This window comes from Pinus tabuliformis, chromosome 4_2 (assembly GCF_031772625.1).
Source record: "Pinus tabuliformis cultivar Carrire ecotype Pingquan chromosome 4_2, CPIR1, whole genome shotgun sequence".
Lineage (NCBI taxonomy): Eukaryota > Viridiplantae > Streptophyta > Pinopsida > Pinales > Pinaceae > Pinus > Pinus tabuliformis.
The window spans coordinates 467028905-467093311 of record NC_142304.1 but is presented as its reverse complement, the minus strand read 5'-3'; the positions used below and the strand labels follow the sequence as shown (position 1 = coordinate 467093311).

The following is a 64407-nucleotide window of genomic DNA, read 5'->3' as shown; positions in this document are numbered from 1 at the left end:
TGAAGTAAGTTGGGTACAAAGTTAGTTGATACGACTCTCAAGGTCAATGGGTATCTAAGTTCACTACTTTTTTAAGTGAAGGTTGTCATTCAAATCTAATAATTAAGAGCGCTAATAAAACAATAAACAATCTTAAATGTCAATTGGAGTTATCTTAGGTGGTTGGGAGGAAGGAATAGAATCCTCACCCAGGTTCAATTCTCGTAAGTGATATGATGGATGTTGACAGTTATGATAGTATACGTTATTCCTCATATGGAATATACAAGGTGGTATTTGTGAACAAAAAAAACAAATAATAAACAACATCAAATGAAAACTACCATAATATAAGCAACATTAGATTAGTGGTTCATCACTAAAAAAAAATCACTTTTGATCTTCTTGTGATGACATTTGGGAAACAACTTGGCGGAGACACAAATATCTAGAATCTTACGAAATTAAATTTGTTCCTACACAATCACATTTTTTCATTTCCTCATTGTTCTTAATGTGTGTCATGAAAATAAATGTGTGTTTTTAGTCAAAAGTTGAAGTGGGACACAAGGAAGCATGCATTGAGCAAAAAAAAAAAGCTTTATGTGAAGCATATAGATAGTGCAATTTCCCTCATGCTACATACCTTGAATTAATTAGGTACAAAATTAGTGGGTACAACTTATTAGGCCAATGGGTATCTAGATTCACTACACTTTTGAGCAAAAGATGCTAGAAAGTCGTCATTCAAATCTAGTAATATAAAACACTAATGCAATAATAAATGATATCAAAGAAAAGCCACCATGCTACAAGCAACACTAGGTCGGTGTATTCATTGCTTACATTGTCTTTCTTTTTGCTCTTCCTATGATAACATTTGGGAAGCAACTTGGCAAAGACATAAATGGGACATCCATTGTTGTCAAAACACTAGCTTTTGTTGTTTTTTGTGAGATAGTTATTCCCCTTTAGTATAAGTGGAAAGTGATTGCTAATCTTGAGCATTACAAATCCCAATCTTCTTATGTGTACATATATGTGCAATTTTGCTAAAGAGGAAAGTGTTTGAGTCCTTTCCTTCCATACAAGAAGGAATGAAGCCATTAAGGGGGTGGTTGGAGAGTTTTGTATTCAAAATCAAGAGCGCCCCGAGAATGAAGTATATCAATTTCCAAATGCTCGTTGAAAATGGTTTATTTGGGTGTGTCAATTAGGTTATCTCGGGCAATTGGGAGGAAGGAACAGAATCCTACCCACCCAGGTTCGATTCCCGCAAGTGACATGATAGATGTTGATAGTAATAATAGTATAAATGTGTTCCTCATATAGAATATACAACGTTGTATCTGTGGAAAAAAAAAAGTAATAAACAATATCAGATGAAAACTACCATAATATAAGCAACACTAGATTAGTGGTTTCATCACTTGAATTTTCTTCACTTTTGCTCTTTTTGTGATGGCATTTGGGAAACAACTTGGTAGAGACACAAATATCTAAAATTTTACCAAAATAAATGTGTTCCTTCATAATCACATTTTTGCATTTCCTCATTGTTCTTAATGTGTGCCATGAAACTAAATTGTGTTTTTAGTCAAAAGTTGAAGTGGGATACAAGGAAGCATGCATTGAGCAAAAAAATACAGGTTTAGGTGAAGCATATAAATAGTGCAATTTTCCTCATGGTACACACCTTGAAGTAAATTGGGTACAAAGTTAGTGGGAACAACTTATAGGGTCAATGGGTATCTAAATTCACTACACTTTTGAGTGAAGATGCTAGAAAGTCGTCATTCATATCTAACAATATAAAACACTAATGCAATAATAAATTATATAAAAGAAAAGCCACCATCGTACAAGCAACACTAGATTAGTGTTTCATTGCTTACATTGTCTTTGTTTTTTCTCTTCCTAAGATAGCCAATAAAGGGGTGGTTGGACAGTTTTGTATTCCAAATCGGGAGCACCCTGGGAATGAAGTATTTCAATTTCCAATTGCTCACTAAAAATGCCTTATTTGAGCTCATGTTTTATAACAACATTTTCCAACATTCCCACTCTACTTTCCTATAGTCAATATAGATGTGGTTCGTCTATTTGGTAGGGTTTGTTGCCTGAGTGGAATTGTGGAGTCAAAATAACACAGGGCATATAGTCTTGGAGTTAAGACAACTAAAGACATGCATCAACCTTCGTGGTACTCAATATTGTGATTATATTTTGAAAAGTTGGCATACAGTTTATGTTGTGAAATCAATGTATTTAGTGTTTTTAACCATTTGTTTTTTGGATTTAAATGTCTTATGCAATATTGTGATAAAGGTTTCATATTGTTGGTAATATTATGATTGATCATTGGATATATTTTGATGGTGTCATTCATATTAGGGTTTTGAACTAACAAAGGTACATGATAGAAATAATGAACAAAAGTTTAAACTCAAAAAACACATATAAAGGATAAGTTGATGACATCAAGAAACAATGTTAGTTAAATTATTGGATAAGTATGTGTATAATTCAAGCCAAAAAATGTAAAGATTTAGTAGGCAAATATATGTATATAATTTATGCAAAAAAATATAAATATTTCATAGACAACCTTGAGATAAAGTAGGTTTTTTTATTATACGTGATTCTTCTTCCATCTAATCTAACCACGCCCCCCCCCAAGGCATGTGGAAGAGGTTAGCATTTGGAAGCTTTCAAGATACATTTAAGTTTGAAGTTGTTGAGGTCTATGCACCAAGAAATTATATGCATTTATATAGATTATTTGTCATTATCTTTATAGGTTGCACAAAAAAATTGGGTTGTTGCTAAGAAAATACCTTGGAAAAAGCAAGTTTTTAGAGTGTATTGCATAAGTGATTCTATTAATGATGATTTTCAATAATTTACTCTCTTATGTGTACACACTTTCAAATTTAAATAATGTCCATAACGAAAATTTATAACTACAAAGCCATATCCTCGTGCCATTTCTATAACTTTGAAGATAGTTTTTTTCTTCAAAAAATAGAATTATTAACTAGACAATACAATCATTCACACCACTAAAGATCATAACACATTATTTCTCTATAACATCTAGTTGGAAATAACCACTTACAAGCCATATCAAGCATGTTAGGTAGATTCAAACCAAGGTGGGTGACATCAACACTGAGAGTCCCATCCACTTGGTCTACCCCTAACAGGCTTTAAATATTACAATTTAAATAAATTTATAAAATACATTAAAATGCACTTAATTTTTTTTATAAATAATATTTACTTAAATTTAATTATCTACATAACTTACTAAAAGTTACAAGCTTCTTCAACTCTAACCAAGCAAAGTCAACCTTGACATAAAGATAACAATGGCATTTGCAAAAAAAATGGTATGAAAGTTAAATCATACAATCACAAATGATGGAGATGTATGGTCCTCATGAATATGGAAAATATGATCCATAATAAAATTACAAATGGTTGAGACCTTCAAATCTAACAGTGGAAAGCACTAATGTAATAATAAGTGATATGATAGGAAGGGCACCCTACTATAATCAACACTAGATCAATAGACTCATCACTTACATTGTCTTTGCTTCAACTTTTACTATGATAGCATTTGGGAAACAACTTGGAAAAGACATAAACGGGACGGTCATTGTTGATCATACACTAGTTTCAACTGCCCTTTGTTGGATAATCCCCTCTAACATGAGTGGGAAGTGATTTCCAATCTTGGGTATTGTAGATCTTATTTTTCTTATGTATACAATATGTGCGATTTTGCCAAAGACAAAAGTGCTCAAGGCCCATGCATATTTCTTGCATGCACATGAAAAACTTATGTCTATACTTATTTCCTTTCATACAAGAAACCATTATGGAGGACAAGTCTGTATTTGGACTTATTCCCTTTCATAGAATAATGCATTAAAGGGGTGGGTGGAGAGTTGTAACGACCTGGAATCAAAACATACAAACTATGTACACCAATCATTGCTATTAATAATGAACACATAAAAGTAACCAATTGATTAGCATATAATTTACGAAAACATGAGAAGATAAGACTTACTTGTAAAGCGACGATATATCTTACTGGAGATTTCGAAGCCTTGGCACTATTTTAATCTCACTGAGCATAACAAAGTTTTGGGGATGGCTCTCCACACAACCATATGCTTAACTGCACATAATCTTTCTACAACTGGCCACCCTTGAGCCCTCAATCAACTACTACAACTAGTGAATCATTTGTTTCTCAGCATTCTCTTATGGAATGAATGAATGTTTCTCATCTCCTTTCCATCCATTAAATAGAAAGGGGATTGGAATGTGGATCTTCATGCACACAATCCATGTGTCATCATGCCAACTTTTAAGTTTTCTTTAACTCAAGGTTTTTTCTTAATTTGATTCTCGCTTATTTTATTCTTTTTTACTTTTTGTTAACTTTATTTATTCTTGCTATTTTTATTTACTTATTCATAACTTCACTTTCTTATCATCATTTTATTTATTTATATATTAATATTCTCACATTTTGTTGTTTATTATTGCATTTATTATTATTATTATTTTCTGAATTATTAATATGGAGCGTTACATACTCCCTCTCCTCAATGAACTTCATCCTAAAGTTAAGCTTAATCATTTAACTTATGTATTTGTTTATTTATTACGCCATGTATACCATACATCCTTGGTTGAACTATTATATCAATAAGCATCGAAAGTTACATCAAAACATCAAGGAAATCCTAAGGAATCTCAAACTTATTTCCCAACTTTTGTAATCAGGCATAAAGGTTCATCGATCTATACCATAGCCCTAAGGCTCAAACCTCATCTACCCCGAGGCAAGCATCTGATCCCAATACTCAGTGACTCCTAGCATCTCACAAGGTTGGTTCAGCTCCCTCCACAACTCACTAAGGTGCACATCCCCAAGCATCGGAGTCCTACACACACCTCTAGACTTCGACATCCCTACTCCAATATCAGGCACTCAGTCTCCCCAAGATGGTTCCTTAGGCCCTTGAGAGTTATACAAGGAAAAAGAAATACTCACATGTGTAGTGTTGATTAAGTTTGTCCCCAACCCATATGGTGTTACATAGTCTCCCTTGTAGGTATGGACTCCCATGAGATTATCAAATAAACCAACGCTCTGCTTGGAAGTTTCTCTGATCAAGCCGTCTAGCCCAACTCATCCTTTGAGAATGACTCGCTAGATCCTCCAAAAAATTTCTCGGCCTCCAACAACTAAATGGACCCTCAATCCAGCTAAATCGAACTCTGCCTCTAAAGATTCTGCATAGTCCTTGTGCAACCTCACTGAGGAAACTCAGCCCTCCTATCGCTGACTCTTCGATACTGGAAAAATTCCTTTAGACTCAGTGTCTCTGCACCTCTCTGTCTCTATGTCCCCTCTCTAGCTTGAACTCTTCCAGTTGAATGTTTCTCTCTAGAAAATCGAACTGCCAAGGGAAACTCACTCTCCAAGTGTATTCTCCATTAACCCCATTAACCTCCTCTTATAATCTCTAGTTGAATCTTCAACGACCATGATTAAATCGTTATCAATGGTTGAGATCATTTCTAAGTTGATCTGTGTGAGTTTCTAGATAATTCTCAACTTCAATTAATTTCTAATAATGAACCAATTTTCCTAATTTAGGAAAAAATTAAATGATGGTCAATTAATTTAATTGAGCTATCTCTACATGGAGTTTCCATAAACGATTTCTGGGTTTTGGATACCTCATGTGTTTTAGCCTCTCCACAAAGTTTGAGACTGGAACACCATCCAATGCTATAAAACTAACACTCCATCTTAGTGAGGAAGGTGTTCTCTCCCATAACATCATGTCTCTGCAACATCTCTACATTGTTGATGTTTTACATCCATGACTAATTTCCACTGTCCACCAACTACTACACAAATCTGATAATGTTGCATTTGTGTTGATACTGACACTACATTGTACAACTATATCGCTGCCAACTCTGCCACTTCACTACATATTATCTCATGTTGTTGTTGTTGTTGCAACTACTAAAAAGTATGAACCAATTGTGTCCTCATGCTGCAACTATCTCCTGAGTCTTTGATTGTTACTAGCCTCTGCATTGTCTATTGAGTTTGTCTGCACTGCAATTGCACTGTGCTCCTCGACACTTGACTACTACTAGTACTACCATTGTCCCTCAAGAACTGACTGCATCAATCCGACACTAACCCATCTGCTACTGAAAGATGTGGGCCCTTGTAGCAAGGGTAATTATCTAGGAAGAAACACCAAATTCATGTTCACCTTGATGGACCTTTCCCAGCTCTGCGCAACTCTGGAGTTTAGAACTCGATGTTTCCCCACCTCTCTCCTGGAGGTATAGTTGCATACAAAGCTAGTTGATTCTCCAGCCTAAATGACAGCTGATCATTTTTTGTCAAAGTTTATACTTGCTCCTACTTCTCCCTCTTGTCCTTCTTCCTTTGAGGACACTAGGTATTGTAGTGACCAAACTCACCACATATAAAGCATTAAATCTTTAACAGGTCCTTTTTCTTCTTCTCTCCTCCTCCCTGTGAGCCTTGTTCCTAACTGGGACCCATCTTTTCCTTTCCCTTTGATGTAAGGGATATGTTTTCCTCCTCCTTCACACCCTTCGATCCTTTGTTGTTGTTGCCACCAAGATTACTGTTGACTAGAGCAAGTCATGTTTCCTCCTGAGTGAAGTCTGCCCATAATTGACCCCATCCAGGTAGCATATCTTGTCCATAAATAATTGTGATGAAGGTAGCCCACTCCTCGGTGAAACCATTGAGAGAAACACACACAAGCTCAATGTCTTCTGACTTCTCACCTACAACTGCAAGCTCATATCGAATGTCCTAAATTTTGGTGTGATAGGGGGTAACTCCCTCTCCCTTCTGCATCCTGGTAGTTCTCAGCTTCTCCTTTAGGAACATATTATGATTCTCGAAAGGATTATGGTATAGTGATGTGAGAGCATCCCACATCTCTTTGGCCATATTTTTGGTCGCAAGGTGAGAGACTATATGGTTATGAACTCCATCTAGGATCAACCACTTCACCTTGGCTATTTCCTTCATGAAATTCTCTGGTGGTTGTTAGTCTGTAGGTTATGCTACAAATCGTTCTGCATACGCCTTGAAACCATGTTCATCTAGCAGAAAGGACATCCTAGCCTTCCAAATGATATAGTTGGGTGCACCATCTAATCTGTCTTGATCTCTAAGCCCCATTGAGGCCATTTTCTATAGATCTCACAACTAGGTAATAAACAAGAATCTCCTCCTCTCCTGCTTGGCTACATGCTCTGCAATGTGCAGCCTTGCTAGCTATTTCTGCCTCTGCTACTAGAAGTCACGAATTTCCTAGAAAGGAAACCCTCTAAGAAAACTCCCTATGTGTGTGTAATTTCTCTTCCACCAAACACTCTAAATATGTTACTGCAAACCCTCTATGCTCGGATCAAGAGTCTACTTTGTGAAAATTACAAATTTGTTGCTCCCTCTGCTTGTTGGAGTCACTTCCTAGACAAATCAACCCTTCCTACACCCTACAACTAGAAATTTGACCCCTTTGTCCAGCAATTCGCACTGCCTGGCTAGGAACTGCGCAACCCTTGGGAAAATTTGTCCTGATGCTCCCTCTGAACAAATGAATGTCTCTCTCTTCATCTTTGAGCCTCTAATACTTCAAACACACTCTAATACCATGTGAAAATTTCAATTATTGCAGCAACTGGAAATTACTCTTCTAACTGATTAATGATTAACTTGTTTATTTGCTATGACAAACAACGAATAAAATCACAACTGCAATATTCACAATAAAAAAATGTTGCAAAAAATAAAATGCTGGAAACCAAGAAATGCTAGCACACACACACAAAATATGACACAATTATTTTTAGACAAATGTCCCTGGAAAAACCTAATGTGTGAAAAAATGTGCAACAACAACGGGTTTTTATTATTATGCAAAAATGAGAAATTCTTAGTACAACTGGATTCCAAAACTGGCTATCCTCTACAAGAGAAACTTCCCAACAAAATTATGAGACAAATATTGTCTCACCCAACGCTAATCCAACTCCAAAATCTAGCACAAACCGGGCTGCTCGAACCCTTGTGCCATCCTTCTGCGTAGATGTTTTGTAGGCCCTCACACGCTCTGCCTGAAATATGCTTTGATCAAGCCATATAAACCAACTCAACCTCTAAGAATGACTTGCTAGCTCCTCTGAAAATTTTCCTGACCTCCAACAACTGAATTGGCCCTCACTCTAGCGAAATCGAACTCTTCCTCTCAAGATTCTACACAAGCCCTACGTAGCCTCATTGAGGAAACATGATCCTCCTCTATTTGACTTTCTGAAACTGGAAAACTTCCTTTTGATTCACTGTCTCTAACCCTCTCTTTCTTTGCGTCCCATCTCTGGATCAAACTCTTCCAGTTGAATGATGCTCTCTGGAGAATCGAACCGCTAAGGTAAACTAGCTCTCCAAGTGTATTCTCCACCAACCCCATCAACTTCCTCTTATTATCTCTAGTTGAGTCTTCAATGGCCACGATTAAATCGTTATCAATGGATAAGATCATTTATGAGTTGATCTGCGTGAGTTTCTATAAAATTCTCACCTTACTCAATTAATTTTCATTAAATAACCAATTTTCCTAAGTTAGACTTTGGAAAAATTTAAATCATGGTCAGTTAATTTAATTGAGCTATCTCTAGGTGGAATTTCCATAAAAGATTTATGGGTTTTGGAGATCTCATGTGTTTTAGCCTCTCCACAATGATACTAGAACACCATCTGATGCTACAAAAACTAACAAAGCAACTTGATAGAGCAACTTCATCATTCCCAACAGGATTATCACAATGATACCCTAGATTTTATGAACCATATTGAGTGGAATTTATGGGAGATGCATAAAAAGATGGTCAACTTATGGAGGGGACAACAACACATCCATAATCATCATGAGCGGTTGGAAACTCACCTGGCACACATGGAAGGATATGTTTAGTACGAATTCAAGCCCTCTCCATCCCTTGGCTTAGGTCTAAAGCATCCCACCCCGGTAAATTGTAGTGATGTTTGATGTTAATTGATTTCCTTCTATTTTTACGAGCACTTTGGAATTTTTTTCCAGTCAGTGTATGTAAATCATTGTCATTTTGTAAGTTTGTAATGTACTTGGGGATCCACAGATTGGCCAATAAATCTAATAAGAGTGAGTCCAACCAGTTTTTGGATATTGCCAATAGAAGATGTAATATTTTTTAATGATTAGAAAACCTCAATTTACTATATATATAAATAGATTTCAAATGCTTTCTAAATTAAATTTAAAAGTTTTCATATTTTTAATTTACTCGCTTTTCTAGATTAAAGATTTCCATGCTTCTATGGATTAAGTTTACATGCTTTTATAGATTATATTACATGATTTCATAGAGTAAGTTTCAAATGCTTTCATAGATTAAGTTTCCATGTTTTCATAGACCACATTTAGATGCTTTCATAGATTTAGTTTCCAAGTTTTTGTAGATCATATTTATATGCTTTCATAGATTAAGTTTCCATCTTTTCATAGATAAAATTTACCTATTTTCATAAATTAATTGTCCAATGTTTTATTAGATTAAATTTTCAATGATTTCCTATACTAATTTTCCAATTCTTTCCTAGATTAATTTCAAAATGCTTTCCTAGATTAAATTTCCATCGCTTTCGAAGATTGAGATTTCTATTGCTTTGATAGAGTAATATTTCATTTCATGTCAAATTACTTGCTTTCATAAAATAGAATTTCTTTTCACATCAGTTTACATTTGATAGAATTGGAAACTAAATCCTTCGATATATTTTGTCGTACATTTCACAAGTTTACAAACCTTGATTGGAGACCTTTGAGAAGAGTATCTAATGAGAATGGTCTTTTCCGCAGGAGGAGGATTGAAACGCCTTAAATAAAAACTTGTTATCTAAATGTTTTAAATATATATTTTCTAAATATATTATAAGATTTTATAAAAATATGTTTCAATTATTCTTGGAAAGATTTCAAATATTTTTGAAAATTAGACCTTTAAGAAGAGTAACTGTTACATAGTAATTTGTCACCATTGGTCACAGTCCCTATCGCCCCGTTCCCGTACATTGGTGGACGAATTCCGGGACCTGTGAGCAGTGACATAACCCAAAAACGCTTGCATTAAGTTCCCCTGAGTATGTACTTCATGTTCCCTGAAGACACCTTCTGCAAATTCTCCCTGAAAAGTACTCTTTTTCCATTGGCGCAGGTCCACAAGTATCTTACTCGCGCCAATAGCTGAGATCCTCAAAAGAGGACGCGACCATTGGCGCTCTGTCACAGAACAATACTCGCGCCAGCCCAGTTTGGTAATGATTTTTGCTAAAAGCACGCCCGTCTGTTTTTTTCCTTTCAGATCACGAAGTCTTTTGAGGGAAAAATCCATCTAATAGAGGTCGAGAGTCATCATCTATCCTCGACATCTATCCACAATGGCTTTTTAGGGATAATGCCAATCCACAATGGGTGTCCTGGTTCATCGAATCTTTCTCCTTCTCCATCCATAAATATCTGTCCTCATGCATTAGACAAGCTAGCTTTTAATTCTTGGAGGAATGCTAGTTGTGATCATGCTTGTCGTGAGTGATAGTGAAGCATAGAGAGGTTATGCTGCCGAAGAGGAGGTACATTGCAAGACACATATAGTTGCTCGCCCAGCCAAAGGAGAGGTTCAACATCAGAACCTTGGTTGTAACTTTTCATGTCTATTGTTTATTAATGAACGACTGTTGTTATAGTTCCAATCTCATTGTCTATTATAGTGATGTTTGATTTATTTCCTTTCTGATTGAAATATAGTTGTGCCTTGGTGGATTTTATGCTTGTCTTTGTTTCTTCCTTTGCATGTGCAGGTGTCCGTTTGCAAGGATCGCAAGGATTGTGACTGGCCGAAGCGAGGAAGCGGGAATACCAACTTTGCTTCAACTATAGCGTTGGATTCCAGGTTGGTCTTCTTAATTCACCTTTAATGTACGACTAGGAACTTGCGCGGCAGCGTGGTTTGATTGTGGCTAGTTATGTTTTAGGCTAGTGGGATCGCCTCTGTCCGCAGAGGGGATTTACCTATCCAACAATTTGGCGACTCCACTGGGGATTAGGCTATTTGGAATTTGTCTTGCATGTTAATTTTCTCTTGCTTGCTTGAGTGCATGAGCTTTTTGGGTCAGTTTTGAGATTGTTATTTACTGTTTGATCCATCTGAGCACTGTCGGCCCGACCTGGGGTCGTGTTATTTATTTTTTTAGCCGGCAAGCTCAGTTGGCGCGGTTTTTGTTCTGACAGTCGCGCCAGTTGGCGCATGTTGCCCAACAGCAACTCGCGCCAATCTTTTGGTAGCGCAAGTTGCAGGCTAACAGTCGCGCCAGCCCTGTGAATTTTGCCTGTGTATCGGTTGGAAACTCTTTCGACCCAGATTTTTATCTTTTTATATCTTTTATAGCCTCTGGACGTGTGTTGAACCTCTGTTTGACTGGTTCTGGCCTTTATCCTTCAGTTGTTTGTTGATTTCTATTGATTTTCGTCTCAACTCTAGAACATCTAGTGGCTTCGCATGTCTAGCCTTCTGTGGGAAGTTTCGGTCTTTTGCTTTTCCAGTCAACTTGTTGGTTGTGTTCTGCACCTATCTAGTGATTGTTAAAGCTTGGTCTTCTATGCTTTGGATGATTCACTTCTAGCTTCTTTGGATTTTGCTCGACTTCATTTGAACTTAGGTTACATGGTTCATTGAAAGTCTTTGTGTTTTTCCTTGCTTGGATAGTTCATTTTGGTGTTTCAGGATTGGTTCTATTTCATTGGTTGAACTTGGATTGTGTATACTTGTGAATATCTCTTAAGATTTGTTTACATGCATCATGCCATCTTAAAGGAAAGAAAAACAAAAAATCTTTTGCATCATATTAGTTAGCGTTTATTGTTATTTGTCGCTATTAAAAAGGAAAAGAAAAAATTTTCATTTCTTGTTATTAGCTGCATCAGGATCTTTGTTGTTTGCTGAGTGATCATTTTGTTTGTGTAAAGATCTCAACCCTTCTGTAGATAGAATTCATCGAATGAAATGGTATAGTTTTGGCATGTAGTTTGCATCTAAGAAGCTTTTGAGATATCACATGCGGTAGGACCAAAAAACTGAAACATAATTGAAGATAAACTTTAAAATAAACTCAATGAACATAACAACGCATTGGAACCTAACGCAAACATTCTAGAGGTCTAGGTTAGAGACGTGTTCCGGCGTCTTTAAACCTGGTAGCTTACTGTTGCGTGGTTGGGTGATTCCTCCACGGTGAAACGATAGGTGCCAATACGGTCTGTTCCCCCACGTACCGTCGCGTATATATTGGGGGACCCCTATAGGATTAAAACCTTTTATCCATAGGAAGCCGAGTCTGCCGCCTTACAAGCCGTAATGCACTAAACACAACATTCGGGAAGATTGACTGCAGTACGGGAAGTCCTTGGTTTTCATCTGATTGCCGAGGTGTATAAGCAGTTTTACGGATTGTTTGGTAAACCTCTTGCCTAGTTTTCCAGAGAAGTCACTTTTGATCCTTTTCGGACTCCCTAAAAGAAAAGGTGCCTGTGAGCGTCTTGTCACTTCGTGCTCATTAAATATTCGAAGGAGACTAGAGTCATCTTTTGTCCTTTTCTCGACTCTTAAAACATGAAAAGGTCAAGTCGTGTCTTTGCGTCTTAAAATTTATTGGCCACGATAACATTTACCCAATTAGATTTTGTTTGCGTTAGCTTGAGTAGGATTATTTCTCGTTCAATGGCATCCTTCCCTGAGCCCACCGGCCAAGGTGTTCCCCCTGATGGAAACCCTCGTCCATTTCCTGCTGTTGGAAATGTCGGTGTTCAGTATATCGCAACTTTGTCTTTGCCTGGGTTAACCATCGGTTTGCCCGTGTGGTTGTTTTCAAACTCGGTGGTCTCGAGTGTGATAACTCCTGTTCCACCACCACCTCCTCCACCCGAACAACATCATGTTGATCCCAAGGTGGACCCCTTCCCTTCTTCGCCTATTGCTGTGTCCTCATCTTCTACTTCACCTGGTGAAACTCTGGATTTAGGTAACCAGGTGGCTAAGAAGAAGAAGAAGAAGACCAAAAAGAAGAAGTCTCCCAAGGGAAAGGTCGCATCTACCCCGAGTATACCTCAAGTAAAACCACCTCCTGCTCCTCCGCGAAAGGCTAAGTTTCCTTGTCGATTATGCAAGGAGGACCATTTTCTTACTGATTGTCCTGGTATTCCTAGGGTCCTAGATATATGGTCCCGTGACCCGACTCGCCCCTCGTCGTCGCAGATTGACGATACCTTATCAGCTAGTAAGGGAAAAGGGAAGGTTTGTTTCCCTTGTCGACTTTGTGAAGGTAATCATCTCCTTCGCCTTTGTCCACTTATGGATGAAGCCTCCCGTCTTTTGGAAAGTCTGTCAGCTCCCTTACCTCAACTTCCTACTGGTTATCAACGTCTTGCTGCAATTGCAGAACGTTCCCCTGCTGACAAAGAAATCAACCAACATTCCTCTTTTGTCCACCCTTCTCTTGTCCAGTCTCCTCTTCCCGAACCTGGCTGTGCTCAGCCTGTTCCAGACCAGTCCCTGGTCGGAAAAAGTGTTGATTTACGTTCATCATCTATACACCACTTTGTTCCGGGAGTGTTTATCATCAAAGATGAACAATCTGAATCCAAACCAGACGAAAGCCCAAAGGTCCAGATCACAAGTGACCCGGTCTTTCAAGAGGTCCAGATGACAAGTGACCCGGTTTTGCCTTCAGAATCTGAATCCAAACCAGACGAAAGCCCAACGGTCCAGATGACAAGTGACCCGGTCTTTCAAGAGGTCCAGATGACAAGTGACCCGGTTTTGCCTTCAGAAGTTCCATCCTCAGATGATATTATCACTATAAAGAATGAAGACCACACTGTCCAAACTCTATTCATAAACACAGACTCTTATGATCAAGTGAACATCCCTCTCATTCCTTCGCAGCAGGAAGGAAGTTTATCAGAGTCATATCTGGCCGTTTATCCGGTCCCACCTCCAAGCAACCTAGTTGTTTCCTTTAATTGGGATCAACTAGTCAATCCCCGGTTACCAGCTTCCATGCCATTTCGAATTATAGTTCAAGTCTACCGAATGGTTATGGCCGGTACCATTATTGATGAGGGATCTCCTGTGAGCATCCTTTCTTCAACAGCTTGGGAAGCACTTGGTTCGCCACTACTTCTACCTGAGATGAGAAACCTTACAGGTTTTCATCGAGAAACCATTCGACCTTTAGGAATTCTTCCCAATGTACCTATCACATTAGAAGGGAAGACCGTTCAAATGGGCATCATGGTAGTCCAAGGTCCGTTAGATTACAATTTACTCCTTGGACGAGACTATATTTATCGCATACGCGCAATTGTGTCCTCACTCTTCAGAGTGATGTGTTTTCCGCACGAGGGAAGAACGATCAAGGTCGTAGACCAACTTTCGTTTCCCGGTTCACACTTCACGTATAGTCATCTACCATTCCTAAATGGTCTTATTTCCACAGGAAATGCCTCAACATCCAGTCCGTCATCTTGATGACGGCAGCTGACCCGGGCGCGTGACTGAAGCCCGGGGGGCATGCATCCTCCTTTTTAAAATCGAGTCTTTCCAAGAAAACCTTCATTCCATCCACTCCGTGAATGCCATGAAGCTTGGGGGGCCTGTACCTCGATTTGCATTATCATGCTGGGGGCATGCAAATTTATAACAAGCATAGTTTTTCGTTTCAAGCTTGTGTAAACATGAAACCGAATTCAAGCAAAGTTCTATATGGTTCAAGCTTGCGTAAAAATGAACCCATACCTGATTTACATCCCGTGATTGCCTTTTATCTGCTAAATTCTGCTAGATGAGCCTTGGTTGTTTCATTCCATCGCCACCATCTCTTTGGCCGACTATACGCTTTCACTTGGTTGTTTATCCTTTCCTGAGGAACCGCAGCGATGAGTGGTTTGTATTAGCCAGCCTCTTGACCATTACATGTTTTGAGCAGTTCCACCATTGCCGGAACCAGTTGCTACCCTTTATACCACTCGTTCCTTCAGGACGAGTCGCCTTTACGCTCTTTTCTGACTCGTAAAATATGAAAAGATTGCCGAGTATTTTTCCTTTTTGACTCGTTAAAGAGAATAAAAATGGAGGTCTGCTTTCAGCTCTTTTTCTGACCATTTAAAAAGGAAAAGATTGCCGAGTTACTCCTCTTGACTCGTTAAACGTTAATAAGGGGCGGTCGTTTTAAGTTCTTTTTATCGACCGTTAAAACATAAAAAGATTACCGGGTTTTGTCGTTTCAAACTCGTTAATGGTCATGAAACGACGTGATTTCAACCACTTTTTTACTTTTTTAGGTCGGAATCACTATTTATGAAAAGTACTCCTCGATCGTAATGGTCGAGCGGTTCTATCGGGCATTATTTTATACTTTTTCGGGCCCGAGAGACACAACTTTACGAAAAAGGACACCCCTGGAGTTTCCTTTTCTGCTGTCTTTTCAAACTCTCTAAACATGAAAAGACGCCGAGTTCTTCCTTTGTCAGACTCGTTAAAACCTGATGACATCGGATTTTGTCGAAATGACGTACCACAAGCATATGCTATCCCCATCAAGCTTGTTAAAAATAATTGGGGTACTCGCCAGAAATGGCGGGGGAAAAAGGAACCATAGTTACCGTCGTGTCGGCAGTATGTCGCTCTTGAACATGGCACTTCTCTGCTTTCGTGTCCAGGGTGGGGATATCTCATCTCATATTTTCACTTGCTTCCATGGACTTGGGTACCCTATTTGACCTCTCATCTACTCATTGCCTCGTCATCATGACCTTTGATCCATCGATGTCAAATACTGCCAATTCCACTATTGTGCCGCCGATATGTTCAAGAGAAGTTGACCTCTGAAAAGAAACAACCTCTATTTGATAGTTCACATGATCTTGATTCACAATATTATCTCTCTGCCTCGTGTCGATGATGTGAGAAACATTATGGCTCACCTTCGATCAAGGTCACTTCCTGTCGACTTTAGCTCATTATCCAAGAAGCTGATCTAGAGACTCCCTTCCGGTGCCTTGGAGCCTGCATGCCTCAATGGCAGGTTCTTCGTGTTCGACGTGAGGTTTTCATCATTGGCCTCCGATCGAATGATTCTACGGGTGTTCGACGCTAGCTCATTAATTCGCACGCCATAGATTGTACCTATAGTACCTTGAGGACCATTGTCATTATTGGTGGTACCTCTCGCGTCTGTTAACAGTTTCCATTATTGACTGGTAATCAGACGATGTTCATGCATGCTCGACTTCAGCTCATATATTCGCATGCTTGAACCTGTACTCTTGTTCGGGTCGAGATGGAGCGCAAGACCCTGGATTGTGTTTGTTGTAATCCAGGCGTGATTCTTGATACATGACTCATTCACTGGATGGCTGCGACCATACCTGAGTCAATTCATTGATCCTCACCAGATGGCTGTGTCCATACTATGGATCTAGATTATTTATGTACTCTCTTATGGATGGCTGCGACCATACCACGTACATCATGTAATTGAACTATCAGTCGTGTCTCTCAATGCAGATCCTCGGCGGCAGCTATATGTGTTCTTGTGTGTTATTGTAAAGCATTTCACCCCTCTCTTTCCCTCTCGGACTTCATGCTTTAGGGGGCATCTGTTACATAGTAATTTGTCACCATTGGTCACCGTCCCTATCGCCCCGTTCCCGTACATTGGAGGACGAATTCCGGGACCTGTGAGTAGTGACATAACCCAAAAACACTTGCATTAAGTTCCCCTGAGTATGTACTTCATGTTCCTTGAAGACACCTTCTGCAAATTCTCCCTGAAAAGTACTCTTTTTCCATTGGCGCAGGTCCACAAGTATCTTACCCGCGCCAATAACTGAGATCCTCAAAAGAGGACGCGACCATTGGCGCTCTGTCACATAACAATACCCGCGCCAGCCCAGTTTGGTAATATTTTTGCTAAAAGCACGCCCGTCTGTTTTTTTCCTTTCAGATCATGAAGTCTTTTGAGGGAAAAATCCATCTAATAGAGGTCGAGAGTCATCATCTATCCTCGACATCTATCCACAGTGGCTTTTTAGGGATAATGCATATCCACAATGGGTGTCGTGGTTCATCGAATCTTTCTCCTTTCTCCATCTATAAATATATGTCCTCATGCATTAGACAAGCTAGCTTTTAATTCTTGGAGGAATGCTAGTTGTGATCATGCTTGTCGTGAGTGATAGTGAAGCATAGAGAGGTTATGCTGCCGAAGAGGAGGTACATTGCAAGACACATATAGTTGCTCGCCCAGCCAGAGGAGAGGTTCAACGTCAGAACCTTGGTTGTAACTTTTCCTGTCTATTATTTATTAATGAACGAATGCTGTTATAGTTCCAATCTCATTGTCTATTATAGTGATGCTTGATTTATTTCCTTTCTGACTGAAATATAGTTGTGCCTTGGTGGATTTTATGCTTGTCTTTGTTTCTTCCTTTGCATGTGCAGGTGTCCGTTTGCAAGGATCGCAAGGATTGTGACCGGCCGAAGCGAGGAAGCGGGAATACCAACTCTGCTTCAACTATAGCGTTGGATTCCAGGTTGGTCTTCTTAATTCACCTTTAATGTATGACTAGGAACTTGCGCGGCAGTGTGGTTTGATTGTGGCTAGTTCTGTTTTAGGCTAGTGGGATCGCCTCTGTCCGCAGAGGGGATTTACCTATCCAACAGTAACTAATGAGAATGATCTTTTTCACAGGAGGAGGCTTGAAACACCTTAAATAAAAACACGCTATCTAAATGTTTTAAATATATTTTTTATAAATATATCATATGGATTTCTAAAAATATATTTTGAATATTGATGCGCATGCAACGCGAGCATGGATGTGCTCGTAAAGGCATAGGGCCTCGAGGCTAAGGCATTGTCCAATGCGTGGAACACTAGGATTTTGGAGAAGAAGTGGACCAACAACCAACCAATTCACTAGGGAGAGTAGACTTACCCCCTCCTTTTGATTCTCTAGAAGCACAGGTTCATCATGTTACATCACTCTTAGAGTAGCTGGCTCAAGATCAACATGAGGACCATAATGATGTTATTGCTTTTATGAACGATGTCCAACGCAACCAATGTCACATGATGGATAGGTTGGTCTCACTCAGTGGCAACTAGGAAAGGATTTAGGAGAGGTTGGATTTTCATTAAGGTAAGATGGAACACATGGAAACTCACATTGATGAAGCCTCTCATCCTTCTCCATTGCCAGGCAATGGACTAGACGCTCCAGCTCTAGGTAACTTGGCTGATCAAGGATGAATGTTGGTTGTATTTTGGTTCTTGGGCTCTAGTTTGGGCTATCTATATGTGATCTCTCAGTTTTAGTTTATTATTGTCAATATTTTTTTGTCACTACCTTATGACCAATAAATTTGGTAAAAATGAAGCCAAAAAAAATTTGCAACCAAACTTCTCACAATATAATCATTAAAATGACTTAATAGAAAACTTTAACTTAAAAAAACATTAATTCAAAAAATAATAATCACATTGTGTACAACTTAAAAAAACCTTTAAAAATGAATGACAGAATATATGATATTTACATTGACTTTTCCTAGTCATGCTTATTCACCACAACATCATCCCTGCTCATAAAAATAATATATATCAACTATTATTTAAAAAATATTATGTAAATAAACTTAATATTTTAATTTAACATATTTTATAATAATTATGATGGATATTTATATTATAGGAAAACATTTCAGGGTTTATTTCAACCAATTTGAAAAAATTCCACTTTTTTCACAGGCTTCTTGTTTCATCTAACTTCATACATGATCTAACCGAAACCTATCATCATAAAACAAATAATGATCTCATCAAAAGTATCATAAAACAAATTAGTTTAAAATGCATGGATTATTGTTTAATCAAATGCATGGATTTTGGTGCTTGCCTTACATCATAATGACAAATTATGGATTGTTGTGCATCCATTCACGATTTTTTGTTTTTAGATTTATTGTTAGATTTTAGTTATAAGTTCAAATGCATGGATTTTGGTGTTTGCCATACATCATAATGGAGTTGTCTATAATGCGACTTTTTGAGATTCCGGTGACGGAATCCGGCGGAAGAAATTGAGATGAAATCATGATTTGTTGCAGTTAAAATGGTTTTTTAACTGCATATTCGGATTCAGCACCCTGAAAAACCCCTGGGACGCTTTCATTGTGCAGAAACTAGTTATCAAACTTCGATTTCAATAAATCGCTGCCGGATTTTCACCGGAAAAAATCGCCGGAAAGACTTTCAAAAAGTCGCGTTAAAGACTACGGCCATCATAATGACAAATTATGGATTGTTGTGCATCCATTCACGATTTTTGATTTTTAGATTTATTGTTAGATTTTAGTTTTAAACTTATAACCTAATTAATTGCAAATGTGCGCCATAGTAAATTATAAAATCAATTGAATTATTATTACAATTTACTAATGAATTCTAATTTAAAGGACAAATGTCGTGGTTTGTTAAGTTAAAAATGATAACAATATAAATAATCAATTTAATACAAGAAGTTCTGATTATGCATTATGATTTGGTAAGTTAAAAATGATAAAAATAATGAATTCTAATTTAAAGGACAAATGTCATCGTTTGTTAAGTTAAAAATGATAAAAATATAGATAAAACTTTAGTATTATTTAAAAAAAAACAATCCATGAAAATAGGTCAAGAAGTATCATATTCAATGATGGGATTCTTTAATGGAATCTAACTCACATATCTTTAACTTTTGCTACATAGACTTGAGATTCACGGATTTCTCCCTGAAAATAATAATATTTTTATTCAAAAAGATATAAAATAATAATTTACATATAGAATCATTTTTTCTAGCAAATAGATATTAATTTAATGGAACTATAAGTCTTGCAACACATATACTTTTCATATATGCTTTTTGTGCATTCTTGCAACACATATACCTTTCATCAATGTTTTTCTTTCTGTTCTTTTTTTCTTCTTCTTCTTTTTTCCTAATCTTTCAATTTTTCTTAATAGTTATTTTCCAATAACCACTTCAACCACGTTAATTCATAGTTTATGATTCACACCTTATTAGCCTTTTTTGAGGGAGGAAATAATATATGAAAACACATGCATAGTTGTCCCATTACATGCACAGGTCATAGGGAGCGGAGGAGCGGAGCGCCTTCGACGTGGCTGACCAAGCGAACTACCAGCATCCTTCTCCAGGGGTCTTCAACTGCCCAGTTCCGACCCATCTGCATAGACGTAGGTCCTCTGGCGGTCGCGTGAATGGCGGCATTCTAGTGACCCCCCTGAACCAATCACTGGCCTACGCGATGGCTCCCACCTTTCCGACACGCCCTCCCTGCATGCATTGCAAACGTTGGGCTCACGGTGTCATAGTTATCCAAGTTAGAACTCTCGTTTTAATCCCTCAATTGGCTTTCGCACGTGTCTTTTTTCCGCCCCTCAGGACCCAGGTGCCTGTCTGAATCGATCCATGCTCTCTACTTTGTTTCGTCAACTTTTCCCATGTCTCTGCATGGCCTTTTTATACCTCTTTAGAACATAAGATTTTGTACACGCGACGCTGGCCGGATGTCTGGTGCATGTTTTCTCTTGAGCTCACGTTCGGGGTGTTTCGGCTTTCGCTCCACGTCAATTATTTTCACATCCTTGCTCTCAGTTTCATGCTTTTCTTTCCTCTTCTGTTACAAGGTAACATAGGTTGATCTTTCTGTCGCCATATGATACGACTGTATGATATCATCCCGTTTTATTTCTTGTTTAAGATTTTTATGAGTCACGGTGTGTCTATATCTGGTTTTGATGAAGTGCTCTCGGGATGATAAAATCACTTATTCTTAGAATTAGAAATCTAATTGTCATATACAAACCATGCACAGATGTAAGGTTTAGAATAGGATATTGGTGGTGCATCTTCAAGGTTTATTGTTGTTGTTTGGGCTATGACGAACCTTCTTCGTAGCAAAAAGCTTTCTCCAGAGGTCTCGTAATCGAGCCTCCCCAGACCCTGGCAAGGTTCTTCTTTCTCTCCTCCCCTCTAGAATTTTTTTCCGGTGGCCGGTTTTGTTCTTGTCCTTTCCTGGATTTTTCAAATTGGTCTTGGCTTTCATGTTTTGATGTCAGTCACCTTTAAGCCTTGTACGAGTCCTATCAACCAAATCCTAAAAATATCCTTTTTGGGGTCCTTGGCGGCACAGATGTCATCTCCTGAACAATCTCTGAAGGCTGATTTTTTATGAATTGTTCCAGACTCTCTCTTTCAGTGTCCTTCTTCTGTACCCCCATCCGCCTTGATATTAATTTCCCATAGACTAGATTGGCCTCGAAAGTCAGTTTCCTTTTGGTTTTGGGTACTTTTCCGGATTTGCATCTGTCCAAATTGTCATCATATCCCGAGGTAAGTTTTTGGCGGTGTATGGAGGGGGTCTCAGACGCTATAGCCACGGATGACCTTATCAAAGCTACCGTGGAAGCTGAGCAAGCATGGGGTTTTGCCTCATTGGCAGGGGATTGGCAATCAACTCTAAATGACTTGGTGGTCAAGCCATCCACTCATAAATCTGATCCGTCCACACAAAAAGAAGCAGAGGCGTCACAGGAAGGTTGGTGCAGCTGCTATAACAAGGCACGCAAGCCTGTCAAAACTTCTCCCCCCCCGCAATCTGGATGACAGGATTGAGAGCCTGCAGAACCTTGCTCTTATTGGTAAGTGGCATTTCCCCAAAATGTCTGATTCTGACATGAGGAAATGGCTTGCGAATTTCTAGAAACCTGTGATTGGCTATGTTCCGGTCATATCAAGCCTTATGAGAGAGTGGTATTGTTTCCACTTCCTAAGTGCTGCTGACGCCGAAGCCATTCAGAGTCGGCCATGGGTCTTCAAAAGGAGTTTTCTAGCCCTGTATAGATGGTATATCGGCTTTAATCCTCTGCAAAACACTCCCATGAATAATCTTATTTGGGTAAAATGCCCAAACCTTCCCCTAGAGTTGTGGTCCATTGAAACCTTGGAGGAGATTGGCAATGCTATAGGACATTTCATCTACGTCGATCCTTGGTGTCTGGGTGAAAAGGATAAAAGAATCGCCTGGATTCTCATTCAAAAGCCGTTTAGGGGGGGTTATCCTGACCATATCGAGATTTCTTGGAAAAACCAGATCATTAAACAGAGATTGGATTTCTGGGGTATACCTTTTAGGTGTGTCGCTTGTCGCAAAATGGGCCACTTAGTTAAAAATTTCCCTAGTGTCAAATTGTCTGGCTTCAGGCGGGACATGCAAAAGATGTTCTTCAACGACTTACCATCTTCTCCCTCCTCCCCGAGAATCCTGGTTCACAGTCCCAAATATCTTATGTCCTCACGTGCTCAATCTATGGGTCCGCCTTTGCCCCCCCGATTCCGTTCCTGACTGTCTGATTACTTCAAATAGCCCTGTCATTTGCAGCCTTTCTGGGATCCAAAGATCCCCCATTCCTGAGCCGAGAGAGGATAGGCCAATCCCATCGCCACGTCCTATGAACCAGAAGGAGTTCTTAACTGACTCTCATCCTTTGCTTTCGAAGGGGGAAGATTTTTCCGTTGGATCTATCCCCATTCCTATCTCATCCGGAGTCGTGTGTCTTGCTTACTCCCTTAAATTCCCCAGCCTCATCCCCTGTCAATCCCTATGACAGTGATCTGGATCACCTGCTCAACAGGAAATCCCTCGAATTGGAGCCTCTTACGATACACAAGCTCGGGAATATAGCAATGCTTGTCATCAGCCCGGACTCAGCAAGGAATATAACAGTCCGGAAGAAGAGTAGGGGCGGCAGCAAGCACTTTAGAGGGAGAACTACAGTTATAGATAGAGGAATCAGAAATTTGTCTTTGGTTGAGGTGCCCATCTATGATTTGCCAGATTCATAGCATCTTAGAGCAAGCATGGCTAGCGAAACATCTAAATGATCCCTATTATTTCTCTGAATATTAGTGGTCTTGGCGTTGATCCCAAATTCCTAACGCTAAAAAATTTCTTTTTCTATTCCAGGGCTGGTATAATCCTCATCCAGGAAACCATGCACAATCGGGAGGACACTTTATCTTATTTCAGGAAAATGCTTCCTACATGGTATATGGTTGCAACAGAGGCTTGTGGTTTATCAGGGGGTCTTGCTACTCTCTGGGATCTAGTTCGAGTAAGAGCAAAGGCTTACAGGTGTTGTGCAGGGATTAGCATTACGGCTTCCATCAGGGGATGCGAATCTCCCATCAATATTCTTAATATATACGCGTCATACAAAAACCGAGTTCCTTTTTGGAAAAACATTTTTTCTACAGATCTGTTTGACATTGATCATCTCCTTATTACTCGTGACCTGAACATTGCACTGAGCACTGAAGAGGTATGGGGCCAGGGGAAGATAAACAATGCGCTTGCTGATTTCATCAAGTTAGAGATGCTTAACAGGAATATGGTGGATATTATGCCCACGGTGATGAAACCGACATGGTCAAATGACAGAGTCGACAAGGCCTATATAGCTAAAAGAAGAGATCGTTTTCTCGTACATATTAGTATCCTTGACAAAATGGGCATGCCCTGCTGAACTGTGGAAAATATTTTGGTCTCGGATCACAGACCTATTCTATTAACATGGCCTGGAAAACAATTCAGATTGGGATACTCATTCAAGTTTGACAGATCCCTCCTTCAGGACACAACTTTCAATGAATATATCAACAATGCGTGGAAAGAGATTAAGGAGAGGGCCAAGCCCCCCTTTTTCTCAACCTTTAGAGAAAAAATGGCAGAGATCGGGAAGATGGTCAAAAAATGGCAGATCCAAAAGCGACAGAAAGACAAAAGAGAATTACAGAGGGTTCAACAAGAGTTGGACTCTCTGTTGGGATCAACAGATTATGCCTCTTGCTCGTTCGAGATGAAGTGCCGCTTAAGGAAATTGGAGAAGCAAAAATTCAATTTGATGCAGCAGGAGGAATCATTATGGAGGCTCAAAAGCATAGCCTTATGGATTCAGGAAGGTGATAAAAATACCAAGTTCTTTCATAATTATGCAAGTGCAAGATGAGCCAAAAATTCCATTTGGAAAATAAAGGATGATAAGGGTGGGTATGCTGTCACACATGATGGTATTGCTAAGCAGGCAGTCAAATTTTACAAGGAACAATATTGCAGAAGAAAAGATATAGCTTTCAGGGATATTCTATGGGGCATTGACTTGATCCCGGAAATGTTTGATGATGAGAAGAACGAAGCTTTGTTTCAGCCAATTACTGAAAATGAGCTTTTTAGAGTTATGAAGTCTTTCAAGAAAGACAAATCCCCTGGCCCCGATGGATGGACAATTGATTTCCTGTTCCATTTCTTCGACGTTTTCAAATTGGATCTTCTGAGAATGGTGGAAGCATCCAGAATGTCGGGCAGCATTCACCACCACACTTCATATACTCTGATTGCTCTTATCCCAAAGAAGGGAGAGCCTGAATCGTTCCCTGATTTCAGACCGATCTCTTTATGCAACATAACATTCAAGATCATTACTAAGATTATAGCTGAAAGAATCAAAGAGACGCTGGCATCCTGTCTTACTCCAAATTAGCATGCTTTTCTAAAAGGACGCAATATACTAGATGTTGTTGCCAGTACACAGGAGTGCCTTCATTCTATGTTCTCCCACAATTCAGAGGCTGCTATTATGAAAATTGATCTCCAGAAAGCTTATGATGTTTTGGACTGGGGGTTTATGCAAAGTCTCCTGGCAAAGATAGGTCTGAAACCTGGCCCTATCCGATGGATCATGGCATGCATAGAAAATGTTAACTATGCGGTTATTATAAATGGTTTTCCCTCTCCTTATTTTCGTGCGGAAAGGGGCTTGCGCCAGGGCTGCCCACTATCGCCACTCCTTTTCATCTTGGCCATGAATTCCTTGAGTTTACACATCAACAAAGCAGTTGAGGAAAAAATGTGTGTTCCGATAAAGATCTGCAAGCATATCTTCATTTCGCATAACCTGTTCGTTGCTGACGTCCTATTATTTGCAATGTTGTCCAGAGCATCCTGGATCTACCTTAAAAATATCCTTGACAGATTTCAAAAAGCGACTGGGCTTATTATTAACAAGGCAAAATCTTTCCTGTATCACAATGACTCCAACCGGGACATGATTATTTGGATCTCACAGCTCTTCGGGATAGAATCAAGATCTTTGAAAGAAGGAATCAAATATTTGGGATTCCACCTCAAAGCGAAATCTTATACAAGGAACGATTGGCGATGGCTAATTGACATATTTTTTAACAAGATTTCGATGTGGGAACATAGATCCTTATCTTTGGGAGGCAGAGTTGTCCTCACCAAATCTGTCTTGATGAAACTGGCGGTTTACTGGGCCCATCTTTTTATTCTCCCAGCTAGCATAATTCATTCCATTAACAGGATTTCCGCCAAATTTATCTGGGGTGCTAAGGCTGACCGACGCAAAATCCATCTGTCTAAAATGAATAGCTTATCGATGCCAAAAAATCTCGGGGATTGGGGTCTTATGGATCAAAGGTTGTTCGGAAAGGCTCTGGTTTGCAAAACAATGTGGAGAGGCATCTTTGGCGCTAATCCTTGGAGTGCTATCATCCATCATAAGTATCTAAAAGGTAGAAGTTTGGAGTTCTGATTCAGGTTCGGCTCTATTGGAATTAAACAGGGTTCTGCAATTTGGCACAGTTTCAGAAAAAAATGAAAAATACTTCTTAAACGATCTGAAATGGAGGATGTTCTATGGAAGGAATATCTTTATTGGTATCGACTCTTTTGATGGCTATAGGGGGATTCTTCATGTTCCAGACCCTCTTCTTTTTGTCCTTCACAGAATGGGCATTTTTACATGGGACAAGATCATTGCGGATTGGAGGGGCCTTGTGCCTATTCTGAAGGACGCTGCCGAAATTGGCCTACCAGCTGCCTTGTTATCATCTTGGGAAAATGTCAAGAATGCTCTAGGGGAAGGAGGGATAAAGCGTGCCGAGCCAGAAGATCATTTAGTATGGTCTCTATCACATTCTCATTCGACAGCAAATGTAAAAGATATCTACTATGATCTTGTTTCCAAAAAGATTATGCCTGCAAGACAGATTTTTCCGTTGGTATGGTGGAAACTCGGTTGTCCTCTCAAAGTGATTATCTTCTCATGGTTAGTTTTCTACAACAAAAACTTAACATGGGAAAACTTGAGGAAGAGATGGTGGCACGGCCCTAGCAGATGTGTGTTGTGCGAAGCTGAGGAGGAGACAAACTTTCACATGTTCTTCAAATGTGCGGCCTCCCAACAAATGTGGTATGATTTGTCTTCTTCTTTTCGTTTACCTCACCTGGGTTTCATTTCTATTCATGCAGCTTTCAATTGGTGGGGAAGACAAGAGGAATCTAAGTGTCCAATCCTTCCCATTGTGTTATGGTGTGTCTGGAAATGGAGAAATCTAAAGATTTTTGAAGACACAAATCTCCCTTTCAAGTCTGTTGTGTTAAGCATATCCACTCTCGATGAATCGATCCATAGTTAGGATTAAGATCCGAGCAGGTTCTTGGTTTGGAGCGAAGCAGAGCGCCTTCGACGTGGGTGACCAGGTGATCTACCGGCTTCCTTCACCTGGGGAATTCTGCTACCCTGTTTTGACCTTTCTGCATTGTCAAAGTTCCTCCGGCGGATGTGCGAATGGCAGCCGAATAAGTTCTGAGTGATATTTCGAGCACAACTCTTTCGTTGTTTTTGGCTATGTTTGTCGTATCAGACCATCTATCAGCATGTTTCGACGTTTATATGTTTTTTTTTTGTGCTTCGTTCATTTCAATATGTTCCTATATGGATGCCCAAGGTTTTATATGTGACTCTCATTTATTTTCCTTGTAAAATCTGTACAAATATGTCTTTCTAGACACTGGTCACCTTTTTTATGGGAACCACAAGCTACTATGTACTCTACAGGTTATGTTGCATATATTGCCTCAATATATATATATATATATATATTTGGAAAAAAATAAAATAAAAAAATAAATCCTTTCATCCATAATTCCACTAATGTCTTGTTTTTTGTGATGTAGACCCTAAACATGAGATAATATAGGAGCCACATGTAGAGGAACCACATGTTGTGATAAGAGAGGCATGTTCCTTCTAGGGCATGTGGGTGGTTATAGATTTTTAGTGTAGCTATTATGTTATCACATTAATTTTTTTTTTTAAATTTGATTCAATCCATATGTGATAGCGGCCAAGATGAATTAATTGTTCTTAAGATGGGTGAAACATATAATAACACATTTGTATTTTCATTTATATGACCACTCTTCATATATTGGGTCATGAGAAAATGATCTAGTCAAAATTTTTAATGAGGATATTGATGGGTGATTAGGCATATCACATTGCATCTTTCATTCATTCCTTAATAACTTGATTTGTGGTTATGATTAATGTAACAATTCGATTCATGTCCTCAACCATATTTAATTATAGGTTAATTATAAGTAAAAGTAGGGGAGAGTTCATTGTTAGATCAGTAAGTTCAATTTTTTTAGTGTTGCATAAGTGCTCTCATACGGTTAGATTGATCTTGTGAAATGCTCTCAATAGGTATGTTTGATATCCTCTTAAGTATGGGGGTCTAAAAGTAGTAATGATGATCACTCAAAAGTATTTATTTATGGTGAGGAAAGAGCATGAAAAATGGGTATGTAATAATGCTCCTTTCTCAGACCAAACTAATGTCGTTGACCCAGGAGATAGCTTGGATGAATTCTTAGGATATTAGGTATGTAAATTGACTCCTTACTTCGTCAAACTAATATATCAGGTAAGTAACACAGTTTCTTGATATAACTAGACGTGTCTATGAGAAAAGAGCATAAAGTACTAGCCTTATCTCCCCTACATCATTCATGGGTTTTTTTCTTGTCATTTTCTTATTGTTGCTTTTGTGGTTTATTTCTCTAAGATAGTATTGATTCTTTGTTAGTTTGTTGATTTTTGATAAATTTATTGGTTAATTTATTAATCAGTGTATCCAATGATAGGGGTGACTTCATTCATCTCATTGATTCTAAGGTAGGTTGATGATGTGATACCGTTAGGTTGGTTGGCTGGTGATATCTTCTATCTATCATATGCATCATACTCATCATCTGATTTGTGGGTGTGATGGATATGATGATTCGTAGTGTTGAAACCTAATCCTAAGGGATTGGGAAATTCATGAAAATTTTTAAATAGCAAAATAAAGGACATTGGAAGATGAATCCCAATAGTTTCCCTCTCCTCGTATATATCCATGTTTTCTCTTAATTCAAAAATAAATTCATTCATGGAGTCATTCACCTAGCCTGACATGAAATCAGAGCGAACCCTATTTTTAGTTTCCCTCTATCTTGTAACTCTTATTTATTTTGCCATTATCCTCTGTCTTGAATGCATTGTCCTCTGTTGAAGCGTTGGAACCTATAATAGTTGCATGTAATAATTTTAACTCTCTTGTGGACAAGTTTGCTTAAAGAGAGAAAAATTTTGGGAAGAAGAAGACGATTGCTCAGTCTCCTGAAGAAGTTGGATGCCTTGCACAAAAAGAGAAGAATCAAGGACAAGGTTCTTCTATAGGAAGAGTTGGCCGAAGAGGACGAGGAAGGAAGAATTTTAGAGGGAGGGGGTATACATTTCCAAGGAGAAAGGTATGATTTTCATTGCATATGGTGTAATAGAAATGGTCATGACGATTCCACATATAAGCTCTCATGGGACAAGATTAGATAGGAAAGGGACAAAGAAAAAGGAAAATCATTAGATAAAGGGAAAGGTAAAGCACCGAAGTCTGCTCATTATGTTGTGGCACATTGCAACGTTGGAGTAATTGAAGACTTATTTAATGCTTCACTTGCTTCATGGAAAGATGCTCGGTTTCTTGATTCAGGAGCAACATGCCACATGACTTTTAGAAGATATTTCTTTGAATAATTCAAAAGAAATGTTGATGGAGTAGTCTACTTTACAGGTAAGTCAAAAATCAAGCCATCAGGGCTTGGCACCATTAAGCTCAAATTGCTTGGTCTTCCAGGCTTTCTTCTACATGATGTTCTATACCTATTGAAGTTGAAGAGAAACTTGTTGTCTTTGGTCCACATCCGTCAACAGGGATACTTATTCACATATTTGATGGTAAGGTTTAGGTTAGAAAAGCATTAGATAGCTCACTTGCCATTACTGGGATAGAAGAAGAAAGACTATGGAAGCTGCAAAGAACCTCTGCTTATGCACATAACTTTTCATAGAGTTCTCACTATGGTGAAGGTATACTTCCATCAAGTCTTTTACGGCATACTATATTTGGACATTTAAATTATGATATCCTTTTTTTGTTGAAGAAAAATGATGTTACTAGTTTGCCTACAATTCCTAGGAAACTTAAGCAATGTGATGCTTGTATCTTAGGAAATCACAACAAACAATGTTTTCATGATTCTCATTTAGAAAACTTGAACTCATTCATTCTGATTTTTTTGGCCCAATGCCTATTCCTTCTGAAAATGGTAATAAATACATGATGACATTTATTGATGACTACACAAGAATGTGTTTGGTATACCTATTGAAGAACAAATTTGAAGCCTTTGAAACTTTTAAGAACTTTCATGCATGGAATTAAAATGATACACAATCTTATATTAGCTCTCTTCGTATTGATAATTGATCTGAAATGGGGCACTAAAGGCTTCTTGTCATGCTTACAAGAACATCTCCCACTCCAAAGCTTATATATTCCCAAGATCTATGCTTATGATTGATAATTTGCGGAATTAAAAGAACTGGAAATAGGTGTATGCTTTTTGTTTGCCTTTAACTGTTAAGTGCTTTAAGTTTATTTGCTTAAACTAATATAAAAACATATAACAGAAAATAATGCAAATAATAACCAACACACATAACACCAATATAATTAGGAGTTCACCCAAACATCTTGGGCTACGTCTCCATGAGCTCTAGTCAACTCAAATAGGCTCTTTGGGATTATGGCTTAAATTCTTTTACAAGTAACACACTCAACTCCATAGGTTTACAACTGAACCAATGGGCTTAGAATGTTATCTTTATCCCTGGCTATTTGGCTCTCTGGCCCTCAGCTCTCAGCTCTCAGCTCTTGGCTCTTGGCTCTTGGCTCTAGCTCTCGGCTCTCGCTCTCGGCTCTAGGCTCTGGCTCTCGGCTCTGGCTCTTGGCTCTTGGCTCTTGGCTCTCGGCTCTTGGCTCTCATCTCTGGCTCTTGGCTCTCGGCTCTAGCTCTTGGCTCTTGGCTCTCGACTCTGGCTCTCGGCTCTTGGCTCTCGGCTCTCGGCTCTTAGCTCTCGGCTCTTGGATCTGGTCTCGGTTCTCGGCTCTCAGCTCTTAGCTCTCGGATCTTAGCTCTCGGCTCTGGCTCTCAGCTTGTTATGCTCTTAACCTGCAAAATGATACCCAAATATAGAATATGCGAAGAAAAGATACACAGAACACATAATAGCAATGATTTTATTATTCAGAGAGTAATGTTCACTTGCCTCTTCGAGGGGCCAACCTCCAATAGACCAGAGCTCGATTACAAAATAAGACACAATGCTCCTCGCAGGGAGTCTCTATCCTTTATATATGACTCATACATGCAATACCACAGACCAATACCGTGGGTTTTATTAATACCATCTATCTAATACTACGGCCCATTTGCAACTAACTGTGGTTCCGTCATTAATTGCGGATTAACCACTTATAATTATTAATATGGGCTTTATTGATTCTTGACTATGGCGTGATCCCATTACATAAATAAGGGGGTTAGGGTGGCACCCTAACATGCCCTCCGCCTTAAGACTAGCCTTGTCCTCAAGGCTGAAGCTTCGGAAACTGCTGAAGAATAGTGGCTGGTTCCCAAGTTGCATCTTCCGGAGAGGTTTCTTTCCATTTGGCGAGGACTTCCTTAATCATGCAGCCGCGCAGTTGCTTGTCTCGTGTGTCTAGGACCTGTTCAGGTTGAAGCCAGATGGACCCTTCTTCTTCCAATTCAGGTAGACTGGTCTGAATTCTGCAATTGTTCCTAATCACTTTCCTGAGGCATGAGATATGGAAAACTGGATGGATTTTTGCAGCAGGTGGCAAGGCCAACTTGTAAGCCACTTCTCCAATGCGCTGAAGTACTTGATATGGTCCGTAGAATTTGGGAGATAGTTTCTGACACCCCTTGTCTTTGAGTGATGTTTGCTTATATGGTTGTAGTCGTAAAAAGACCTGATCCCCTTCTTGAAATTGGCGCTCGGAGCGATGCTGGTCTACTTGTTGCTTCATGCGGTTATGAGCTTAATGAAGATTCTCTCGAAGATGGGCGAGCATGGTTGCGCGGTGTTGTAGGAGTTGATCCACTGCTTGTACTTTTGAGCACCCCTTGAGATAGGAAGTAGGTGAAGGCGGGAGTTGACCATATACTGCTTCATAGGGAGTCATTTTGGTGGTGGCATGATAGTTGGTGTTATACCACCATTCAGCGAGAGGTAACCACTGTACCCAAAGGTGTTGCTTTTCTGAAGTGAAACACCTAAGGTAGGTTTCTAGACATTTGTTGACGGCTTCGGTTTGACCGTCTGTTTGCAGATGATAGGAATTACTGAGTTTTAGTTGAGTGCTTTGTATCTTGAAGAGTTCCTGCCAAAAATTACTGGTGAAGATCGGGTCGCGGTCGGATACAATAGAAGTGGGCATGCCATGCAATTTGAAGATCTGATCCATGAAAGATTGAGCGACCAAAGTTGGTGTAAACGGGTGGGGTAGGGCGCAGAAATGAGCATACTTCGACAGTCAGTCCACAACCACCATGATGACTTAGTTGTTACCTGACTTTGGAAGACCTGTAATGAAATCCATAGAAACCTCCTTCCAAATTGATGCCGGAATGGGCAATGGTTGTAATGTGCCTAGTGTGTTGACGGTTTCCCCTTTGTGGCGTTGACAGACATCGCATTCTGCTACGAAAGTAAGGATGTCCTTTTTCATGCTTGTCCAAAAAAATGATCTTCGGGTGTGCACATACGTCTTCTGAAAGCCCGAATGTCCTGCAATGGGAGATGAGTGCAATTCTGCCAAAATGCAACTTTTAAGGGTGGATGTTGGTGATATTACGACTCGGTCCTTGTAGCGAAGAATATCATCCTGCCACGAGTAGCCCTTCGTGGAATTTGGATCTACCTGCAATTGAGAAATGAGTTGGGAGAGCCCGGGGTGTGAAAACCATTCCCTGCGAGCCTCTTCAATCCATTCTGGAATGGGGAGGGAAATTGCTAGCAGAGTACTTTCCTCCTCAAATTGGCGAGATAATGCATCTGCTACACTATTGTCTTTCCTTTTCTTGTAAATGATCTCATAATCATATCCCAGCATTTTGGCGAGCCATTTATTTTGTTGTGGGGAGGATAGGCATTGCTCCAAAAAATATTTAAGACTGTGATGATGTGTGCGGATTTGGAAACGTCGCCCCAATAAGTAAGGTCGCCAGGTCTCGACTGCATGTAAGATGGCCATCATTTCCTTCTCGTAGGTAGATTGGCCCAGATTCCTCCCACTTAGTTGTTGGCTTGTGAAGGCCAACGGTCGCCCTTCCTGCATTAAGACCGCCCCACTTTACCCGAAGCATCACATTCAATGACAAAAGATTTGGTGAAGTCAGGTAGTGCTAAGACTGGAGAGGAACACATGGCATTTTTTAGAGCTGTAAAGGCCTGTTGTGCTTCCTCATTCCAAAAGAATGAATTTTTCTTTAGGAGTTGGGTGAGGGGCTTCGCTATGCGACCATAGTTGCGGACAAATTTACGATAATAGCCTGTGAGACCCAAAAATCCTCTCAAGCTCTTCAAGGTCTTAGGTTGAGGCCATTCCTGCATTGCCTGGATCTTTTTGGGGTCCACCTTGACACCAACACGCCCCACAATGTGGCCCAAATACTCTACTTCTGCCATGCCAAACGAACACTTGGACATTTTGACAAGTAATTTATGCTTGCAGAGCATTTGCAAGAGTAGATCTACATGTTGAAGATGTGCGGCCCAAGTGCAACTATAGATGAGGATGTCATCGAAGAAGACAAGGACAAATTTCCTGAGATATGGTTTGAGAATGTGGTTCATAAGGCTCTGAAAAGTAGAGGGGGAATTACAAAGACCAAATGGCATGACCAGGAATTCATAATGGCCTTCATGAGTTCTGAAAGCAGTCTTGGGAATGTCGACTTCCTTCATGCGAATTTGGTGGTAGCCTGAGCGAAGATCCAGCTTAGTGAAGAATTGAGCCCCATTGAGTTCATCCAGCAAATCATCAACCACCGGGATGGGAAATTTATCGTTGACTGTCAACTTATTGAGGGCCATGAAGTCGGGACACATCCGCCACTCCCCATCTTTCTTGAGCACCATGACCACTGGGGATGAATAAGGACTAATGCTGGGACGAATGACACCTGCTTCCAAAAGTTCCTTGATGATTTTTTCTATTTCATTCTTTTGGGTGAACGGATATCTGTATGGGCGAACATTTGGGGGTTGGGCCCCTGGAACCAAGGTGATGCTATGATCATGTTCCCCTCGCGAGGGTGGAAGCTCATGAGGCTTGTCAAAGACCGGCAGATGGTTATTTAAAATTTGTTGCATCTCAAGATGAATGGGCAGAGGCTTGGTTTCGACTGCCTCGATGGCATTAAATTGAGCTACAACTCCATGATTGCCCTTTTTTAACAATTTTTCCATCCTATGCGAGCTGATGATAGAGGGGGCTCCCGCCTGGAGTCCACGGAGGGTATGTGTGTAGTTGTTCTGCTTAAAACTCATATATAACTCCTGGAAATCCATTGTGATTGGCCCAAGAGTGCGGAACCATTCAGCGCCGAGGAAAATGTCGCAACCCCCCATGTGTATGGCAAACATGTGGGTTTCCAACTGATAATCCCCCATTTGAAGTTTGACATTTTCACAGCGGCCTTCACATTTCATTGTGCCTCCATCCGCAATTTGAACTTGGAAGTTAGAAATTGCTTGTACAAAACAATGCACTGCTTCTGCGACTTTTTAATGGATGAAATTATGTGTACTTCCACGATCAATCAAGACTACTACTGGGCGATGTTTAATAAAACCTTTGATTTTTAGAGTTTGAGGGGAAGAAATCCCTGCCAAAGCATGCAACGAAATAACTGGTTCGTCAGAGACATTGTCCTTTTGGTTGTCTTCTTCTAGTGGCTCATGTTCCTCAAGTGGTGGATCTTCCTCTGTTGATCTGTAGTCAGTGGCATCAATTTGAAAAAATTTGGGCTCCTTGCATTTATGACCTGGGAAGTATTTTTCATCACAGTAGTAACATAGTCCTTTCTTTCTTCTGTCAGCCATTTCTGCAGGGGACACCTTTTGGACCTTAAGTGTTTGAGTCGTGTTGTGAGCCTGTGGGGGGCGACCTTTAGCGGAGAAATTTGGGCGGCTGTATTGGGCTGCTAATGCACGTTCCACGTTACGAGCTACCTTGCAAGCCTCCGTCCGTGTGGGAGGGTGGTGTAGTAGGACTTGAGCTTTGATGGCTTCTTTAAGACCGCTGATAAAACATTCCGTGTAGAACACATCTGAGAGACCCCAAGTACGGAAGGCTAAGGCTTCAAAAGCTGTAATATATTCATCCACTGTACCAGTCTGTCGGAGCTTAGTAAGACGTCCCAAAAAAGATGATTCCTGGTCAAAGCGGTCTTGAAGAGCTTTGGTGAATTTGGTCCAAGTCCTAAAAGGTCCAGCGCAACGTTGATGCCATTCCCACCATTGCCACCTTTCATTGTCCAAGTACATGCTCCCCAACATAAGTTGAGTCTCATCATCATGTGATTCAGTTTGAAATACTGCTCCATTTATGCTATCCATGCCGACGGGTGAGAACCGTCAAATTTATGCATATCCAACTTGGGAGGTCGTTGGGTGTGCCAGACGTGAAGAGAGTGGCTAGACTCACCCTCATTGTGTCCATTGCCATTATACTCCTCCTCGTGGGCTTGCTCCTTGCCCTTCGGGATTATTTTCTCGACCATGCTACATAGTCCACTAAGCTAAATGTGGAGGTTTTGCACTGATTCTTCATGTTTGTCCATCCTTTCATTGGCCATCGCTTGAGCTCTAGTTTCTACCATACACCAACCTGATTTTTTGAAAATTGGGACCGCCTAAAAAAAATTTCCACTAAGAAGTGAATGGTACCACCGTGCTCAGCTCGTCGTCCTAATTTTGATGGGCTAGATCACCAATAAGCGCCCCGAAAGATCGCACACCAAAAGTCCTACAAAAATTATACCCCAGTATAGGAACCCTTCACAACAACTCCGATCTGGTGGATCTGAGAGATCTGAATGGCGGATCTGATAGCTCTGGGCGGCGGAACAGACTGCTTCTGTGGATCAGATGGACCTAATAGATTAGAATGGCTGATCTGTGAACTCGAGACTGCGGGGCTGATGTCTGCTGCTGCTGCACCCCTTTGCACAAGCGGATCTGGAAGAGATGATGTGTGATCCCCCGATAGAAAAGGGAACTATGGTCTTGAGGAGTCTCACGTGCTACAAATCGCAATATACATAAGGGTCTGGCAGTAGTACTCGGCCCAATGTTTCAGGGCTCTAACTAAGGAGGATCGACCGTACCCTTAGCCGTACAACCCGACTACCCTATCGTACGGGCGAGTAATCTCTCCGAGTGTTGTTCTCGGTGTAGTGTAGCCGCAAGACGACCGACGGTTTATCTATGGCGAGGTTTCAAGGGAGCCTAGGGGGCTTCCGATATACCCAAAGGGTACATGGAAGACAGTCTGTGCGTGGTTCTGTCTAATGCGCTACTACTCGAAGGGGTACCCACAGGGGTTACAAGGGAGTCCAACAGACGTGACCACCTCTTGTATTTCCTGCGTGCATGCCTCCCCAAATCCGCAGGTTTATGCGCTCAACGACAGATCCCGTGGTTTAAAGACGCCGGAACACATCTCTAGCCAAAAAAAAAAAATTGCTAAGAAATGGAGATCCCACCGGCCCTGGAAAGTGCTCTGATACCACTTGTTATGCTCTTAACCTGCAAAATGATACCCAAATACAGAATATGCGAAGAAAATATACCCAGAACACAAAATAGCAATGATTTTATTATTCAGAGAGTAATGTTCACTTGCCTCTTCGAGGGGGCAACCTCCAATAGAGCAGAGCTTGATTACAAAAGAAACTATAATTATGTTCTAATCCAGGGTTAATGAATTGGGTTTTATGAATGCTTCAACATGAATATATTTTATTGCAACATTGTGTTGATTGGTGCTAGAAATATGTCAACCAAGGGGGTCTCCCTGATGTGAAGTCCCAATTAGACATCACATCGTTTGGAATAGGAGCCCCATCCAGAATATCAACCTAGTTTCCATATATTCTTACAATTTATCCTTGGCTTTAACTGTTGGCAAGAGAGAGAAGCGCATATGTGCCTTTGAAAAAGCAAGCAAGTGTACATGATGAATGTTCGGTTGCAGGTGTATCAAGGTTCTTCTACTGCAAAGGGAGGAAATGTGAGCCTCTAAGAGAGAGGTAATAATAACACCCAAGTAAAGGCACACACAAGCAAGAAAGAATCGCCTAACATCAAGCAAAATAGTCCACATAGATTCGACGATTGTTACAACCATTACAAAACATTCTCAATATGATAAGCACTAAAATAACCGAAATAGTTCAATTGCTTTAGTACAAGTGAAGGCTAACATGAATCATAAACATTTATAGAACAATCTTACAAATATTCACATTCCATGCATGAAAACATGTTGGCCATCAAGCTTCAAGTGTTAAGAAAAAGTTCCAAGACACATGTATACAATGAACATCACTAACTCCAATAGTGGAGCATTGGAGCCACGACTTGCTCCCCAAAAGTATTGACTCTATCTCTCTGATGCCTTATGGGAGAAGCTAAGGTGAAAATTCCTTTTCATGAAAAATGAGGGTGTATACATAACAAATGGGGCGATCCTTCATTTCCCTTATTACTCTTGTACTACCCTCGTGATTATTTAACTTCTCATCACTTTTTGACTTCCTACACGACTTTTCATATTACATAAACGATTGTTGGACTTCCACTTTACATTACATTTTCCAATATAGAACTACATAATCCATGAATGATGTGGCACTTGATGGCTCATGACATGTCATGACTCTGATGACATGGGCTACATGATGACATGACAATGTCAAGTCACTTTTTGTTGCTACTTTCTTTGTGTCTTCTTAAAAATATGGTGCATGTTTTTCTTCTTCCTCCTCCTTAAGACTTGAATATAAGGAGTCTTCAATGTGGTCTTGCTCTTCCAACTCCTGTTATGATCCAGTGTTCCTTCATCTTTTTGTCTAATTATCAATCTCCTCAGCTCCTTAGGTTCCTTGTAGCATGGTCTCCTTCTCCATCTCCTTCATCATCATCCTGACATGACAAAATAGAATACCTACGACTGAAATCCACCCATGAAAAGACGACATCATTCCGATAAACCCATAGCCTAAGATGCTTCATGAGATCACTTTTTAGGGTTGAACTGTTTGAGTGACTGACTCATGGATTGCATAGTTCCATAGGCCAAGGTTTGGGACTGAGGCTTGAGATTGTGTAATATGTAGTTCAGGATGGCCAGGGTCAAAGGATTGTGCAGTTGAGAGACTTAAGGACTTCGGCTGGAGGCTTGAGCCTTGATACTGCGTAATGCGTAATTATGGAGGCATGGGCAGAGGGATTGCGCAGTTGAGGGACTCAAGGGCCCAAGCTGGAGGCATGAGTCTTGAGACTGCATAATGCACAATTCTAAAGGCCTGGGCTAAGTGAATGCGTAGTTGAGGAACTCAGGAGGTCAAGCTTGAGGCTTGAATTTTACCAATGTACAGTTCATACAAGAGATACGCAGTTGAGGGGTTGATGGAGTCAGAATCATCAATATGATGGTTGTCCAAGACTTTAGATTGATCAGGCAAGTCGATTCTATTTGATTCATCACAAAGATTCTTCGATTCATTATCAGACAAGAGTGAAGCAACACCATCTTCACTTAGAGGACTATGGAAAGGAGAAGAACGATCGAAACAATCCTCACTTTCTTATTCCTTTACCTGTGAAATGTGACTACCTTGCATTTATTCATTGCTTAGATTTGGAAGAGATGGTAGAGGATGACAAGTATCCAAATTAGATTCAAGATTTAAATTATGAGTGGTAATGTCATCTTGCGAAATGGAGAAATTAGCCTTCACTGATAGCCTTCATGAACCATTTTGGGATTTCCTCCATGGGATCTGAATCTTGAAAATTGGAAGGGGAATGAGAAGCCAGATTATGAATTTGATTAGCAAATTTCCCTAGTTTATTATCATCACAAGGAGGCACCCTCATCGAAACTGGAAAAGGAGGAGGACAAGGAACAAAAGGAGTAGTAGGTTCCTCCTCTGAAATTCAAGGTGTCTCATTATTTACAAGAGTTGGCGGAGTAAAAACATAAGAGGGTTTAGATTCTCCATGCAAAGAGATATAAACCAAGTGCTTAAACTTTTGTTTAAACAAATCTCAATCTATGTCTTCTCTCGGAAGTTCGTAAAAAAGGTGGAAGAATTGATAAGGAAAAATCCTCAATTGATTCATTTCTTAGTTGACTAATTCTTTTAAGAACATGCTGGTAATCATATCTGTCAAATGCTTTATGAAGCTACTTCACAAGTTGGTTGAATGAATGGATAAAAGTAGCAAGTAATGTGTGTTATCATCTCTTAACATGACCTTTAAATGTGAGGGTGAGCAATCTAGCCATGACATATTTGCAATGTATTCCACTAGAAAGGAAAAAACAGATAACTTGAAACAAATGTTCATGAAGAGTTAATTCACCCTCGCCATCAAACTTAAATTAGGACAGGTTATGAAAAACTTCTGCAAGGATGGTAAGATTAAGCTCTTTAGAAAAACATCCCTGGATTATGATTTGGGGAAGAGCCATTTTGGATAATATATTCAAAGCAGACTTAATGGGCACAACCTGGCATCTGTCCTTCCTTCTAGCGCCATTTCTTGACAAGTGTTGGAAATTCGTCAACTAAGGGGGTCTCCCTGATGTGAAGTCCCATTAGACCTTACACCATTTAGAATAGGAGCCCCATCCGAAATATCAACCCGATTGCCATATATTCTTACAGGGTTGCCTTGGATTTAGTTGTCAACAAGAGAGAGAAGCACATATGTGCCTTTGAAAAAATAAGCAAGTGTGCCTAGTGAGTGTTCGGTTGCAGGTCTATCAAGGTTCTTCTAATGCAGAGGGAGGAAAAGTGAGTCTCTAAGAGAGAGGTAATATTACCACCCTAGTAGATGCGCACATAAGCAAGGACGGATTGCCTAACGTCAAGTAGAATAGTCCACATAGATGCAATGATTGTTACAACCATTACAACACATTTTCAATATGCTAATCACTAAAATAACCGAAATAGTTCAACTACTTTAGTACAGGTGAAAGCAAACATGAATCATAAACATTTATAAAACAGTCTTACAAATATTCATAGTCCATGCATGAAAATGTGTTGGCCATCAGGATTTAAGTATTACGTAAAAGTCCCAAGATACATGTATATAATGAAAATCATTAGCTCCAATAGTGGAGCATTGGAGCCACTACTTGCTCCCCAAAAGTACTGACTTTGTCTCTCTAATGCCTTATGGGAGAATCCAAGGTGAAATGTTTTGTGCATGAACAATGAGGGTGCATATATAACAAATGGGGTGATCCTTCACCTCCCTTATAACTCTTGGACTAAGCTCATGAATGTTTGACTTCTCATGACTTTTCGACTTCCGACATGACTTTTCACATTACATAGACAACTCTTAGACTTCCACTTTACATTACATCTTCCAATAAAGAATTACATAATCCACAAATGATGTGGTGCATAATGGCTCATGACATGACATGACACTTGTAATGTCCCCTAATAATAAGAAATAAAATAAAAGAATAAATGATAAACAATAAAGAAAAGATAATAATGGTAAATAAATAGTAAAAATTAAAAACAAGATAATAATAGTAAATAAATAATAAATAATGAAGAGAATATAACAATAATAAATAATAATACTGAAGTTCTAAATAATTATATATAAAATTAAACTATAGAAATAAATAAAATTAAACTATAGAAATAAATAAAATTAAAAAAAAAAAAAAGGTAAAATAAAATAAGAAACAGTTAAATTAAGAGAACTATAAAAATACCCGGTAGCCGACTGTAATTTTTGCCAATTTTGTTTATGATGAAAACTGTACATAGATATGGATATCATATTATATGCTAATAGATCCTATGTGATCTCGAACAGGCTATACAGACAGACTCTTTTGATGTTTTCTAATGTATAAACTCGGATATATCACCCTGCGTGGTGGATTTTGCATGAACACTACAACATATGCTAATCAGCATCTACTATATGTAATTTTCCAAATATAATGAAAATTACTGATTTTTCTAGTGGAAAAAAAGAACTATAAAAATAGTAAAAATAAGTAAAGTTATCAAAAAGTAAAAATGAATAAAATCAAATAAAAATCAAATTAAGTAAAACTTAAAATAAAGAAATAAAAGTTGCATGTTGACACATGGAATGTGTGCATGCAGACCCTTTCTGTTGTTTGGTCTATTTAATAAATGATGAGGAAGATAAAATTCATCATTCCTTTATCCATTCTCTTGGGAGAAAAATGTTGTGAGACAAAGGATTCCCTAGCAGTAGTACGTTGATTGAGGGCTCGGGGGTGGTCAGTTGTAGAAATATTATGTATAGCTAAGCCGATAGAGAGTTTTCCCCAAAACTTTATTGAGGTTAGAGGGATTCAAATAGTATTCAACTCTGAAATCACAAGTAAGGAATATTATCGACTTACCTTTGTGCAGCTGAGCCGATTGAGAGTTTTCCCCAAAACTTTGTTGAGGTTAGAGGGATTCAATTAGCGTTCAACTTTGAAAGGTAAGTCATTTATGCTCGTGTTTTTGGAAATTCTATGTGAATTAATGGAATAGTTATGTGTTGATTATTAATTATATGATTGATTTAATTAGTTACACATTTTAATTTTGGGGTTGTTACATATGGTATCACAACGTTTTCAACTCTATATGGCCTCTAAATATATGTTTGAAAAAAATAAAATATTTTATTAGATTTATCAACGATTTTTGCTTCCCATAAAAAAAAATAAAAAATAAAAAATAAATAAAAAAAATTCGTTATAATAAATATAATACACCCCTTTTTGTTACAATATATACATTCAAAATAATGATATCTAAAATTATATATATTTGTTAAAATTAAATTATTTTAAATTAAATAATATTATATAAGCTATTAAATAAATAGCAAGCTTAGAGCGAAGTTGCAATCCTAACACTATAATATATTATTTTTAAATTTATGATTAAATTGTTTTAAATTAATTCTAGAAAATTGTCACATATTTCGTTTATGATAAGGAATGGTAATTCTTACCATTTTTATTTTTATGTTTTTTATGTAGGGCTTATATTTAGGCCGATAGACCTTCCTTTGAGTGAGCTTTTCGCCTACATTTTGTTTCTATGCTTGACAGGTTTTCAACTGCCATATAGTTGACATCTGTCGTGCAATTCATTTCTGTTTCTCCTCTTCAGCTTTTTGCTTTTCCTATTTTCTTCCACGACCATTTCTATTCCTCCTGTTTCCGCTTTCTGCGTTCCGTGGGCGCTCTGCATTCTTCGCGTGCAACTTTTGTTTTCCTCATATCGTCAAGGCCTCACCTTCAGTGGTCTCGTCCTCTTATTGGGTGTCTGAAGTGCTCTTAATCTTGTTAAATGGTATGCCACAGATCTTCATGGTTCATCGTGCTTGTTTTTAAACCCTTTATTTGTTGGGTTGGATTCTGATAACATTAGTATGTTTATTTTTTGCTTATTTGTTTGGCTTTCTCTTATATTTAGGCTCTACCCGGTTAGCACACTGATTGCCCTAGCTTTAAGCTCGTTATTGTTGGCAGTGGAGGAATTGGTGTGCTATAAATAGGGTTTATGTTCAGTTTTGTCTGTTTTCTTTTTAAATCGGTAAGATTGACCGTAATATATTTTGTGAATCAGGGAAGACAACCTTCGTGAAGCGTCATCTTACCGGGGAGTTTGAGAAGAAATACGAGTGTGAGTACAATATGATTTGTTTTTATAATTACAAAGCTTCTGTATGCACTGTCTTCTACAATAAATGGTATTTTGTTTGGAGGTTTTTTCCATTTTTTTGTTGTTCTTGGACACATTTGAATCCCCATCACAATTTATATTGATGTGGTTGGCTTTTAGATTTGATATAAACAGTGTCACTAGGTCGCCCCATGGAGCGGTGTTGTAAAGGTTTTCAGTCATGTCCCTCTTCGTTTCAGGGTTTACTGGGTTGTGTTTTCCAGTTTGCAGCCCAACAAAAAATTACAAATATCATATCCTATTTTTAGTGGTTCTGCAGTTTGATCTACAGTCTTTACCATAAATATGCCCATGGACAAAACTTCAAATATGATTTTCTTCATTAGCAGGCAGATCTTGGGTTGTGTAAATTAGAAAGATAATATAATGCCTTAAGCCTTAAGAAAAATCTTGCCATTTCCCCTTTCTTTCTCCTTACCTTCTTACAATCAGTTTTCTAATTAAATCACTCTAGGAGATTCAACCACCAATAATTGCATATACTTATTTTTTGGGATTCTAGTAACTGAATGTTTCCTTGATACGAAGAATCTTAATCATGCATTGTCATAATTCTCTTTGTTGGATCCTTTGGTAGAGGAGCGGTCTCTTGGGATTTTACGAAAGTAGTGTTTTTTGTCATCCTCTACAGGTGTAGTAGACACCTGTTGATTGGAGCACTGTACATTTGAGCTTTTGGGGTGCCTTTTCAACTTTTTGCTTAAAAAGGTCCTACATGGATTTAAACTTGGATCGATCCCAAGAGAACTTTTGACTTATCAATTCTATTTTCCCGTGTTAATATGTATGTAGTGTGGGCTCAGTAGCAACACTTTTTAACCTCAATATCAATGACAATGGAGAAACTATGAGCCCCTTTTTGGTTCCTTTTTATCAACGCTCTGTTTTACTCGTTTATGTCTCTTTATTTTGAAATTTAATTTAATTTAATTTTGAATTTATAGACAGACCGTGTTATTGGTTGTTTTGATCAATATTGGTTTGATTTTCCTGTTTCTGTTGGCATTTTCCTCGTTGAATTGGCAATGGTTCTGTATTTTTCCACTTATATTCATTTGAATTTTAATTTAGTTTAATTTTGAATTTATAGATAGACTGTAATATGGGTTGTTTTGATCAATATTGGTTTGCTTTTCCTGTTTCTGTTGGCATTTTCCTGATTGAATTGGCGAGGGTTCCGTATTTTTCCACTTCTATTTATTTGTTTCCTTCTTATTTACTGATTGGGATTTTGTTTGTTGCAATATTCATGGGCAATGTGCTGTTATCATGTTTCATGTTACTGCACGATTGACTTACAAGAATGTCCCAACGTGGCACAAAGATCTTTGCAGGTATCTCTTTTGCAGAGGGGTTGGATCTCTAAGTAGAAATGAAGGTTCTTAATTGTGTGGTGGCACAACTGCCTTAACTGATTAGCTAAATATCTTTGTGAATTTCAGGGTGTGTGAGAACATTCCTATTGTTCTTTGCGGAAACAAGGTTGATGTGAAGAATAGGCAAGTGAAAGCTAAGCAAGTTACTTTTCATAGAAAGAAGAATCTTCAGTACTATGAGATATCTGCAAAAAGTAACTACAACTTTGAGAAGCCATTCATGTACTTGGCATGGAAGCTCTCAGGGTGAGCCTTTAATCTAGTTTCTGATGCTCCCTAATATAAATGTTATATTAAAAAATTTGCATTGATTCTATAATGGGTTATTTTTATAGGGATCCAAACCTTCATTTTGTGGAGTCACCTGCTCTTTCTCCTCCTGAGGTTCAGATAGACCTTGCAACCCAACAGCACTAAGTAGAATGCTATTATATATATATATATAATTTGTTCCATTTCTAAAAGATTGAAACTTTGGCTTACAATCTTTTATGTTGTCAGGTACGAGGCAGAACTTTTAGGAGCTGCGGCCCAACCCCTTCCAGATGACAATAATGATGCTTTTGAATAGCATTGTTAAGATGCTTTTGCATATTTAGGGATTGGCGGATTCAATTAGTTTTGTATCATTGGAGTTTGCTCTTGAGTTCCGACATTTAACTCTGATTTGTATTTGGGGCTTAGAATAGCATTATCGCATCTCTATATGTGATTTGGGTACTATGCAGATGTTTTCATCGGTGGAGTTGGCTAAGCTATCTTAGTTCAACTCCATTACAAAGCTATTTTTATATGCTAAGACAGTTTTTTCCGTTATATACTCTTGCACATTTTGCACAAGAACTTTTTGTACTCTTCAAATATTTCAAGAATGCTCAAGTGCCTTTCGTTGTGTACTGTTGGGGGAAATGCTAGTTGCGATGATTGTTGCTTGTAATATATTATGGCTTGTTAAAACTTTATCTGAAAATTCTGGCTATGTTTGAGGATTTATTTTAACTCTGAAATTGGTTTACATAGTTGATCACTGTGGCTATCAAGCCTCCTTGTGGGTATGTTGTTTATCGAACACGTAAAGGTATCTCCATTTCATTAATTGGGCTCTCGATTGATTTTTGCATAAAGATTCACATTGTCTAAATCTTGAATGTAATAATAAGACATTGGAAACATTAAGTAGTTTTCTTCACTACGAAAGGTAATTTGTTGCAAAAAAACGTTTGTTGCACATTTTGACTTTTAGGTAAATCATAAACAGACTTGTTAATTGGGACTAAATTCTTTTTGGTAAATGAAAGCCAGGTTTTACAATTAAGTTGGTGCTAGATAAACTGTCGAGTTTTTTCAATGAAGAGGACTCGACTGAATTTTATTCTACATATTCTTTTCTTTTTGTAGAATGAGGAATGGGATTTACTTTTTTCGATCAGCTAGACCAAGCCGGAAAGTTTCATAAGTTTTAACATTGCATGCCAAGAAATAATAAATTATGGTCTTACAAATGGTTCAGGGTAAAAGTGTTAACCAATTGTTGACTGTATTGTGACTGTTAACTTATGGGCTTGCGCAGCTTATTTTACTGATGCACAACGCCAAGCAATGAAGGATGCTAGTGTTATTGCTGGCTTGAATGTAGCTCGTATTATCAACGAACCCACAACTGCAGCAATAGCTTATGGCTTAGACAAGAAGGGTGGAGAGAAAAATATTGTTGTTTTTGATCTTGGTGGTGGCACATTTGATGTCAGTGTTCTGACTATTAACAACAGAGTTTTTGAGGTTTTGGCTACAAATGGTGATACCCATCTTGGAGGTAACCTGTCTGAACTTTATCTGGCAGTTTTACATTACGAATTTGAATACATGCACGGTGCTTATCATTGACTTTTTTGGTTGGCTTTCGAGCTTTGAACTTACCGGGATGTACACTAATACGCAGGTGAGGACTTTGACTAAAGGATAATGGAATATTTCATCAAATTGATCAAGAAAAAGCACGGAAAGGATATTAGTAAGGATAGCATAAATGAATCAAAGAGATTTATAACAGTCGGTGAAGGAGCGCGTTGTTAAGGCGCTCTGTAAGCATAGGCCACTGGTTCTATTCTCGCCGATACCAAAAATCCAGCATGGTTTCCGTTGGTGCGGCTCAGGCCGGGTGCGATCCCCAGGTGACTTTGACAGCTTAGATGCCCCTGAGTCGTGGCCTCTCAGCCACAGGGTAAGCGTGATTTTCAGGATTCACCCACTTATCAATAAATAAAAAAAGATAGCAGAAATGAAATAAGACATTCAATGTGTTCCTTGTAATATAGATATAAACAAAATATCTAAAGAAAAGTAATTGCACAATGATCCAGTCCAAGAAAACAGGTTTTCCACAAACCAATTAACTCTTCTAGAAAAATTCAACAATTCCAATTTAATAATCCTATCGGTCTCTCTTTGTACCTTTTCGGACAATTGCTAGTTTTACTTTTATACTCCCTATATAAAGATATGTTTTTGACTTCGATTTTTTTTGTTTGAGTTTGACAAAATAGAGAGGCCCGCGTGGAGGTTGTTAGCCTAGAGGGCATTCGTTGATTATTGAAGGGCGCCGTGAAACCAAGGGGCTAGTTTCTAACTCTGCGCTACCTTCATTTCTATAGATCCTCCCACTTTGTGTAGCCCCAAACATCAATTTATTCGCGTAACCCGCTTTTCACACAACAACATCTTAATCGAGGTGTTCAAAGATTTAACGTACTTACCTTGCGGTCCTTTGAGGAAGCGTCATTCCGCCTCGCTATAGCTGACTGAAGTATCTACCACGAACTCGGTGATAAACCCTCCTACAATTTGATCGAGCCAATGGCCCACAGTGCGCACGATCTTATCTTTCGATGCTTCTAGTCTACGCACCAACTCTGGAGTCCACACAATAGGTTTGTTGAGCCTACACCTTCCCTGACTATCTGCTAGCTTCGCGATCCACTCGTACAACTCATAGGGGAAGGATGCCAAGAAGATTTCGTGGATTTACGTATATAAGTAACACTCTAACCACTCTTCCTTCGATACTCACGGATTCCTATTTTCCTACGCTGCGAACTCATGAATTTTCCTGTCCAACCACTCTGCAATTTCTTTCTTTGTCGGATTCCAATGACACGACATCAGACATCCCTTATGCAGATCCTGGTCCCGGCAACGAAACCATTTGTTGGCTTGTTGGGGCCTGACCCAAGTTCAAAGGTGATTTAGCCAAACAAATCCTGGTACTACTGGCCCTTTCAGCAACAGTCCACAGAGGGCGAACTGAGGTCTCACCCGAAGTAGTATGGGAGGGTGCTAGAACCAGGTTTTCGCACCCTGGAGATCTTTGATGGGTTCAAGTGGTCTGCGGTTCGATCCTGCACGCACGTCGCTGTAACAGTCCAAAGTAAATAACAAATTAATTTCCTAATTAAAATCAGAATCAACAAATAAGTACATACCTATATTATTTGTGATCAATGTTTGCCAGATGACAACAAGGTTTTGGGGACGACTCTCCACCCAATCGTAGGCTCAATTGTGCAAGGACTTGCTACAACTGGCCATCCCCGAGCCCTCAATCAACGTACTACTGCCAGTGACTCCTAAGTCTTAGAACTCCATTCTCCCAAGAGAATGCAAGATAGAATCTTAGAATGATGGAATGCAGGAATGCCTCTCATCTTCCTCACCATCTATTAAATAGAACAACATTAGAAGGGGAACCACATGCACACACTCCATGTGTCTACATGCAACTTTCTTTTGAATTTTAGCTTTCTTGTTTTATTTCTTTACTTTTCTTTTGATTTTTAGCTTTTCTTGTTTTACTTCCTTCTTTTTGATAGTTTTCTTGTTTTATTTCTATTTATTCTTATTTAGAGTTTTAGTATGGTTATTACTATTTTTATTTTTATTATTTGTATTTATTTTCTTTGTATATATTTTTAATATCATTTATTATTTAACATTTATGATTTATTATTTTTATTATTTATTATCAAGTGATTTATTTATTATTTCTATTATTAATTATTAATTATTAATTATCTTTATTATTTATTATTAAGGGGAGGGATATTACATACTCTCCCCCTTTAAGGAACGTCGTCCCGAAGTTATGTTGAATTATGTATTATGCATTATTTTTATTATTTATTATTTATTATTTTATTTACTTCCTATTGCCAACACCCTCTGCTGAACTAGTATAACCAACATGCATCGAAAGTCCCCAACACCCCGGGAAATCTCAAGGAATCTCTGTCCTTTTTCCCACTTTCGGCACCAGGCTAAGCCTGACCCGGTCTATATCCTAGTCCAAGGCTGGCCCCAAGGCTCGCCCTTGACTCAGACCTCATCTGCCCCAAGGCAGGCATTCGGTCCGGTACTCAATGACCCCGGGTATCTCGCAAGGCTGGCCCACTCCCTCCACAACTACAAAGGTGCACAACCCCAGGCATCGAAGTCCTTTACATCCCTTCCAGACTTCGGCATCCCAATCCAATAACAGGCACCTAGCCTAGAACATCAGGCACTTTGCCTCCTCAAGATGGTGCCATAGCTCTTCAAGAGTTATCCATCAAGAGTTATACACAAGACAAAGAAACCACTGGCATATGTAGTGTTGATTGAGTTTTGTCCCTAGCCCATATGGTGTTACTTATTCTCCCTCGTGCATATGGACTCGCACGAGATCATCAAATAAACTGGCCCTCTCGGCCCATTTGTGGAGTCCTGTGAATCATATGCATCCAATGCATTAACCATACCATCATAGTATCATAGGAAATAATCCACATGCCAACTCTTGCATGTCATCATAAGAACGTTCATCTTTGTTAATTGCAACATTATGAATAATAAGGAATTGCATGCTCATGCATGTCATAGATTTGTACGGAACTATCGCATGCTTCAGTTATACCATCAACATAATTATACTAAAGACATATCATGACTTCTCATAAATGAACCACATGTCAATAATTCTCATATTATAGCATCATAATTCATATGCCACGTTATGCATATCATATCCATCATGAGTATTGAACATTAAATACCTATCATCACTTAGTAAATGAATATGTCAATATATCTTGACATAACATCATAATACCTCTGCATATCGCTACTATCGTATGGATACCTTATAACTATAAGAACCATATCATTAGCTTCCTACCATGATAGCATGAAACATCATCAATATGTTTTCATCAAGTTGTCAATTACCTTTCAATAATCAGTTTGACTTCTTTCTACTAGGTAGTTGATTATTTACACCAATGGTATAATCATCTAAGTACATCGTTAAATTTCACATGAGCCTCATCATCTTGAGTCTTAATCTCTCGTCATATATTCTTCTTAGTGATAGCATCATTATTTAAATCATCTATCTCAAAATTAAAATCCTTTGATTTTACATCCATTTACCCTTTGGCTTACTGATTCCAATACCGCTATATGCAATTGCATATAAACATTTTTTCATCATGATTTAATTTTATATCATGGTTAATTTACTTGCAGGGATTTGTTAATCCATGTTGACTTATTTAACAATCAGCACTTCATCCACAGAAATATTTTCTGATCTCTTCAAGTTCGTAAAGTTCGTATCTCAATACCACTTGATTGCTTTCTCATAAATTCAGTTTCATCAAGTTGGGCAAAAGACTCTTTCTTATTAAATAGTATCATTATTTTAGATTTTGAAAGAGTTGGAAACACTACTACCATCATTTTCCATGAGAAACTTAAATGTGGAAATGACCTCTTTTAACGTTATGGAAAGTCCTACTCATGAAACAATGAGTCAAGTACAATCTCTATTAATTGACTTTCACTTCTTTTGTCACTATGTACACAATCCTTCTCAAGGTATCCGTCTAAAATTTCTAGCAACATTCCTTCCTATATCTTCCTCGTTTATTATCATTTGGTCATCATGCAACTTCACGCCTTCACATTTTTAAAATATGTAGATCATCATTATGACCATTACCTATGGTGTTTCTAGCTCTACTCATTAATACCTTTAAAAGAACTTTCTTCTTGATAGAACATCCCTTCATTTTCTCCTATCCGATATTCATAGATATATTTTTCTTTTTCTCTCTGTCTTGATTTCCTACTATTCCATGTCTTTTGGCTTCAAAAATGGAAGTTTCTTCACTTCATTCTATTTTATTAAATTGACTTGAATTTCTCACCTCCAATCATTGTGGTTTTTCCTCCTCTCCTATAGCACTGATATACCTTGGAAATGTTGTTACTATTTCCAACTTGGGTAAGACCTGATAAATAAATTCATTAAGATAGCTACCAAGTGTAATCCACTTATCTTTTCCTGTTTTAAGACATCAACATAATAAAATCTCCTTATCATACATGTTGTTATCCATAATTCATTCATATAGTTAGTCACCTATGAAAAACTTTACAATGTGGCTCTCCCATTGTTATAGATGTTGTTATGCACACAACTTATCTTCTCCAATCATTCTATTTATCATTCCTTACAGGTTCCTTAAAATAACCTTCATTATTACCCTGATTTTTCAAGTTCATTAGTTGATTGCCAATATTTTCTTCTTTATGTGCATCATCCTTAGCTAGACCTTATAGTGATACCTTTAGAGTACCAAGTCATGATTATACCAACTCTTCCATTATGTTCTAAAATCGGTTGTTTCTTCTTATTGATTTCTTACCCCTGTTGTGATACTTCTTCTCTACGATCCAAGTTGGGCATAATCACATGAACTATCATTAGCAAGTTTCTCCTTTCCATTTCTCTTTCGACATCTTTATCCACTATATGTAATTAAACTTGAATTACGAAACCTCATGTAACATTATACTCAACATCTAAACTGAAATCCAAGTCTGTACGATTTGCCATTGAGAATATAGTATTAAATGAGCAGATACATGTAATCTGAATAGAAATGGCAGTGTAAAATTAAATTTATTAGAAGATCATATTGAAAGAGTTGTGTTCTTGCAATAATAGACCAGAGAAATGCCAAGCAACTGCTATTGCTAAAGGACAATGAGAAAAACAATCCAACCCAATTAATTAGTGAATAGTATGATCAACATTCAAGGAATGTTATCTCTGTGTTTTTAGATCAGATTGACAATGAAATAATGAACAGATGCTAGTGAACAATGATCATCTAAAGGTAATAAGATATTAGAGTTTATCCATTGTCAATTGGAACAGATTTCACTATTTTAGAGCACTTTAATTGGTGACAAATTTTAACTTCAATTATCCAAATACTTCAAAAACTATGTTGTAAAATGAACTAGTGGTGAGTGGTTACACCAGCATTAGAGATTTGTTACAAAAAACATGCCAGCAATTAGACATCGTTAATTATGGGTAGATTATCACCATCCAAGATTACAAGATTTTTTCTAATGAATCAATGAGTCATAACAAAACTATATACCTTTAATTAGGTGACTCATTTAGAATTTCACTTTTTTATGTGGTTGTAATGGAGAGAACCATTGTAGCACTTTTATTTTTATGAAATAGTGTTTAGAAAATGATAAGAGAATGCAAGCACAAACAACTCAAGAAAATGAGATAGTGGTTTTACCATGTAATGAGATTCTAATGAGAGCAGAGAACCAAAGAATCTGTTGTCTATAATGATGCATGGGAAAACCAATGAGGAACTAATGAGTGCACCAAACTTATACCAGCCAAACATTTTTAGTTGATCTTCCAAAATAAATGGTGGTACCCCTAGAATTTTAGGTCTCACTTCCATAATTTAATATCCTACTTTTGTAATGATTTTAGAGAAATAAGTTGGTTGTAGCTAGTTTAACAAGTATATCAAAGTCTAATAATAACAAAGTTAAAAAGTTATTATCAGAGTTTATGAATTTAATAAGATATATTTTATCATAAATTATCAATAATCACAATACTTAAACCATAAATTATCAACAATCACAAATTTGTAGTATAAAACCATGGAAAACATGAGTTAGAAGGTCATAATGATTTCAGAATAAATCTTAGAGAATTGTCTCAATGTATAATCCAAATTCAAATGACTAAAGCTTAAGAATATTGGTGGCATTATTGTGCTAGGAAGGTACTTTGATCTTCGAAAGAAATTTATTCATCATTATATGTCACACCAATATTAATTCCACAGATTCATGATTTTTAAGGATCGAAATTTTGTGCTGTAGAGTGAAATATTTAAGTATCTGTTTAAGCAATCATAACTATGGACTGCTTTTAACAAAATAAATCGTTAAATAAATTTATTGAATGTATCTTGAGATTTTTATGGCTATTAAATAATTACTCCCAGGAAATTTAAGAAATCAAACCATCAAAGAAATATTCCACACCATAATAAGAAGAGACACTGCCACCCGACCCAGAACCGGATCGGATGACTGGGAAGGTTATTCCTCCCCAACACCAAAATAAAATCATTTTATTAATTATATGGCCTGCCTGCAAGCGCACCCGCAAAGGCAACACCATATCGAATACCTAAATTACAATACATTTAGCCATATTAATTGCCCGGATAAGACATAAATTTCCTACATAAGACATAATATTGTAAGCTTGCGGCCATGGATATGCGTGTTCCTGCAAATTCCATTGTTCCTTTCGACAACAATGTCGAGAAATATGCACACACAATAAGATCAATAGTACCATTTCCTCATCATAGCCCGATCACATAATCTCCACCCACTCAAATAGCCAACTGCATACTTGGTGGCTCTCCAACTCACAAATGCAAAAGTTGTTGGCGCTTGGACCACGGTGTTTAACAACTAGCAGCAATCATTGTAGAAGGGCGAGCAATTGTTTTCATTCATATCAGAAGGAATTCAAATAGATTAGCGGACCTCCTTGCCAATAAAGGGGTGGAAGATAATCTGGCTTTGTGTTAGCTCACACAGAGTTCTCTCTCAATTGTCACCAGGTTCTCTCAATGTCAAACCCTCATCTCTCAAAACAAGATGCTTCAAAAAAAAGAAATACCAATTCACTTGTAATCAAGATTTATGACAAGATTATTAGCTTACAACAATGATTCAATGAAGCATGTAAGGATTAATCAATAAAGCAAGTAAAGGAAATGACAATTAGATGAAAATGTTAGAACAATAACTCAAATGCCTTAATAGAAAGTGCTCTTAAAAATTTTCACTTATAATATGTTATGACAAATGGAGCAAGTGAGAATTATGCAAATGAAAGCACAAGTAAATGATCATATATGAGATTACTAATTAGGAAATTAAAGATATACTACTTCAATCTAAAACACAAGTGAGATAAAGGCGAATTACTCAATGTAATTTAGACCAAATAGCCAATGAGATCAAACAATTAGCAATGAAGACTAGATTTATTAATGACCAAGTGAAGCAATCCAATAAATTAGATATAAATACAATGAAATGAAAATTAAATTAAATAGTTAGTCACTTCCGCAAGAAATCCTCCCTTTTAAATAAGGAGATGGGATACAATAGAAATAAATCTGAAACTCACTCAAGAAAATGTATTTTTATTATGAGATTGCAAAGGAATAATCCCTTAAATAGTAAAAGAGAATTTTCAAATGAACGTTTAAATACCCCTCCTGAAAATATTAATGAGAGAAAATACAAGGACTAATATAAACTTTAAGAAAATGAATTTCCAGCATATATTCTACTGGCAAGGAACGAAAAGAGGAATAACGCATCCCTGCATCGTGATTAGTAAAACTAATAATACCACTTTGAAGATTAAAAATATGGGGCATAATAACTGAAAACGTTGACTAACTCCAAAATTTAATACCAAAATAGCTTCAGCAAAATAATAGTCAAAATTCACTTGTATTTGGGTTCGGTAAAGTCAGAATAATCTGACTCGACGACAACTGGACAATCGAGTTAACTCAGCGACAACTCGAGTTATTAAAGAGAAAATGACTTCGTCGTTTATGACAAAGCTTGATAACCAAAACTGCTAAGTAGACTGATTGTATTAATTTTAACCATGAGTGAACTAGCCCATGGTGGGCACATGAAACTATATTCGAAGTAACAATTTAAAACAACATGAGCTTTCTCGAAATTTAACTTCCTTCGCAATTGCATCAACTGAGGGGTGGATCACATAAGGATAGAAAACTTGAAAATTAAATTATTTGACTATCTTTCGAAGGACCCAAAATTTAATAATCCATAACTCCATTCCCTCTGTGTGGAGGCACCCAAAAAAAATTATTGACAGTACCAAAAGTTACCATTAAATAAATCTTATTGCATTTCATTCTTTCACAGAAGAGAATCGAGTATTGTAAATTCGTTTTCATTAAAATTCACATAATATATTAGGAGGAAACTCCCTAAGGTAAAAGGAATAATTTATGGGCTATCACGCAAGGGTTTTAATAGTCAAGGAAAGAGGGGCTTTACAAGAATAGAGAAAATCTGGGGTTATGGACAACTACTACTTGCATGCATTCTTTTCTTTTTTTCCTATTTAAATTAAATTATTTCACTTCATTAAAAAAAGAAAAAATATGGATTAATTTAATTAAGGTAAAATAAAAAATTTCTCTTTTAAAACCCCATGTTGTGTACAATTACAAAGCTTTCCATGCCTCCATGGGCTCTACTTGAGAATCCCCAACAATTCCCAAGAAATTTGACTATAAATAATTGGGTGGTCTCTGGATTAAGAAAATTGGAATAAACAACCAGTAAAGATGCAGGGGACAACAAGAAGGAGCCCAAATATGAAAATATGTATATGATAAGATTAGTTGTGGAGATTACTCATAGGAATGACTTTAAAAATGAACACCATCAAAATATAACTATGCAGTAAGTATGCACTGAATAAAAAATTTACGTGTATAGCGAGGGTTTGTAGAAAAAATATGCAGCCTCCTAGAAGTAACCATCCTGTAACTTCAAAACAAGTCAAGTTAAAAATTCCAACAAAATAATTTAATTTTTTTTCTAAGATGCCCATAAGCCCTAAGGGTTGAGCCAAAGCTCTGATACCATATGTAACAGTCCAAAGTAAGTAAAAAATTAATTTCCTAATTAAAATCAGAATCAACAAATAAGTACATACCTATATTATTTGTGATCAATGTTTGCCAGATGACAACAAGGTTTTGGGGACGACTCTCCACCCAACCGTAGGCTCAATTGTGCAAGGACTTGCTACAACTGGCCACCCCCGAGCCCTCAATCAACGTACTACTGCCAGTGACTCCTAAGTCTTAGAACTCCATTCTCCCAAGAGAATGCAAGATAGAATCTCAGAATGATGGAATGCAGGAATGCCTCTCATCTTCCTCACCATCTATTAAATAGAACAACATTGGAAGGGGAACCACATGCACACACTCCATGTGTCTACATGCAACTTTCTTTTGAATTTTAGCTTTCTTGTTTTATTTCTTTACTTTTCTTTTGATTTTTAGCTTTTCTTGTTTTATTTCCTTCTTTTTGATAGTTTTCTTGTTTTATTTCTATTTATTCTTATTTAGAGTTTTAGTATGGTTATTACTATTTTTATTTTTATTATTTGTATTTCTTTTCTTTGTATATATTTTTAATATCATTTATTATTTAACACTTATGATTTATTATTTTTATTATTTATTATCAAGTGATTTATTTATTATTTCTATTATTAATTATTATTCATTTTTATTTTTATTTTTATTATTTATTATTAAGGGGAGGGATATTACAGTCGCTACGCGCACTTACCCGTACCTCGCAGCTTGAGATGTTGCCTTCACATAGCCCTACTCAGGGGCCGAACGTTGTTATTACCCAAGTCCTTACTAGTATTCTGTTGTTAGTTGACTAACTTAACCTACTTGTATGCGTTAAAGTATACTTAGCAATATAAATCATTCATACAGGTGTGCGGAGTAAATAAACAATATATTTGCAATTTATATCAAACATGCAATAACCCAAGAACATATACACAAAATTAAGATAAAACTTCTCTTTATTATTTTCTTCCTCAATTACAGACTCAACTCCACCCTGCGCACTCAGCTGTGGACCACTAGGCCTCTGCACACTTAGCTGCAGAGCCTTCTCCTACTCTACAACCCAAGACATGCTTAGACACTTAGACTCTTACTCTTTTCTTCTACTTTGCTATCCGTTCTCTTTTACACTTAGAGCCTCGCTCTATTTATACAATCCCATGGTCCGTGGACCATGGGTAGGCCGACATTACATTACAAGACTAGGGCGGACAACCGTGTGACGCTATCATACATTTCGCGCTCTGCGCCCGTAATTCACGGAGCCTTTACAACAATATCGGGTCAAAACTTGGGCTTTGATCCCCAAAACATGCCTTGGGGAGATTCCATGCCCAACAATACCCCACAAATATTCACAACTCAATTGTCGACTCTAACTTTTTCTGTGCATCCTTGGTAACATGATAGTAGACTGATGAACCAAACATCTTGAAGTGTGCCACATCTGGTTTCGTACCTGAAAAAGCTTCTTCTAGTGTACTCATCCCAAGAATTAAATGAGTGCTTTTGTTATGCAAATAAACAACTATGTTGCATGCTTCAGCCCACAAGTGCAACGGTAGGCCCTGATCATGTAACAACACCTGTGTCGCTCCCACAATACTCTGGCTCTTCCTTTCAGCAACCCCATTATTCTGTGGGTTATGAGGTGTTATTAACTCCAGTCTAATGCCTTCTGATGCACAAAAGTTCTTGAATTCAATCGACACATATTCTCCATCGTTATTGCTTCTAAGAGCTTTAACTTTCCTACCACTATCTTTCTCAACAAGTGCTTTAAATTCACGAAATTTAGCGAACGTTTGATATTTATTCTGCATGAAGAAAATCCAACACTTATGAGAAAAATTATCAACAAATATTACATAATACATGTGCTTGGTCGTGGATGTCATCGAGAATGATCCACACACATCTGAGTGAACTCTATAAAGGACTGCTTGCGCTCGATTGTCTTTATCATGAAAGGAAGCTTTGGTGTACTTCCCCAACTTACAACCTTTGCATGTGTATCTCTGCTCTATTGTACCCTTGGGAAGTCCTGTACAAATTTGATGCATGATCTTCAAAGCTCCGTGGTGCAAGTGACCCAATCTTCTATGCCACAACTCACTGATGTCTTAGTTTTGCACCTTCTCTGCTTTTGTGCTCAAAGCAGCACAATCTTCTACATCCAATTTTTAGAAGTTCTTCACCCAAACCCCGATCTGCTTCACCTGTCTTGAGGCTATGTGACGAAGGAAAGCCTTTTCCTTGCTAAATATCACATTGTATCCACGATCCTCCAAAATGGCAACTTAAACCAAATTCTTCTTCAAACCCGTAACATACATGACATCTTTTAATGTGAGAGGAGAACCATAATCCATCTGAAAGGTAACAATATCAATGTTGGTCACACCATACCTCCCATCATATCCCATCTCAATGTGCATCTGGAGGTCCTTTTCCTTCAAGTGACTGAAGAACTCTTTGTTGTTGGTCATATGGATTGAAGCTCCACTATCTAGGTACCACACACTACCTATCACCGATGTCACCATGCAAGTGATGAGGGTGAAAGCTAGTCAGAATTGTGAAGCAAGAGCTTCACCTGCCGCTCCTCCTGATGGCTTCTTACCGGCCTTCCAGTGTGAACACTTTGTAGCATATTGTCCTAGCTTAACAATGAAAACATTTAATCTTCGACATGTCCTTATTCTTGCTACCCTTACTGGAATTTGATTTGGAATGGGATGACTTCCCCTTCCATTTCTTCACCTTTCCATCTAAGGCACAATTCTCCTCATCATCATGCTTGGATGAGGATCCATCTCTGGTGTTCTGTTGAATCTCTTCTTGTACCAAGTTGGACCACAATCGCTCCCACTCTAGTACCTTCTCCCTCCCATTAATTGAGTCCTGGTAGTTGTGCCAACTCTTGGGAAGTCCTAGAAGTGTTAGGCTCACCAGACCATCTTCAGCAACTATAACACTGACACTTCCAAGCTCACCCTGACATTGGGTGAACTTGGTCAAGTACTTCGGTATTGTGTCGCCCTTCTCCATCTTGATCTTTCTGAGATTGTCCACCAGTGTCAACTTCCTATGGTCACTGTTGTTTTGAAACAGGTCTGCCAAGGCCTTCCACATTGCAAATGGAGTTTCCTTGCCATGAAGATTCGAGACAATATGATCTCGATCTCCTTCTAGGATAATCCTTCTCGCCTTTGCCACACACTTTCTCCACTCTACCAGATCTTGAGCATCAATTGGCTTAGGAATATCTTTTTCTATGAATTCCTTAAGCCCGTTGTCTTCCAACACTGCCTCCATCTTGTCCTTCCAAGTAATATAGTAAGAACTACCCTCGAGGGCATATTCGAGTCTCAATCCGTAGAACGACATCCTGCTGGCATTGAAGTATGATACTGCAAATTCAATTTCTCCTGCAAAAGACAAACTCGTATTCTCCTCTTATATAGTGATTTCAATGCTGATACCATGTAGAAATTTCTTGTAGATTCAAACTTCAAATTGTAATATGCTAAAACAATTGACTTGAATCTACTCTACTCATCAGCAGAAACAAAAAACGATCAATGAAATCATGAAGCATAAAAGAGAAAGAATTCAATCACACATAACATAATAATTTTATGAGGAAAGCCACGACTAAAAACCCATGTTTGTATATTGCATTAATAAAAAAATATGAGAAGATTACAATGCATTTCTCAAGCCTGAGAAACCTCTGCACTATCTCGATCTATCTCACTACTTCGCAAACAAGCTCCAACCAATACTTAGCCCAATCAACTGCCTACCAAGCTCCTATTTCCTTGCGTAGTTTCCTACATAATTAGCCCATATTTAATTGGGAAATTCCAAAAATATGAATTGTGCAATCCTCGCCTTCCTCTTATTGCATGCACCACCTATATAATTCAGATGATTATACAACTAATAGTACATTGTCCCTTAACTCTAATCTCAACTAGTTCTTTCTCTGATCTGACATGCATGAGTTAATTATGCGTGAATATTCAGTTGAATGGTTGACCAGTGGGCGGTTACACCCCACTACTGGATCTTCCACTAATTCCTCCATCACTTGGAACCTCCATCATTTGGAACTAGTGTAACTAACTTTAACTTAGTTAAACTGAATTAAATAATTACAACTCAAAATAAACTCAATGAGGGCTCCTAAAAAGTAGGAGATACTCTACATGACTCTAGTTAGACTCCCAACTCGAATTAATTGAGCCAACTAAGTCAAATTAGCTTAGTTAACTATTACAAGTTGCTATGAGATTTAGAATCACAATTTAATTCCTAATTTAATTTAAGGAGAAAATTAAATTAGGATTTTCTTGTCGCATTTTCAACAATAATCGCCAAGGATATTGTCACTAGGTTGCTTGTTGTCTTGACCGTTTCCGATTATCCAAAAGAATTACTAGGAAGAGATGTGTTCGTGGAAGAAGCCATTCTATCTAGTTTTGGATTAGACTACTAGTCAATAAAATTGGAGATAGATCTGAAAATGGCACCTCACAATAGGCCTTTTAGATTTGAAAGCTTTTGGCTCCAAAATTCTGATCTCCTTTCAAAGATGGAGGGTTAGTGGCAAGAAATTATAGTCCAAAGTATAAATCAAATGCAGACCTTCCAAATGAAGATGAAGGAATTGAAATCAAGGATAAAACAATGGAACCAAACAAAATTTGGGGATATTCACTTTGAGAAGCGAAAATTAGAAGCGTGCATGGAAGAGATCCAACTTGAGGTCATAAAAGAAGACCTATCTGAAACATTGGTGGAGGAGGAGGGTCAAGTAATTTAGGCACTAGAGTAGTGTAGGAAATAAGAAGAGACCCTATGGAGACATAAATCTCGAATCCAGTGATTGAGGGAGGGGGAAAGAAACACAAAGTTATTTCATAAAGCCATGATCAAGCACTAGCATAACAATAGGATTTTTCCCCCTAATCTCAAGGGAAGGGAATAAGTTGTTACAACATTAGGACATGGAGGAGGAACTTGTGTCCTTCTATAAGGAGATTTTGATGGAAGTTGACCTCGATAGAGTAAAATCCATAACCAAAATTACCAAACACATCCCCAAGTTGACTAATTCAAAATAAGATATAACTCTTATGACATAAATATCATTTTCTGAGGTGGAGGAAGCAATGAAAGAGATGCCTAACAACAAAGAACTAAGACCAGATAATTTCATGATTGACTTTTTCAAAGCTTCCTAGTAATTTATCGGCAAGGATGTGCATCCCTTAGTGGAGGAATCTAGGTGCCTTTAATAAGTATGGTCTGAACTAAATTCTACTTTTCTTACTTTAATTCCTAAGAATAACAACTCAAGTGATCCAAGTGACTTCAGCCCAATCTCGTTGTGTAATGCAAAGTATAAAATTATTTCAATAGTCATTGTCAAAATGATTAAGCCCTTGTTAAAACATATCATTGCCTCAAAGCAAATGGGGTTCGTGGAGGGCCATCAGATCTTGGATGGAATTGTCACGACACATGAAGTAGTCCACTTGGTCAAAAATATGAGAAGGCGTGGGATGGTTATCAATCTAGATCTATCAAAGGCATATGATAGATTAAACTAGAAACATTTACTGAATGTTTTAGTTGCTTTTGGATTTTCTCCCAAATGGATTAGATGGATTAAATCCCTTATATCCACACCTTTCTTTTCCACATTGTTGAATGACTCTCCTAATCTACTTTGAGAGCATCTAGAGGTATGTAATAGGGATATCTACTATTCCCATTTATATTCCTTATAGTTGCAGAAAATTTGGTGAGATACATAAATACGATAGTGAATCAAGGGCACCTTAAATGAATTTGCATTTTGGGTCAAGATTTTCCCATTACACGTCAACAATTTTTTGATGACATTATGAGTTTCAGTAAACCAACATTGCAAGAGACAAGAATTATTGATATCATTCTTTCGAACTTCTAGGAAGCTTCAAACACTTCGATAAATGAGGAGAAGTTGAGTATATATTTCTTTGATACCAAAAGTATGGTCCATAAAAACCTGGCCAGGAACCTCGGATTCGAGTTGAGCTCCCTACATATGAAGTATTTGGGAATTCTTCTCATAACGAACTCACTGAGGATCTCTTGCTGACAGAAAGTAACAAACAAAATTACCAATGGATTATACAATTGGGACTTTCGCTCATTGAACCTAGTAGGTTGTGTCAATCTCTTAAAGTTAATCCTTTAGGCTCTCCTTATTTATCAACTATCAGTTTTACCGCCCTTGAAGGTGGTATGTGGGGATATAGTTTCATACTTCATGAAGTTTTTATGGCAAGGGGCTCAATAATCTAGGGAATGGGAATTAGTGGTCTGGGGGAGGGGGACTGGGCCTGCAATACCCTAAAATTTTGAACAAAGTAATGGGAGCCAAGTTGTGGTGGAGGAGGGTTCAAGGAGGTTCAGAGCTATGGAAACAAATTTGGGATAGGAAATATAACTCAATCAATTCTCAGGTAGAGAAAGTAAGAACTCAAAATTTTCCTCCCACTTTTTCTATTAGGAATCTAGCTTAGGAGAACAAATTCCTAATCCAAAATCATATGTTCTAGGAGATTATAAATGGATGAACCAGCAAGTTCCAGGAGGAATCCTGGCAACAACTTTTATGCCTAGAGAACAAAGAAGATCTTAGGCGGATCAAAGAGTTTACAATCTCTTTGGGCGCACACCTAGGTGACAAAATTTTGGAAGATGCCAACTTGTAATCTCATTGGAGGAAATGGAGAGCAACTGATAATTGACCCGAAGATCAAGTGTTGCAGGGCTGGTTGATCTTAAACCAACACTTGAGACAGGAAAATTCAAGTTGCACAGGATCCTGATAAGTTAAGATGGGGTTACAAAACAAAAGGGATGTTAACTATAAAGGAAGCATATGGGATATTGACAGGCTACTCAAAAATCCCTCAGGAATCTTGGGAGAAGAGGATATGGTTAGGCAAACTATGGCCAAATGTCATTCATTTCTTGTGGCTTATTAAAAGAAAAAAGGCTGCTAACATGGGACCACCTAAGGATTTTTTTTTATTGGCCTTTCTTGGTGCCCTCTTTGGAAGGAGTGAGAGGAAAGTACATAACACTTATTAAATACCTGTGTTTATGTGGAAGACTTATGGAATCAATTGTTAGCCTTATTTGGGCATTTGAATCGCACCCAAAATAGACTGTGGGAAACTCTGGAGTCATGGTGATTATCTCTGTTTAAGAACCTAGTTTTCAACTAGGTTTGGACACTGGTATTAGGCTTCCCACTCTAGAATGTCTGGAAGGAGCGAAAAATAATTATATTCAAGGACCAAAAGACATGAAGGAAATTTTTCTGGCAAACCACGAAGCGAAACCTAGAAGAGGCAATTTTGTCAAAGAACTGGGATAGGAGGAATGGAAAGCATATATGGAGGAAGCAAGATATTGAAATCATTGGAGGTATCCCAGGACTTGGTGGATCCTAACAAATCTTATCACCCCGGGGATTCTCGATATTTTCCATATGATTTTTCCTTTCTTCCTGTGGGATTTATCAAGCTCAATTTTGATGGGGCCTCCAAAAGAAACCCAGGGTTGGCAGGGTATGGAGGAAATTTTCCTTGCGATTCTATGTGGGACATTGTGGTTACACTAGCAATAATGTAGTTAGATTCACAAAGCTAGAAAAAGGCATGTTAATAGCAAGAGAAGAGGGTTTTGTCAGGATTCAAGTAGATGGAGACTCCTAATTGGTAATAGTTGCATTGAAGAAGTTAATCAACGGATCTATGGTCTCACAAGTAGTCATTAACTAGCGTTTTGAGCTCTTGGTATCCCAAATTCAAAAGTTATTATTATCGTTCCCTTATATAATCACCTCTCACTCACGAAGGTTTGGGAACAAGGCAACCGATCTGTTAGCAAATTGTGGTAGCCAAGAATCTGATCTTGAATTTTCATCCCCATGGCCCGGATGAATAAGAGAAAGTTGGACCACCCAGTTGAATAACATCTTGGAGGAAAACAAAGTGTCCCCGATGGGGGTGGTGAACTGGGGCAGCTCCAGTCAACTCTTAGGATCCTTGATGGTCATGGGTTGTATTATGGTCTTAAGTGTTTTCTAGTTTCACTCGTCATGTCAGATCTAGTTAATGAGATTGTGCTAGAAACCCACTATACGTTTTGGTTGTTTTCTTCTGGCCAACAAATTTGGTAGGAGTGAGGTTGGAAGAATTTTGAGGAACTTCATTCAAATATATAAATCTATTTTGATCTAATAGAATCTCTTTGACTTACAATTATTTTTTTAGTTTATTATAACTTCATTTGTTGTATTTTATAGATTTGTTTAAATTAAAATCTACAAATCCCATGAGGAATAGACCACGTGTTAATGTTGCCCACCTTGGTTCCAATCATGGCTAACCTGTTTGATATGGCTTGGATGTGGCTACATCAAGTCAGAGGTTATAGAGATAGTAATGTGGTGTGATCCTTGACACTATGGATGATTGTATGTTCTAGTTGCTAATTTCCTTGTTTGAAAAATAAATATCTCAAAAGTTATAGAAATGGAGGAAGGAGATGGTTTTGTAGTTATAATTTTTTGTTATGAACTTTCTTTAAATTTGAAGATGGTATTTACACACAAACATAAGATGAGTTGTTGAAAATCATCATTAATATAATCACGTATATAATATGCTTTAATAACTTGCTCTTCTAAGGAACACACTAAAAAACAACACAAATTTATTGTTTGATCAAAATAAATTCATATATTTCTTATTGTTAGAACCTAACGACTTCAAACATAAATGTATCTTGAAAGCTTCCAAATGTTATCCTTTTCCACATGCATTCGAGCAAAGTTATAGTTTAGATGGAAGAAGATTTGTGTGCAATAAATATGCCTACTTGATTTAACGTTGCCTGCTAAATATTACATATTTTTGCCCCTAAATTCTACACATATATTTACCTACTAAATATTCACACTTCTTGGCTCAATTTCTACATATACTTCTCTAATAATTTAACAAACATTTTCCCTATGTTAGGTAAACTTAACTCAGTGAAAAGAGCCAAATTTGTTTGTGTCAAATGGTAGTGGCTTTGGGCATGTGGTTTAGCATACCCATGGCATTGCATGTAATGAGCCTATAAAAGGCTGGGAAGACTTCATTGTAATGAGGCCATGGAGTCAGCGATGAAGGCTCACTTGGCCAGTTTGGCCAGGGTTTTTGTAAGACTAATGAAATTTCATTGGG

At 38.1% G+C, this 64407-nt stretch overlaps 1 protein-coding gene across 1 annotated transcript; it reads left to right on the top strand.

Annotated features, from left to right (window-relative positions):
* The first annotated feature begins 26105 nt into the window (after positions 1-26105).
* Positions 26106-44568, top strand: LOC149169987 (GTP-binding nuclear protein Ran1B-like). Its single transcript, XM_089425411.1, has 5 exons — positions 26106-26378; positions 43795-43955; positions 44064-44243; positions 44333-44410; positions 44499-44568. The coding sequence occupies exons 1-5, from the start codon at positions 26106-26108 to the stop codon at positions 44566-44568; spliced, it is 762 nt and encodes a 253-aa protein (XP_089281537.1).
* The last annotated feature ends 19839 nt before the right edge of the window (positions 44569-64407 follow it).

What these genes read in the sequence shown, in the direction of transcription:
- LOC149169987 (XM_089425411.1), top strand. Translation starts at nt 26,106, where the DNA reads ATGGGCATTTTTACATGGGACAAGATCATTGCGGATTGGAGGGGCCTT. An exon ending in CAAGACAGATTTTTCCGTTG is followed by an intron (nt 26,379 to 43,794) that starts GTATGGTGGAAA and finishes TGAATTGGCGAG; the next exon opens with GGTTCCGTATTTTTCCACTT. An exon ending in GACCTTGCAACCCAACAGCA is followed by an intron (nt 44,411 to 44,498) that starts CTAAGTAGAATG and finishes TTATGTTGTCAG; the next exon opens with GTACGAGGCAGAACTTTTAG.